The 70,159-nt window shown below is 35.6% G+C and overlaps 1 long non-coding RNA gene across 2 annotated transcripts; it reads right to left on the reverse strand.

Annotated features, from left to right (window-relative positions):
• Nucleotides 1–15,538: 15,538 nt before the first annotated feature.
• Nucleotides 15,539–56,951, reverse strand: LOC112989017 (uncharacterized). Of its 2 annotated transcripts, none has more exons than XR_010387191.1 (4): nt 56,751–56,951; nt 50,099–50,182; nt 43,260–43,370; nt 15,539–15,886 (listed from the first exon to the last, which is right to left on the reverse strand). It is a non-coding gene; the product is annotated as an uncharacterized LOC112989017 (long non-coding RNA). The 2 variants fall into 2 exon arrangements; XR_003260693.2 differs by lacking the exon at nt 15,539–15,886 and adding an exon at nt 38,726–39,923.
• Between the last annotated feature and the right edge of the window lie 13,208 nt (nt 56,952–70,159).

Raw genomic sequence — 70,159 nt, forward strand, 5'->3', positions numbered from 1 at the left:
AATAATAAAAAAAAGATTCTGACTACTTTGGAAATCTCAGAGAAATCGTTCATTGTGAAGCTTCAAATTTCTGTAAGGGTTTAAATTGATAGGAGATACACTGTCTGGATCCTGCCCAACTGGAAGATCATTAACAATGCAGAAAATGTTACTGTGAACATGACAACCACTCTAGCAAGTTAGAGTTATGAATCTCAGCATTTCTATCCTTTAAGGTTTTTTGTCTTTTTTTTGTTTTCCTTACTACAGTTACAGTTCTTGATCTGAGGTCAAAAGCAAGTGTAATACTATTTCTCCAGCCTCAAGCAGAAAGACTTACCAACAGCATTGTGTCTCTATGTGGGAATGCAGTGTGTGCGTGTGTCTGTGTGTGGAAGTAAGCTGACCTAAAAATAATGAAAGAAAAAAAGATCAAATAGGAAAAGTGTTCCTGTAGATTTATTTTTCCTATGGCTAAAAGAATATCCATCAGAATTTGATCCTACTGGGCTTTTAATTAATTATTAATATAAAAAGGAAGAAAAAGTATCACACATAGTTACTGTCCTCAAGCAGTAAATATACAGCAAGTATGTATATGCACAAATTATATTATTTTCAACAAATAGGATTCCAGAGTATGAATACTTTTATAAGTGTTATTTTTAAATGTGAACAAACAGGAACAGATGTAGTGGCAATTCTTCTAAATCTCATTAGTCTGCATATTTTCTTGAAAGTTATAGACAAATTTATTCAGGCATCTAGTACCCCAGTCCTCCTTAACATGCATGCTCAATTGAAATCCCTTCCTTTCCAAAGGAAGTTTCAGAAAAAATGGATTCAGCATGTTATGCTGTTGGTTCCTGAATTAGAGCTGTAAAATTGTTAAAATGCCTATGACATGCACCAGTTTTGCCGTGTGTAAGTCTATCTCCGTGCCTCTCTGGTTCAGAGATGAATGGACTCAAATTACAGTATGAAAACATTAACCTGTAATTACTAATTGAGCTTTGGCATAGAATCCTTAAAAAATAAATAGGTTAAATATTTATTTATATTAAAAAAAACAAACAAAATAACATCCCAAATTAATTTTCAATACTGAATGTGTCTTCCTTCCATAAATTGGTTAAATAAGAGCCTTATTGCCACTATTCAAAACAATCAGCTACAAACATTACCTCAAGCCAAATGCAAAGATGGAGAAAATATGCACAGATTGATTCCTATATTAGATAAATTTAGAATCAACTTTGACAAGCTTCCAGCTGAGCCTGACTGGCTGCAGAACGGTCTCCACACTGCAAAGCATTATGCATGCAAGGAGTCTCCCTGAAATCAGCAGGACTCCTCATGTGAGCGCAGTCTCCTATTTGAGTCAGATATCTGGAGAAGGCAGTTCCTTGTTCAGATGTTATATGTGACAAAAATGTGCTGGCCCCGTCTAGCAAATGCGTCCATGTGATGGGGCTACTGCAAATGTGTTATGTCCTATGCAATGTTTGACAAGCAGCTGAGTGACCTGGCAATATTTACCTTACACTTTCAAACTTCCAGTGAACTTCTGTTAAAAAAAGGGGAGAGGGTTCCAGCAGCTCTGCATCTAGGAGGCCTAATTTCAGTTTTCACTTTCTCGCTCCCCCTATCCCGGGAAAGCTGTGGAGGCAGCTGTTCAGTGCGCTCCTGTCATTTTGCTGGCACTCAGCAGTGCCCTCAGTGGGATTCAGGGTGATGCCAAGGAGTCCCACCCTGCAAGTCCCTTCTTGGTCCACCGCAGGGACCAATGGCAGGAGGTTCCCTGGTGGCCCGAGACCCAAGAAATCCTATCTCAGACCTCAGACACTATGGTGATGTCGGTGCTGCCAACATTACTATTTTATCATGAGTCTTGGTATGTGCATATCTTTTAATATCCGTATCTTGGGATAATGTGATTACTTTTCAGTTTCGATTTCCAGGTATAAAGCTGCTCTTTGTGGTTTTGTAGGAAAGGTAATAGCAGGTTTAAACTTGCGGAAGTTTTTACAAGTTTAACATTTAAACTTGTCTTTACATGACTTGCATGAAAACAAACGATCCCTCCCACCTGAGGCTTGAAGCAACATTTTGCCCCTAAAATATTACTTTACTGTTCATGAGTGTTATTCTCCTTTCTGATTTTGTGTTAAGAGTTAAAACAAAAATTCATGTCTCCCTATCTTTCTTTCCTTCTCTGCGTTACTGCATTTCAGGAGCAGATGCTCATTTTAGAGGTGGAAAAATAGCTCAAATTATTTTTATAGCCTGTGTCATTTTTATGTTGCTGCGTACACGGGAGAGACTCCTTATCAGTATTTCTGAGGAAATGGGCTTATCACCCATCTCAAATTAGGTTAAAAAATAATCCAAGGTGAGTTTTCAAAGCCATTTGAAAATATTTAAACAAGTTTTGATATCATGCTAGTTGTCATTTCAGGATTTTTGTTTGTGTTTTTTAAAGAGTGCTGCTTTAACAGTTCAATAATATGTTACACCTTCCCTAATCTGTATTGCTGTGGCAGTATCTATGCAAAATTTATGAACTATTTTATTTAATTATATAGAACTAGTTGGAAGAAAAAAGCTTCTTTTCTGTGGCAATTACATTATTTGTAGGTGATTGGAAGATTGTTAGAATTCAGGCTGAAAAAGGCATTCACTAACTTTTGAATGAAAACAATTTATAATCCAAAGTCCTTGAAATAATCAAAATAACCTCCTTTTTTGGCTGAAGAAAGAAAGAGAATTTTTTATTTTGTTTTCCTTCAAAATGAATGTCAAAAATAATTTAATTTCATTTTACTGCAAAGTTGAGAGAAAGTGTCAGAAAATAAAAATACATATATATGTGTAAGAAACAACTTTTCCAAAGCAACAGCCTTTTGAGAGAGAAAATGAGATTACAGTTATGTTTAAAATATTTGGAAATAAATGCCATGAATAGATCATTGATCATCATAATTTATTTATAATTAAGGGTTTCTGAAATGATATACCAGATACTGAATAAAAGGACTGTGCACTTTTCAATCTTCTATTAGTTCTTACAATGTAATGAACACGAACTGAAGTAGGACTCAGAATGAAATGGAAAAGAAAACCCCTACGATTTTCTCGCACTTTTTGATGTATATTTAAATTTGTTTCTTTTCTAATGGACACTATATAAGCAAAGGTAATATTACTACAAAGAATCATTCTAGAAATTGTTATGTAATGTGTATATTGCTTTATCTAAACAACTTTGTGAAATTTCCAGAGCTAATGTTAAAAGGGAATAGGATATTAATGCTGGTTATTTTTTTATACTCAAAATATGTTTACATTTGCTAATAAGCATCACAAATCTACTATATTAGGTGCAGTAAAAATGGGCAAGACACAGAGCTAGAGACCTTACAGTTCCTGGAATTTATCAAGAAGCTATGCTCTTCCTTTAAAGCAGTGATAACAGCTTTTCCCTTAGTCAATTTGCTATTTAAAAAAACCTTTAAAATTTGTAAAAAATACTACCTATGGTAAAAGTTCTGATGAGCTGTCTTATAACAGAAACTCTGCTCTATAAGTAATATCTTTTTTTTTTTTCCTTCAAAGCTGAAAGGATAATAGCATAGTATATGAAACATTCTTAACTTAATTTCCAAACAATAATGTTTTTAAGTTTTGATGAGATGTAGTATAATTGCCTTTAACTACAGAATAATAGTTAACTTATTTTTTACCTCCAATTCTTTTCTAAGGATTTATGGTTTTAATAACTCTAAGTAAAAATACTTACTGTACTGCTCAGAATTCCTGAGCTGATATCTAAATCCGAAAGTTTCAGTTTCCGATATTCTCCCCAAGTGCTTTTTTTTAACGCAGAAATAAGCATCCTTGAAAAAAAAGTACAAGCTGAACACAGTTTTCCTGCTTAAAATATAACTAGATTTAATTTTTAAATAATTGTTCACAGCTGAATTGAACTTCTGACAAATGTATATCATTATATTCCAAAGACTTGAGCAAACACACATTTGCATTCATCCTATTTGCCACATCTCTGTAATTCCTGCTGGAATGCACCTGTTGCATCCTGGGGTCCTTCTTCCCCTAATCGTTCAGATACACAGAAGCTCTTTGGCTTCCTGCCAGCCCAGATGGATTTTTCTTTTTTTTCCCCAATGGAAATTAGTGCTCAAGAGGAACCGGTGAGTACTTAGGTCTCATTCTAGTAGAAAGTCATGCAGCTATTGTGAATCTTGACTCTAGGGATGGAGAGTGCTTCTGGCTACTCCAATCTAGGCATGATCATTGACATAGGCAAAAAGCACATTTTTGGTTAAGAAGTTAATTTTACAAGGTATTTGCAGACATGAATACTTCTAGACATGCAGCCTTAAAAATACGCAGTCTAAGTAGTTTGAGCCGAGGCCTTAATCCTAAGAGACTGAAGCCTCTTCTGTTCGCAGCAGTACCAGGTGGTCATGTCTGCAAGGAAAATGCCAGGCAACAAGCAAATGGACATGCAGAAGGCTTCACCCCAGAGCCTTGTGCACAGGAAAGGTGAGGTCTGCCCTGAGCTGTAGTCCTCTGCTTCCTATTGCTGCTCCAGAGAAGGAATAATAGACCCATTTCTTACACAACACAAAAATGGTGGGTGAAATCCTGATGACACTAAAGTTAATAAGAGCATTTCCCTTGATTTGAATGGGACCAAAATCTCACCCACTATGTGCTAAAGTTAAAAGAAGAGACTTTGTTTATGTTTAATGACACCTAGTCTATATTCATTTGTGTACATTTAGTTAAGAATGCCTGAGGAGTGGTGTATTAATTATGAAGGAAAAAAAGTACAAAAAGTACTTGATATACACTCCTGACTCACAGTGTATCTAAGTGTACATAGATAAATAGATATGTTTATTCTGATTAAAGTACAATGTGTATGTTGACGTGAAGATTGCACTTAGTTTGATAATTTCCTAAATCTCAATTGAATATTCCCCAATAGATCCTTGCAAATGTTCCTGTTTGCCTCCTTTTCTCACTTTTGTTTTTTAAGAAATGCATTTGAAGACTGTATGAAAATCAAATTCTTATGTATACAAATGCTTCCTTTTGTTTGTACTCTAGAAATTTCAAATGAGACAGTAAAGTGACTTCATGCACATTTCTATGTGTTCGTGAGTAGGTACAGCCTTTTAAAATACATACCCTTAACTCTATATAAAATAACGTCTGTGACAATTGAGCAAACTATTTATATAGCTGAAAACCATAAAAATATCCAATATCCTGTGAATAGTTTCCTAATTCATTGAGTGATTTTACTGAAAAAATTAGGAAGTTTCAGTAATAAAGACTCTTGTGAAATGTAAGTAGTATCTAATAGCTCTACAGCTCTTTCATGTAAAATAGGGTCACATGACACACAAATGTCTGTTTGATGTTCACTAAAAAAAGACTCCAGCTATGAAGTTTACATTAAGTAATGGCAGAAAGTATTGCAAAATACACATTATTTTAAAACTTAATGTATGTAATTATGTAACCAACAAATTAAATATTTCTTTAAGCTATCACCATTGTCAAAATCGAAGCACATCTTCTAATTAACTCTCATATGAAACCCAAGCTCCAGATCAACCTAAGAAAAGTATTTTTTCAACCATTTCTCGGGCAAATGCCTGTACATTTCAAGAATTTTCCAAGGTCACTATGAATTCAGTAATATCCCAAACTGCATCATTAGTCCTGAAATATAAAACAGGTACTACAAAGTTAAATTTAGTACATAGAACACATATTACCCACTTAGGCTTTTTTTGCAGTTCATCAACCACTTTTTTGCAACTCCAATAAACTGTTTTAGGAGACTTTCAGAATATGTATTTCACCAAAGGAAAAAGAAAAAAGTATATATTTTAATACACAATTGTGTTTGAATAAATTAACCGTTATGTAGTTTTCAAAATTGGACACTATAGTGATGAAACTGAAGTAAAATCCTTGGATCGAATTTCACAGTCACTTTGGAGCAGTAGATATAAGTGTGGTAAGTATTTCGGGGGGGAAAAAAATCCCTTCCTAACCTGCTTCATCACCAACGATGTCGCCAGTGGTTTCAGGAAAAAACACACACATACAAAAAGGGTATTGCACAGGACATGTGGGAATGACCTGTAAGGTTTCCCGAGCCCAGTGGGCAGGGCAGAGGCTCATTCTGCACTCTGCTCTTGCAGCCGGCTGGAGGGCTGCAGTCCCTCCCTGTGAATTAATTCTGTAACAACCGCTCAATGAAAACAGATTTAACTCAGGGAACAGGCTCTCTGATCTTTCTCTCCTGGCTGAGTGATTTTGCTGCTTGGCCGTGATTAGGCTTCCAGTATCCTCACAACAACCCAATACAGAAGAAAAATCCTATTTTACCAGTACGAAACTGAGTTGCAGAAATTAAGTAACTTGCTGAAGATCACAGAGGACATTTGTGGCAAAATCAGGCGCTTGAGTCTAGCTCTAGTAACTCCTAACACACTAACAGCACCATTCTCTCTCTTTTTAGGGTATCTGAACGCTCATAAGGGAGTCTTCAGTATAACTGCAGACTAAACAGATACTGTGCTTTAAAAACAAATGATGTTCATTTAAAAATGAAAGCACCACTATTTTCCAGATAATGGGAAGGCCCTAGAGTAGTCCATCATGTAAAATTTGTACTAATGAGCATTTGTGCTGCTGCATTTCAAGCCTGGCTTGTATCAAAAATCAGAAGAGAGAATGTATTCAATTAACATTCGGAAAGACATTTTAAGAATATCAAATCTGATCCCTCCAAGAATTTGAAGATGATGTTCCCCACGTGAGAGTTATTAACATCTGTGATGGTATTATTGTGTTGAGGCAGTTAAACAGGAAGCAGAAAAGACGTCAGCACCTCCGCTTGTACTTTCAAAGCAGAGAAACATTAAAGCAAGTAATGTATTGCAAAATCGGTGAGAGAAAAAGCAGTATTGCAAAAAGAAGTCAAGTCTGAACATGTAAGGTGTTTTTTTAATAACAAAACAAAGACTTTTTAAAGCAAAAACTTGTTAAGGTTGACACTGTCCCTCTAAGCATGAAGTGTCCTCAATCTAAAACATCCAATCTCAGCCGTCAAAACACAGTTTTTCAAAAATTCTGCGTAGAGGAATTATTTGTCATTCTTTTTCCAAACTGTCAGCCTGATGAAATGGTTTTGTTGTTTTTAAAAAAAATACTCAGACAGCATTGCTCAAGTTGTTCAAGATGCAAGTAGTGTTCGAAGCTTAAAACACCATGAAAAACATCTATTAAAAAAAAATATATATATATATCTCTTAATATACTAATCTTCTTCTGGCTATGGACTTTCAGAAATAGGAAAAAAGTAGGCGGATATATTCTCCTGAAGTAAAGTTATCTACCATAGTCTTTATTACTGCCTTTTTCAGTTCCTTTCTGAACCCCAAATTAAGCTAGGCCACTGAGTGCCAGGTCTTTTATTTAGTTAGTTTTTGCCAATGTTGTATCAGTGAAAATCAACAACAAGAACAACAATTGCTTTCATATATTTGCCCTTGTCCTTGGACAGTTTTAGGGATTTTGTTTATATGATTATCACAGTAGAAAAAGAGAGAGAAAAAAAACAAAAAACTGAAACCCTGAAAAACCCAAAGACCTCCAGAATTCACACTACCCTTTCAGGAAAAAAACAGAAGTGTTGCATTCCAACAGTTTCTTTTGTTGGCCACAGCTTTTGAGAATGATCTGGTGATTAAAATCAAAATCTAGCACTCTTCTAAAAGACAAATTAAACTATGTTTTCTAGAAGAGACGCCTCATGGAATGGCTAAGGCTGACATTTTGCAACATAATGTAATCCCAGAAACAAAATTCAGACACCCAATTTATGAATCCAAGTTCTTCTTTCTATTTTTACACACTTCAATATATCCAAATATTGCCAGAATAAGCTAGCAATTAGTCCATTTTATAGTGACACTAAACCTCTGTATATTGTCTATCCTTTCTTTATTGTATACTGTGTTTTATTGTATATTGTCTAGCCTATCCAGGCTTTGTCTCTGCTTTAATCCAAGCAATTATTTCGTATTTGAATGGATCTGTCAGATCCTTTACCAAATGCTTTAATGCCACACCATTTGCAACGTGGTAGCTATCCACAGCAGTATTTTCAAATTGAATTACAATGGAAAGCTTTGGCACACTGTTGCATGCTGAAAGTAGGTCATTAACTCCTGAACGTACAGTCCTTAACAGCTCTTACAGAGAGAGGGAGAGGGAGAGAGAGACTTTATTTTTTTAAAACAATGTCTCAGTAGACTGCTCAAGTTTCTTTTCTTCCCCCAGTGCAAGATACTGCCATTTTGCATTACATTGAGGAACAGGCCACAGCGCAGAGTGGAAGCTGAGTAACGCGCGCTTCGCCTTGATTTCTTTAACGACGTGGCACTGGTAGGTGGCTTGTCCCCTAGCAGCAGCAGAGCTCCTTGGTCTCAATCCTAGACATGCTGCAAGATGCAGCTAATTGACTTACTACACAGGAAATATTAGAGAGGCTAGAGAGCTGAACCTCAGTTTAGCTGTATGATAGCCTAAATCAGAAGTCAATCAAATGATTTTGCCCTATCTCAAGGAGGTCAGAACATGATTAAAGTTTCTGGATGCCACTATGATGGAGACAAAATGTTAAATTATAAAATAACACATGCTCCAACAGATTAGCAGTTATAACCTAGTGCAGTGCCTACAATGAAGTTTTGAACAGTAGCAATGCAAATCTAGAAAATAAGAAATCTTGTTCACTTAAAGTTGGATCTAAAACCGTCTTCTTCCTCCTACTTCTGGATTTCAACGTGCATTTCATAGCATTATTATTTTACATTATTACATGTTGCCAAAACCTGAGGGGAGACAATATCTTTTATTAGACCTGCTGAAATACTTTGGGGAAAAAATAAAGCAAGCAAACTTTTTCAGGCATTCTTCAGGTTTGGAATGGAAGAACCAAACTTGATACTGTAAAAATACTGCAAACAGTTGCCATGAAACTCCATTCATTATTTTAACTGACCAGTTTGACAGAAAAAGGTGGTTAGCATTTGAGGTAGAGCGACAGGTTAGCAAGGAGAGAAATAACGCATAAAGCTCATAGAGTAGAATATGTAATTTCACAGGGCTGTTTTTTCAGCAATGCCAGTTTATGAACTACCTGTCTTGTCTCCTTTTCCACCCCTTCACAGATGTAGCTGACTGTAAGGGTCAAAATGGTTTATTTTTCCCATTGCAGGTAATTTCAGTGAGCCAGTTTACAGCTGCTTCTCAAGCAGTTGCACAGGTGAATTATGATCAAGGGAAGCAAAAGGCCAGGCTGCTTTAAGCTGGCTTTGAAAGAAAAGCCATTGTCTTGTGAAACTACACACACAGAGAGAAAGGGAGAGAAGTAATTGATTCTTGTGGCATAATGAGGGGTTAGCAGGAGGTGGAGGGGGAAAAAATTGCAATGTACCGTAGAACAAAGTCTTTAACACCTCCACTACCTGAGAAAGCTTTGGAGTTTTGTCTTGTTTTGGGGGGTTTGTTGGGATTATTTTTCTACATAAGCTATCCCAGTATTCTTCTTCCTAGATTGCTGCAGCTACAAGGGCACAACTGTTAAATGCTAGCTCGTTTATTTTCAAATACACTATATATCTGCAAAAGGAAAAAAAAATTACTTGAATAATTATGGTTTCTCATAAAGATAGTTACATTTCTATTTACAGAAAATATTATCACATATTAGTTCTCTATGTTTATTGTTATACAATATTCAGTTTTGTAGAGAAAGCATGGGAAATTTGATAGAACAATCTTTATATGCTCCACTGTTCATCTTTACCAACTGACTTTCTTTCCAGTCCCACAGAAGTAATAATGCAAACTCCTACAATCCAATGTCAGAATTAATTTCTTTTGCTTAAATTTTCTTACATGCTCAGAGTTGGAACAAATATACAATCTCCTCATGGAGCAGGATTTGACATTTAAGTTAAATCTTTAGTTATAATAGCTGGAACTGTACATTAGCCTTCTGACTTGCAGCTAATTTGTAAAACACACTCTGCAAGCCTGAAAAAATCCTGGAAAGAATTTGAACTGAGAAGAAAAATATTGACTGTGAACCATACCAAGGGCTGTATGTCCTGTAATGAGACTGGTGAAAACTGGCAGAGGAAGTGAGAGCTACATGACAAGGGCTGCTGTGAAACATCACTGTCTTTCTCTAATATTGGAGTAGGTAAGAGAGAGCCGAAGGGCTGTGCTGCACTGGGACACGTGGACATTGCCCGAGCAGAGGAGACGGTGCTGAAGTGAAGTGTGTGTCTGTTCTGGAGGGTTACCACACCCCTTACTCCGTCACTGAGCTGCGTGATCTGCTGGTTTTTGTTTTGTTCTGTTTTTGTTGAACAGAACATGTAGAAAAAAAGCTCAGAAAACAGTTCTGATTTGGGAGAAGAAAAAACATATGAGGAGGAAGAGCATGAAGCAGGAACCACTAAGCTCCCACCCAGCTAATTTGCATGAGGAAGTACAAAATATCTTGGGCTTAGCTTTACAGAGATCCTTTTACATACCCCGTACCCTCCCTTTACAGGTAATCTACTTCCCTGCACCTGCATGAACCCAAAATGAGCAAATGGACATTGATATAATCAAACCAATAAAACACCAACACACATGAGCAGATCTTTAAGCACCTAATTTTACCAGGAAGATCTGCAGTGACAATAGCCTCTAACAACCTAAGAAATTATGGGAACAGTGTCTTGGCATTCCCCTTTGGATTAAGGCAGCTAAATTTTGTCAAAGTTAAAATTTGGTTACCTAAATTCTCTTTAAGTCTAGACCTTACTCCATCTCTTTTTGAGCAAAGGAATTTTAAATCTGAAAAGTATTTCATGACATACAGTGAAATAGCAAAATACCACATTAACTTTTACTTTAATGAGTTGCAAAAATACAGTCTAGGTCTATACAAACTACATAATTCTTTTAAGAAATATGCAATATATTTGGATTTTATGTCCATCTCCCCTAAACTGTTTGTGATATTTGCATTAGATTAAAAAGTAAGAAAACTGGCATATAATAACACTTTAATTTAATGAAACATGAAATTTCATTAATCTATTTTAACTATATGAATTACATACCTTTGAAGACTGGCTAGGCATTTTTAAGTAGATAAGAGATGTTCTATTTTTAATTAAAAATGAATTAAAATTATATGGCAATATCTCAGTGAAACCAGTATAAGCTAAGCATTCTTTTTTTTTAAAAAAAAAAAGCTCTTCTCGAGCAGCAAGGAAAAGTAGAACTAGAAAACAGGAACAGAAAAGTCTATTGGTTAAATGGAATGGAAAGGTCTATTAAACAATGAAAATATGCAGAACTGTTTCTTTTTTAATCTTAATGCCACAGATTACTTATATTAGAGATAGTATACAGTTTTTCTTTACTAATCAGTGGCTAAACGAGTGATTTAGCAGATTTAGTAATCTATACTACTTTAAATCATAGGTTCACATCCTAGCAATGTCAGCGCAAGCCTTCATTATTTTATGGTTGAAAACCTGAGTTTCTAGGAGTTATATATATGCATATAAATATGAGTGTGTATATTTATATTTAGTGGGCTCTAACAGATGAAATCCTCTCTTATTCAAAATAATAAACATTTTAATATTAAATCAGTAGTACGTAGACTAGCGAATGCTGTTGTTGTGAAGTTTGTCAAACAACCCCTCTTTATGCTGTGCTTTAATAATGTTTGTCAACCTCTTGCCAAACTTTATACTAATCCTAACCCTAAATTTAACCTTGGTTCTAGCCAGGAAATCTAAGATTCAAATACAGTCCCCACAAAGCATTAGTAATCATGTTATCCATGGTTTGAAAGAGGTTCTTATACTCATCAGAACAAATCCTGATCATAAATACACTCAAGCTGTTAGCCGTATTTCCTTATGTAGACAATGTGCACAGCAATAAGGAAGAAGCACTTTTAAAAATGATCTATTATTAAAAAATGCTGTTTCAATAAAGGCAAAAAGATTTGCAAAAAATATTTTGAATATGTCAAGTGGCCACAACTGAAAAAAAAAAAAAAAATCCTTTGAGAGCCATACTTATAAAACCAGAGGTGTGTGGGATGCTTTTTTTTTTTTTTTTTTCCTTTAACAGCAGATCTTACTGGCTAACGCTTTTACTTGGATGTAACAAACCCACTGTCAAAATGAATGTGAACCTACATATCACAGGATTAGCCTAATCAGTAGTTTATGAATGTTGTGGGATAATTGTTAAAGAAAATTCATTTCCTTTTATGAATTTACACACAAATGCACAGTTTCACCATAATCTGGCCTCTCTAGCCCTCATCATAATCCCTTTTTCTCTCTTGAAACATAAATATTTTGTACAAAATAGATGAGTATAAATGGACCGAGGAAACTGTAAACAGGAGAACATTGGCTTCTATTCTAGTATTTAATTTAAAATCCTTTAACAGATGAGGAGTAAAACATGGCATAACGTGATACAGAAAATTGTATAGGAAGATTAAAGAAAATTCAATAACAGTTCAACAAATAGAGAGAGAAAGGAAGGGAAAGGAAGGGAGGCGAGATTTTAAGATCTATTTTTCAAATTGAGTAATACTGTGAAAATGTCAAAACTGACATCTGCAAATTTATTTATTTGTAAAATTATTTTCAAAATTTTGCAAACTTATTGAACACTTAAGGAGAAGTATTGCAGTATAATCTTCGGTTACATTGTACCAGTCTGTCTTTTTCTGTTTTTGACAAGCATCTAGCTGGGGTTATATTACATAAAAATGATATGTAGAGGTGGTCTGAGAGTGTAATTGAAGAATGGTATAATTCATCATTTTCTCTTTTACAGTGTTTTCCCTCTCGTATCTGTGGGTCTCAATATCTGGAGTGAACCATTTGAGTGAAAAATGTTTTGGTATGAGTTGCAGTTCATCAGTAGTCTTCCAAATCAGTGCAAGTAATAAAAATGTAAATGTGATATCATATGTATGTCTGTCTGCCTTGAACAAAAGATTTTTCTTTTTTCATTATGGAGAATAATACTTCTGTTAATTTCATTGTGACTCTAACAGTTAGTATGATCTGAAATCTAAGTTATGCAGGTGATATCACTGTGTCTGCAGAAACATGACTTGTGGCAGTGTCAGACTGAAAAAAGACTGTTGTAATCATAGTCAATGTAGCCTAAAGGCATGTCAGGAACTGCTCTAACACTTTAACAGCACATCAAGTCTCATTCCAGTGCCCAGAAAAGTTCCAAAGCTCTATTTAGTATACAAATAAACATGTAGCCTCAAGGGTTTTGACCAGTTTTATGAATAAATATATTACAGCTAGATAAGGGCTCAATCTGAACTCCAGGTGCTAAAAGATACCCAGATCTAATATATTCTCACTAGAAATGTTGGATGCTTTCAAATTTTCCTTACTGCAGATTTTGGAAGAAAAGAAATCAGTCATTATTCTTGCTGTTAGCCTGGGCTGCTTGTCGCCATTACAATTATACAAATGGATGTTTTTGTTTCATTCTGGTACCTGCATTCTTTGATGAATTTACCTTTTTCAGTCTGAAAACTAAACAGTCTGTGGTAATGAAAAAGACTGTATGCAATGAATAAATATTTATTCATGAAGGATGTAATGTTTAATTTAGAATAAAAAGTTCTCTTAGAACTAAGCATCATTCAATTATAAAAGGACAAAATAAATATCCAAATTAGGCTCAGACATGGTAGGCTTTCTGTGTCAAAATGGAAGATTTCAACTTACAACAGAGCAATCGTCAAAGGAGTATAACCAAGATGTGTTCATTCTGGTTTGCTCCTGGATAGCTAGATTTTCCTCCTGCTTTCTCCAGCTTACATCACAGTTTGTTGGCTTTATATCATTAATATTGGAGAAATTGTTTGCTTCCCATGCTGCTTTCATCCCATTGATTGAATTTCTCATGCAGAGGGACGCATGGCTGGAGATGCAGATTCTTCTCTGTCTCAGGCTTCTGCAGTTACTGTTTCAAAGTAAGGGTACATGACAGCAATTTTGCTACCATGTATTAACACATCTACTTTAAAGCTGTAGTTGACAGTGAAGAAATACGTAGTCAGCCTCAATTATAAGTGAAATATATTGGTCTAAGCTACCTCAATCAAGTGGCAGACTAAGCATGAATGATAAGATATCAAGATCCACAGTAGCTTAATCTTTCTTGTTTGTATATTAGTACCTCCATAGATTTTGTCCTGCCTGGGAGAAAGTAGAATTTGTCATTATTAGCTATTTGAGCATGATTTCAGTTAGATATTTTTTATAATCAAACCAAAACAATAGAATAAAAATTTTGACATGAACCACATCTAGTTTTTGAAATTTCTGTTCTAGGTTTGCCTGGATTACAAGTTCAAAGATATTCTACTTTCCAGAACTTCCGATCTAACCTGGCCTAGAAAAGTAACACTAAGTTATTTTTTCACATTATGGGCAATGATGACCTTTCTGAATTCTTATTACCTAACATTAGGAAAATGAAGAAGTAAGATATCTGGAAGGTATATAGCAAGGATATGCTTTCTGACAGTTCAAGATCCCTTCATTTTACCTTACCAGCTGAACGGTCATTTCGTCAGACTATAGTCTATGTTCCCTCATCCCTGAGTTCAGCTATTGGTACTGTATAGGATTGTCCCAAAACAGACATGGAGAGGTCTATCTTCTTCGAAAACAACACTTTCATTTCAGAGATAGCAAGCATTTTATTTCTACTCCTCTGAACAAAGCCATAAGGCAAGTTTTGTAAATTGATTTAAAATCAAAGAACTTTCTACCTATTTCTCCTGGAGTCGTATCACTTTACAGTACAGCCCATACAGTATTGCAATGCTGTTTTTATTACTGTCTTAGTGTTGTTATCTGCCTACCCAGTTCTACAGCAATTAAGAAAATTATCCTTTTCTTCCCAGGATAATTTCTAATACAGTTCCCAAAAGACTTCCTCCAAAACAAGTGAGCAACAGCCAAAAACAGAATAAAAGGAAAACAAATGAAGACAGATAAATACTTCTTCATCTCCAGTTTTATCTTACAGATTCAAAGCACACAGCATTCATTTATGGAAGCAACAGAGCACTCTTAACAGTGTTGTTATCCTCTCATCCACTTCCTTCTCAAAGAAAAGCTAGATGGCATGAATATTTTGTATAAACTCAAAATCCAGTTTAGACCGTAACATTTTCTCTAGGGCTTTTACTGCAAGCTGTATTTCTAAGGGCTGTCTCTTCCATTAGCCAGGGCCCATTGTTCTCTCCAGTCTCTATGTTCGATTTAAGACTAGACTTCTGTTTATGATGGCCTTTATTTAGTAATCTAGCAAATAACAAAATAGCATCAAACAACTGACCAATCAATAAAAGGAAACTAGTGGCCATGAGATAAAGCTAAAATTTAATATGTTTACCTGTGAAAAACATACATTCTGATGTATGGCATTACAAATTTGCTGATTAGTTACAAAATATTTTTATTCATTTTGCATTTACACTGTTTTTCATATACACTGTTCATTTTACATATACATTGATTTTGTGGATGTTGGATGCATTCTTGCCATGTTTGGAGATCCTTTAGCTTTCCATGGCCTTTTGATGTAGGTAGCATACATATGAATGCCAGTCACACGTGTGCTGCAAATCCAACTTTGTTCAGTTCAGCTGGAGGCCTGCAGTCCCTGTTCATCAGCCTGGCTCAGAGTTACTCAACACAGTACACAATTCCTGCCAGAGACAACAGCAGTAATTTGTAATTTCACTTATCTGTTATTTGGTAGCTTCCAAAAGGTAAACTTGTGATTCATAAGAAAAGACCCACCAGGAAGAGGCAGCAGACTTTGTAGCACAGAAATTTGCTGGAGCATTTTTAGGACTTTAATGGGAGAAGTTTCTCCTGCACAGGGGGAGCACTGTTATCTTGATGGCAAATCACGGTTATTGGCTTACTAGTCTTGAAGTAATAGGTATATCACATTTCCTAGCATTAATCATAGGGAAGCAAGACTATTAAATATTAATCATGTTATTTCTCCAGGTAACATACAAATTCCATGCAAAAGTTTCAGCAACATGATGTACTGCCCATAAACAAATATTTGCCTTTGAACATACCGTAATCTTTTGAGATTACATGGATTTGCATTTGGCTTTTATTTATTTATTTATTCATTGCTAGACAGCTGGACATTATGCAAACTTCATTAAAAAGAAAAAACTACAAAACAAGTAATTTCCTTCTCTTCCAGGAAACAAAGTAATACCCAGACTTTCCATAAACAGAGAATGCAAAAACTGAAAAGATACTGAAAAAATAGCGGCAAATAATGCTTTCTATTAAAATATATGTATACATATTTTGAGAAATAGCTCTTTTTTCATACTATGGCCATGGGTTTGAGGACGACTGTAATGCATATTATGATACATTTATATAAGTCTTGTCCTTCAAGTCTGTAGAAAATCCAATGAATTAATTTTATGTGTAGGTATAGCCTCAGTGCACATTATTCTGAATTACATTATAGAGTGATGTTTTTTGGGACACTTTCAACCTTTTATAGACATTTTTCACAATTTATTCCAGATATTGATTTGAATATATGCAATTAACTACAACTACATTTTTAATTTTTTATTTCAACCCTGAAGCTAGCTTCCAGTGCCTTTTACATTTTACCTTTTTTTTTTAATTTATTGAATTTCATGAGTTTTACTTTGTTTTTGTATCACTTCAGCTGTTGAATACTTGCTTATTTAATTATGTATCTATTCTATTTGGTGCAGCACTGTGCTTGTTGATATAATGTTATCCAATATGCAGGACCTCATTTGACAATCTTAACTAATGCTAAACAGTACTTACTCATAAAATCTAAAATCAGACTGACCATAAAATATTACTCACCATAAATAAAGATTACAAAATCCAATCTTTAATCCTGATTTATGCTGTAAAGAACTTGTTTCTGCCTATTGCTAATTTCTTTCCTTTTTTTTATTTGGTTTGGTTGACATAAAGCCATCAAATCAGTTATCGTTTCATCTTTATTGCTCTAATTGTGTGTACACAGTCTCAGGAGAATTTATTCACTTGTACAAACATGTGAGACACATCCAAAAAACATGTGAACAAGCACTTGGGAAAAAAAAAATCTCATGAAATCACTGCAGGGGAAAATAAAGATGGAAGAGAGGGAAACATTCTCCTCTCAAAATCATGTTAAGATTCCTAATGACTTTGACAATGCAATGTTTAAGTTGGTGGTTTGCTCATAAATACTGCTCAAAACCGTTTCAGCTTTAATAGTTTGGGGAATAGGATTTTCCACTATGGGGAATTGTGGCTGTATTGTTAGTCTGTATCATTTGTGCTAATCTGCCATAACTTCACTACTTGTAAAGAGAAGCAAAGTCTTACATAACAGAAAAAAATGGAGCACTTCAAGTGAATTATTGTTGTTATTTAGGTCACTAAAATGAGACAAATCTGTTAACTGAAACAGCTGGGGTCAAGAGTCCCTGGATTGTGTTACATTTTTCATTTAATACTCTTTAAATTACTTGTGTAGCTGAAAGGGGAGGCATAGAACAGTGTCCTTGTCGCTAACCAGAATGAGGCTATCATTCTTACTTTTTTTTTTTCTTTTCTTTTGGACTCACTAGTTTTCCATTCCTAGCTACATAGTAGTACTCAAGTCCTGTCTTTAAGCTGTTTGCCCAATGACTGGAAGACGTGGGTTCAATTCTGTCAAAACCAAGCAGGCCTGGAGCTCAGTTCTGAACTCTAGATCAAGCTTCCTAGCTTCCCTGTAACTGTTAGGTTCAGGCTGCCCAACTCATTACACCCCACAGCACCCAACTTCAAGCCTCAGGATTCTGACCGTTCCCATAAAATTCTGCACTTTTTATTCCTGGAGGCAGTGACTGATTTATAGTCAGGAGATAGATTCCCATAGTGAAGGGTGAGGGGAGTGAAAGCCCCATCATCTATCTCCAGGTACGACAAAATGGTCTTTCTTAAGAGATTTGATCTGGCAACGCTATTGACATCAGACTCCAAAGGTCAGCACCCCTTCTCCTTCTCGAACTGCTCCTGATGGAAAGGCAGAGTTAAAATCATCCAGGCTCAGTTCTAATTAATATAGTACTGATTGAAGGTTGCACAATGCTCCCACAGTTGGTCCATTTACTCTTCTATTTTCTAAATTCCTGGGCAAGCAGCCACTAGAACCATGCATACAGACAAGCTGCTTCACAGCAATGCTTCCACAGAAAGCAGCTCTGACATGCTCCCCGTCTTGTTCTTTATTTGCATGCAGGTTTTCAGGCAACTGAAGTTATCAGCAACAGTTAAAACAAGAAACAAAGTTTAGTGAAGTTTGCTATTGCTATCTTATATACAAAATTTACAGAGATAAAATTGTAATTTTTAGCAGGCAAAAATAAGTTTATCTTCTTAGAGGCTCATCCTATTCTGATTTCACTTGGGCTGCTCTACATTTTGGACGCTGAATATGTTTCCCATTAAAGCATCACTTTTTATGAAAACAATCTTGATCCCTAAGACTTGATCCGAGTTTCTAAACACAAAACTGAGCTGAATACAAAGAGCCCCATCCCTTTACACTGTCTCTGTATCATGACAAATGGGCAAGTATGCCTTACTCATTTCCAGGCATTCTGCTCTCCCAAGCATCTGCTAGAAGCTGGGGATTAACAATGGCCTCAGAAGTGGTGTGAGGCAGCAGCAGCAACTGCTCTGAGCCCTGTCTTGCACATGAAGACTGCAGCAGAAGCAGCTCTGTGCTGGCCTGTGGCTTGCATGCCATTAGTGTTACGCGTAACAGTTTAGGAACCCCTGCCTCATATAATTTATGCTTTGTTTAGAGTTTTAATGCTCAAATATTATTGCAATCTTCCAAGGAAAGCAAAACAAGTATTAAAGTACAATTTCCTTTGTTCTTTCGTGCCAGTGGTTACTGTCCATCATTTGAAGGGTGTATATCATTTGTAATCTGAATCAGTTGGCTCCTGCTTCTTGTTGTTAATTCTTGTGATGTTCCACAAAACAGATTCTCTATCCTTTGACACCTTCATTTCAAGACTACTTTTCTTTCTGGAAGGTTTACTGTAGTCAGACAAGTCACTGAGTTCAAGAGTAATGAATGAAACTCAATAGTCCAAGATATGCAAGCCACCAGATTAGATTATTTCAGATCCTCTGTACCTTAAAATATACAAGTACTTCCATCCATTAAGTACAAGGATTATAGTTACGCTCTGCTGCAGAAAAGAAACATAAATGTGATAGTGAAAGGATTTGCTCTTTTCTTTTGGGCGCAATAAAATCTATCCATACCTGAGCTCCTTTTCCAGTCAGTGGAGAGAAACAAGAATTCTTTCTTCCTGCGACCACAGAGGGAGGTTGGGGGACTGTTTCAGAGGCAGATGCCTACATTTTGTCAGATGAATTCTATCTTTTGCACCAAGTAACTTCCTTGTTCAATTCATACTTATACAATTATGATGCACAAAAATGATTACTGACCTACCATGTAAATTAGATACAGAAAGGCTGAGTAATTGCTTCAAGCCCAGCTGTCTCATTTAACCAAACTGAGACATTACCAGCATGAGTCCAATAGCCATGGCAATCACGGGCCAGCTAGGGACTGTGTTTCTTACCACTGAGATGCCAAAATCTTTCATACTGACTGCAAAGTTTCCATTGAATTATCTAGAACAAAGATCTTAAATTAGGATTCAGTCACAGCTAGCATTTCTATTACTTTGTATGATACACAATAATATTTGTAAGCCTCTTCTCTGTTCATCTCAAAACAGAACATAAAATATTTAACTGAAAATATATTAAAATGAAAAAGTTTTTAAGTCTTTCTTTTTTAAAAAAAAGCTACTTACATAAGAAGCAGTCTAAAATGATGGGGATCAGGTTTTACTGGAGTTTCATAAATTCAGATTTGCTGAGAACAGAGGTATAATATACCATATATTTTTTTGAAGATAGAGAAGGAGCTGATTTGCACCTTAAAATGCCAACGATAAAAAGGAATGGCAGAAAATTAAGGATATGGCAGAAAATTAAGGATACTGAGTTAGAGTATTTCTATTTCTCTTCAAAATATGACTTTTTAACTTTTTCATCAAAAGTTTACATCACAGAATTGTTTTTAGAAATTCAGAACTCTTACCTGTCAACAAAGTCATATTTGATGCAATTCTATTCCTGCTTGGAAAACTGCAGACAGTTTAAAAGAATCTGTGCTGTACTCCTCCTATCCATGAGATTTAAGTTACACTCCTTTTATATCTTTTCCCTTAAGCTAATTACATCTGAATCTTAGCAATAAATATTTTCATCCAGAAGAGCAGTGCTTCAAATGTCTTACCAGAAAGACAGCAATAGAGCATCAAATTTTTAAATTACTAATGTAATCATTTATCTTAACAACTGATATCAGTGCATGAACTTTAAAATTAAAGTGATAATTGTAACAGATGTCAGATGTTGCCAAATGTAAGATCTGCTGGGATGGATATGAATTGCTTAGCATTGCCATAGGGACTACCTGTAACAAGTAGCCTTCCTCATCTCCTAGGGATCTACTATGGGCCAAAGAGGAGGAATTAAGATGTCTGAGGCGACCTCAATAAGCAGACCTGTGTTTTTAATTTAGTAGATCAGAGAAGTGTCAGTTCCTCTGGTAGACTCCAGTAAAGATCATGCCTTTGCTGCCCTTGCCTGATTGTTTGATGATATAGTAAACCACCTGGCAAGGGGTCACATGTCTCCAGTGGCTGTAATATGAAGACCATGTATACATTTAGTCTCATTTGAGTAGGAAAAGCCAAAAAGCTTTTCTTTGATTTCATGTAATTAACCTTGCCAGACAGACCATGAAGAAGGGTAAATAGACAATTTGCAGTCAAGCAAGTAGTTACACGTCTACAGGGTCATCTGTTGAATTTATGAAAAAGCAATTACTTATCCCTCAGTAACTCTTGTTTAAGATATTGTAATCAGGAGGAAGACACAGATCAAATATACATAACTGATACATGCAGGTTTTGATTAAAATGTCAAGGTTTATATATATGCCCTAATACATTTTTCCCATATTCCCAGGTAAACCTATAAAAGATGGTTCTTCTAGCAGTATCCTTCAGTTTTCTTCCAATCCTAAGAAAGTAAGTCCTGAAATCTCTCAGTACCTGGGATGAAATTAAGGGGGGGGGGGCATCATCATTGCAGGCCTCTATAAAAGTGCACCGCTATGCTAACTTATTGTGTGGACTAATGCCAGTCAATAAGTAGAGAGTGCTGACGCTGAGAACATGTCTCACAGCTTTATTATTTCTGTTTCTTTAAAATTCAGACTTGTTAGTCTTGTCCCATGGACCAAATGCCCATCTGCGACCTGTGTGTATGAAGTGTACTCTTGGAGAAAATCTTCCAGCTCACTTTAATCCAGAAGAAATTCAGTTCTGCTGCCCTCCATAATAAACAGTCAGTGGGAACAATTCGGACTGTGCTTCAAAAGCATGCTCTGATTTGAACAAAAACTCTAATATTAAGGTGTGCTATGGTACCTATGCAGACCCAGGCTCTCCTGGGTCCATAATCTAAAATAATGCTACAGCCTAATAACTGAAATAAGGAACTGTTTCATTTTAGCCTTGATTCATCTGGCCTTTATTCTATGTGTAGCCTAATGTCTAATGCTAGATAGCATCTAGATAAGACTATTTCTGGCAGTAATTATGATAGGAATCATAGGAATGTTGGCTGGATGGACCTTTGAACTTTGCATTATGAGTTAAGTTTTAACCCTCTGTAGAGAACCAGCACTAAATGCGGTTTTGTCTCAACATTGCTGGCGCTGCTGCAGAGCCGCCGCTGCCGAGGCGCGTCAGGCAATGCCGCGCCGGCGCCCCCGGGAGCCATCCGCGAGGTAAACAACCTCGTGTACCTGCACAGGGGAAAAAAGGCAGAAAAAGGGCAGAATGTGGCTTCTAGGGGAACAGCACGTCTGGCACAAACCGCACATACACATTTGCCATCTGCGCATGAGCAGGAGACGCCCATGTGCCCCCAGCCCGTTTCTGGAAGGTTCCAAGAGGGCGGACTGCGCATGACAGCTAATCTGCATGGGAAGTGAGGAAGCACCTCCCAGAGGCGGGGCAAGAACCTATAAAAACTGCAGACTATGTGAATTGGGGGGGGGGGGGGCTTGTTTGCAACGACTGGATATCTCGCGCAGAGTCAGCAGAACATCATCGGACTCGAAGTGGCGGTAGCTACTTTCTTTTCTCCTTTTCCAGCTTTCTCTATCTTTTCCCCTTACCCTTTTCCCCTCTCCCCTTCGCTTTTCCCCACCTTTTCTCCCCACTTCATTGAAAATAAAGTTAAGAGGTTGTACGACATTTGACCGGTTATAGCGTCTTAATCTCGTCCTTGGGATCGTAACGAAACCCTCCTGATACTGGATCAGGACACCCTCTGATACCATTGTGGTGGTGGTGGTGGTGCAAAACACTTTGTCCTTGTGTTCAGTGCTTTGCAAAGTAAATGCTTTTAGGCATCCAATTCTGATAAAATATGTAAAATGTAGTTCTTCAAATTAGTCTATACGTAGCAAAGAAAAGAATCAAGTTAACTTGAGATTTCTTTTCACTGCCTTCGGTAGTGAGATGGAACAGAAGGAGAATTGCTCCCACTCAAAGCCCTTATACCCTTTTATGGGGTATAGGGATATAGAGACAGTCAGTTTAATTGCAGTATTTTGCTATGTACATGTCATTTACTTCTCATCTTGTTATTCTAGTCTTGCTTTATACTCAGAGGAGAAAAACAGAAGCTCTCAAGATGTGATTCATCTAATCTGAAAATAGACATTTCAAAAAATTCAGTCAAATCTCAGTATCCAAAGAAGTAACTGGTTAGATACAAGCTATGTTCCATTTAGTTTTATTGAGAGTAGTTGTCTGAAGTAGAGAGAAGAACGATGACGAATTCAGTGGAAAACACTCACTCGCCACACAAACACCCAGTCACACTTACGGATGCTTGGCTGGTCCAGCCAAAGGGTCCTTGTATTTCTACTCAGCTGGCATCCTGCAGCTCCGACTCAGTGTGTGCAGTAAGACAACACCCCCAGCAACTTCTGGCTCTCTTGTGCAGCTGGCAGGCCTCCAGGCTGAGTCCCCACTGGAAACTCCTGGAGCCACCGGCCCAGTCTCCTTGGGGACAGCTGTACTTGAACAACCCAGCCAAGCCTAGACTGCCCATTTTGGTGCATTTAAGTCCCTCTTCTCCTCTTCACTGACTTACCCCAACTTTGGTTATGGCTTGCTCATTGCCCCTTGTTCACACCAGGTGCCTCAGCCTCTGAGCAACAGTCTGATGTTAACTGCAACATGTGATTTACTCAGTGGGGATGAGGCAGCAGAGGTAGATAATCCTTGTTCTAGTACCACCATATTTAGCAAGAAAACTTGCAGGGACAGTAGCCCTCACTTAATATGGGAGCATTTTGCTATTTGTGTGATGTTTGTGCTCACATATGCACTAGAACATGATTGCTAAGCTCACCAAAGACGTCTTCTGAATTAATCATGTTTCATCCTGTAGCTCAGACGTGTCTATCAAACATGCATTTATACAGAAGAATTCCCCAACAAATGTGGAAGATGGAAGTAGAGAAAAAATGAACAATTACTTAGAGCTAAAAAAATAAGGCACAAAAGCAAGTATGCTAGGATTCTGAGTTTTATGAGGACAAATGTATTCTAGTAGTATTATTCAAATTCTGTAGAAAGAATTGAGTGGTTATAATATTAAGAAAAAAAGGTTATAAGCTATTAGGAAAGATGAAATGGACAAGGAAAAATGGTAATTTATGTGGAAAACATATGACCTTTTTCTGAGTCACTGACAACTAAAAAACAAATTACCTTTATTGTTTACGGATTAATATCCTAAGAAAAAGAACAAAATGTACCTCACAGGCCATTTAGTCATGCAAGAGACCAAGACGACCAGCTTCTTTAATCCTTCATAATATGTAATAAAATATTTTTTTCAGAGAACTTTCAGTCTTATGCTACTAATACTTAAAGAGACTAGAAACATTAAAAACAAAGCACTTTCCAATTAAAATAGTGCATTCAAAACCGGAAAAGTCTATTTTTTCAGGAACATCTTGAGAAATGAACTAATCACAGAAAAGAAAATAAACTTCATAAGATATTCAATTGAAAGGATGCTAAAGGGACCCTCTGTTTATGCATATCATAGCTGTCATGATTAACATTTTGAGGAACTGGTAGGTAGGCTTGTCATTTGTGGCAACATTAAATACTGGCATGGTATATCCTCTCTCTAATAAATATACGTGTATAAATACACATAGATGTGCACATGCACACACACACACAAATGCATAAAGCAACTGGAAAAAAAGAACTTGGTTGTTTTGATTCAGTGCTAAAAATAACTATCAGAAAATTCATAAGTGAAATGAAAATGTAGGGAAGAAGCAGGGGAGAGAAGAATTAAAGAGTAATAAGAGGACTGCTAAAATGTCAGGATTTGACTGTATATTTGACAGTAAATATATATTATATTTACATATCCATGACACACATGAAATATAAATGGAATATTAGCTGGTTTGGAGGCGGAAGCCAAGAGGCCAAGAGAGTTTTCATATCATGCAATCAAATTTTTCCACTTGATCATAATTCAGACACCAATAAAGAACATCAATATCAGAATCTTTATTCTAGCAGATCTAGATAATGCGTTTTAGAGAATTTTAAAAGAGCTAACTGCTGAAAGGTTTGGAAAATGAAGGTCAGTTTTTGCTAAGTATCTGAAACTGATGAAGTTACAGTTGTCTGACAGAAACCCAGTAAGGTGCCAATATTAAAAAAAAAAAAAAGAAAGAAAAAGAAAGAAAAAAGAACAGGGTGACTTAGGTAATTAAAAACTCATAAAATGTGTTATTTAAGCCATTACAGTTCTGACATTGATCCCAAAATAATGATAGAGCTGATGCAAGACTTGTTTTTTTCTATGTTCAATATATTTTTTTTAAACAAGCCTTAATTTTGTTTCATAGAAGCAACTGAATAATATATTTATTCAAAAATTTACAAGTAGAAGTTTAAGTACCAGAGAATGATGTAGACTGGTGATCTAAGACTAGATTAAGAAGTTTATCATACCACATACTATGTGCTGTGAATTATGGACTGATCTTTATATATATATATATTTATATAAATATATATTTAACATATATATATAAAAATGTTAATATGCTATCTTTCATTAAGTGATACACACAGTCTTCAATTCTTACTCCTTCTACAAAGTTTAACACTTTTATCAGTGATTCAGAAGGAAATTCATCACTGATGAAGTCTGCATATGACTACTGCAAGGCTTGTAATAAAGGAAGAGGTTAGTAGGATAAACAAGTCTTTTTTCCACGGCAAAATATGCACAATCACATCAGGTTCATTTTACAGTGTCGTAAGATAAAGTCATATATCTCAGAGGGAAGAATTCAGGTAATACAGGACGGAAATCTTGGAAAGTAATCCCAACAAAGATAAAAATATTGAATAGCTAACAATCCAAAGAGCACTATCCATCTTCTAGACTTAGACATGGAAAAAACTGCATAATTTTGAACTGATAAATGAATACACTAGTAAAAAAAAATATGATCAGTCACTGCCTCACTTTTCTTAGGCAAGAGGTCTTTAGCCTTGCTTTTGCATTGAGTAATTAACCTAAGAAGACAGCCGAAACTAGAAAACTAAGAAAGGACCACTGCTATCTATGATACTCATGAAAGTCAAATAAGGTCTCTGTGCCACATATTTCATATAGTAACTTTCATGACAGTGAAAAAACAAAACTAAAAAACTGTCACAAGGGTAGTCTCACAGGCAGATGTTGACAAGGCAGATAATTCAGGTGACAAAGAGCTTGAACCATTATTGCCTGTGCTGTGTGAGATATGGGCAATTTGCCCAGACAGTAAGCCAGAGACACAGTAAGATAGAGCTGTTAAGTATATGGTCTGATCCAGACGTGTCTGGATGAAATTTAAAGTAAGAAATATTGTTGAAAAGTAATTGAAATATTTCTCAACAATGAGTTTATGTTAAAGAAAGAATATACAATTTTTATACTTTGTACTGGAGAAACAGAAGCAAAAATTAGTAATTTGTGGATTTTCAGCTAGAAGGAGATTCCAGGGGAAGAAAAGAGCAGATTGGATGATTGGAACCAGAGGTTATCATGAAGTTATCTGAAAATTTTATTTCATAGATTATTTCCTAGAATCTGAGGTCTCTTTTGTGGCACAGATAAGAACAAGTAACATAGCTTTCATCTACTACTATATTTCAGTTATACTTTGAAAGACAGCTCAGCCTCTAGTACCATTTGGAGTAATCTTTAGGTTGCTTCCAGTTGTGTCTATTTTTATTACATCCCTAGGAGACGTGCCAGCAAGGTTAGAAGAAGGGCAGTACACTGCATCTTCTTCCTGCAGCCTCACTTACAAATGTAGACTGCTCCTTACTCCAGGTTAGGCCTCTCTTTCCACATTAAAAGGTCACATCAATGTGGGTCAGAATCTCTCATAGATGAGTGAGGTGCTAACGTTTTCATTAAAGTAGCACTCATTTTCTGATTTACTGTTCAGTACCAGGGCTCTGAGCCAGCACTTAAACCTTGGTTTTAATAGTGTGCCCTGCAAATAGAATATAGTCAATAACTAAAGTGGCCTCTGACTTCATGAAAACAACCTTAATCAAGATTCAGTTATCTTAGTTTTCTTTTTTCTTTTTTTCTTTTTTTTTCTTTTTTTTTTTTTTTTTGGACATAACTTAAATGGATTCTGCTAAAGCAGAAAGCAGTACTTGAGAATTTATGACAAGGTCATAACTAAAAAATGTCAGGAACTTTCCAGCCCTGCACAGGGCATTGGCAGAATGCTTCGCTTCCAAGGCTGTCTTGGTTTAAACTATTTACTGCCTATGGAATAAGAGGAAGTACAGAAGGTAGAAAAATGAAGTGTGGGACAAATGCCACAGTTGATGATCTCTGGTGTGTGACTCTGTCATGCCAATTTCTAGGAAAAAGCAATGGAGTGGAAAGGGCAGCAGTAGTCGAAGTATAATGCAAAATAGAAAAGTTGCAGATGTTGCATGTTTATGCTATATTAGCCACACAACAATTCTACTATAATAATTGTAAGTATAAGGTACAAAGAGTACTCGCAGCATCCATACTGTTTCCAATACATTATGTGAAACAGCTGTATCACTTTGAAATATTACTGAAAATAATATATTTTTTTTTTAAAAAAAGAGATTCATAGTGTATAAGTAGACTATTATTCTATGTTTTACCCTTCATCTCCTCACTTGTTTAGTAGAGTGATATCAAAGTGTCTGTGGCCAGTTCAAAGCCCTTCTGTGATGAGAGTGCTATTTCTTTCCTGCAGCCACACTCTGTCAGTGATAGAGCCTCTTAGGATGTCTTTTACACAGAAAGAGAGATAAAATATTAGAGGTATATATATGACAGCAAAGGACAAAGAAATGTTGGCTGTATCCACAGCAGAAGTTTATTATAATATTGGACAGAAATAGTCCTTCTCTGCAAATCTCTAGTGTGATCATATTTGGAATACTAGATTTTTGTTACCGCCTAATCAGAAAACTATAATATCTGAAGGCTAATTCAGAAAAGGTTTGGGAAGAGCTAGAAAATTGTAGAGATGGAAAAGTTGTTTTAAAATTACAGGAAAGATTACAATAAACCAAGTATGTATAATTTAGCTAAAGGACAATTATGATAATTGAAGTGCAAGAGTACATAACAATTCAGAAATACCGCAAGATTTGAGTGCTTAGAAGCAAGAATTTTTAAGAGTGATTGAGGGAGAGTCAAGTGGAAAAAGTTGGCTGAATAGGCATGAACTGATAAGGCATCCTGGCACCAATCCCCATTAAACTTAATTCATCTCCCATAGGAAGTGTCATTAATAGACTTACAGTACTACATATGATAAAGAAATAATTGATCTTTGACAAAAAGATTCTCCTTCTCTGTTCTCGCTAGACATTAAAAAAGATCTATGGGCCTAAGAGTCTCTGCTGATTTATACCAGCTGAGAATCCAGTCATATTACCTATATCATTTAGCATAAGAAAGGCATAAAGAGAAACATAATGCCAAGCATGGATATTGTGCACAAAATGCACAGTTTAATGTTCAAAGTCAGTGTCACTCTAAAACAATACTGTTCAAATTCATTACTTTAAAAATTATTTTTTAAAAGGCATTTGCTTTAATCTAGCAAATAGTTCTACCACAAGTTCAATTAGCATTTTTTTATACCATATCATGAATCCCCCTTACTCATCATGGTACAGGCAAAAATACATGCAAATTTAAATCACATTTCTTCAGTCTGCTCATCTAATTCACAAGCTTTATTGTTCTTCAGCTGTTGGGTTGTGATTTCCAAACACTGATCATTATTCTGGGTATGCTTTGATTCCTGTCCTAAAACTAGTGCAGTGACAATCCAAAATTTCAAAAGCAATTTTTTTTTGGTTTGCTATAAACAAAGTCTTGCTTGATATTATCTGATAATTGCCATTAAAAATAGTTTTAAAATACCAGTTTGTCTACAGTAATTATTTCTCTGTTTTGCATGACTCAGCAACATTTTTTTACACTGATGTTGCAGCATTAGCTATCCACACTTCACAGGGAGCACCATTCCCCATACAGCTGTTAACAGCAACTTTTATTCCAACACATGGACAAAACATTTTAATCAATTATGGTCATATGAATCTATGACACGAGAGACTTAAAGAAAAATTTAAAAAAAGCCATACATAGGAAGGATAAATTTAGAAGAAGAGAAACTATGTTTTTTTTTTACCATTTTTATGTCACTTACATGTGAAAGAAATTGATAACAAGTTTTGTTAAAACTAATATATGAGGTTTCACAGAGCCATGTACATCCTTAGCACTGTTGCATGAACATATTTTCAAAGAAAGGGATATATACATCAATGCCATATTCCAGAATGCGTTCTTTTGGGGAGAAGGACTACCAGGAAAACCCAAATTAAAAAGAAATCTTTCCCTTTTTGTCTTCTCATAGTACAGCACATGCACAGCACTAAGCCTCTTCAAGCACCCTGGGGCTCCCCCTACCCAGAGCTCTTGTCTGGGTCCTGGCTCCCTCTCATCAGGGTTCCCCGACAATTTGTCAGCTGGCTCCATTCCCTTACTGATTTCAGTCACTGCTCTATAAACTAATACCATTATTTCCAAGCTGAGAGTTCCTTCACTTCAGGCAATGGACCTGAAATGACCATCAGAGGGTAAGTACAATGACAAAGGGTACAACAATACTTAAAATTAACATTAGCAAACAAATATTTATCTGTACCTGCTGAGGACTTAATAGATCTTAATAAGAATACAGCTCAGCAGCACTGGTCAGGAGCAGAGACAGGAGGCAAGATGGAATTGATCCAGGGCACAGAGAACTGGCAACATGAAATTGCTCAGAAATATAAATCTTTATATTACTAGCTTTCTTTTTTTTTTCTTTTTTTTTTTTTTCACCCTGACTGCTCAAATATGGATTCTCATGTGCAAAATCCCCTCCCTCCAGCAAAACACACATGTCGATCAGGCATGGAAGTGCCCTCTTTAACCTCAACACTGTAGGCGTACTCTGTTAACACTTTCTTTTTTGCTTCCATGAAAAAATATTTTCATATAAGAACTGCCTCTCTGAAACTAGCACCAGTACAGTTTTTATTGCCTGTTTTCCACCTTTGCCCTTTTGCTTGCATTCACTGTACAGCAGAACCAAGGTATGCAGGTGGCAATTGCTAGCATCACCTTTTCTAGGCACAGGAGATCAGTCATCAGTCGCTAAGGTAAATAACTGGAATCGCAGTCTCCAAAAATTCAGCAACATCCTATATGCATGATGCAGTGGCTTCTAGTAGCTAATCACATACTAAATACATGTGTGAGTACACTTTTTCTAGCTCAGTATTATATATCACTAAATTCTCCACCTAAATCTATTTTTTGAAAAGAAATTCTGTGCTGCATCATCAGCTACTTCTGACATAGACCTTTTTTAAATGGCAATAAACCACATGGACTGCTGTGCAGTAGATGAACAGGAATTTAATACGACTTGTTTTCCCTTGTGATCTAAAGTAGGAATTGGGTTAAATCATTGCAGGTGAAATACTAGAGCTTAGACTTACTGGAAGGTCTTAGGCACTGTCACTATTTACATCCAAAACTTAAGTATCTGGTTCTGGGAATGAATGCAAGTGGGCTGCGAAGATTGGGTACCTCAGAAGAGTTTTAGAAGAGTTAACACACAAAGCATGGCTGAGCCACTGGGCGACACAGTGTCTGAAATCTGACTTGATTAGGATTAAGCAGGATTTTTTTTTTCTTCACTGAATGACATTAGTTGATTTGAGCACTTAGTGACCTGGAGAGCTCCCTTTATGTAAAGTCTTCCTGAGCCTTGGGGTGTTGCATCCCTCTGCCCCCAATTCCCAGGTTTTGCCCTCATTGGCACACTGTGGACAAGGCTAGACCGTAGAGCAGAAAAAGGAGAGGGAGGAATCATTCATGGTTCCTCTTGCTGAAACCGAGCTGCTCTGCAAAGGATATAAGACAGCATTAGAAAAAGGAAGTGAGAGGAAGCCTGGTTCTGCAGGCCAGCGAGGAGGGTGCCTGTGCTCCCCCAGTGCTGGCAAAGGCAAAGGGTTCTCTGGCAGGTACAGCAAATTGTCTGATAAGGCCCAGGAAAACTGGTATAGACTGAACAGACAGGACATCAGCATGGCTGACTTTTGTATAAAAGAATTCCTTAAGGAATATCAACATTTAAGAGACTGTTCTCTATTTTTTTAAGAGGAAAATGTTGCTACCTTATCCTGAGAGAACACTCCACAAGAAACTGTGACCTTCTGGGGGACATTAGGTGCCAATAGTGCTCTTTGCTTCGAGAAAGAGGGAAGGATCATTTCATCATTTTAGCCTGTTAGTTTGATTGGAACCCTGTCCTCGTTGCGCTGCATGTCCATTGAGAAATATCAGCTCTCATGGAGGCTAGAAATTATTCTTCAAAAGGGTCTGACTAAAAAGTTACTTTCTAGAAGTGACTAATTATATGACCTCAATGACAAACAGTTTGAAATGTTTTCAGTCAAGATGAATGTGCTACCTAAGAATGACAGACAGGACAAATAGCTTGTATAACTTGAAGGAAAATGAAATAAAAACAAAATAATTAGAGACCACTCTGTAAAATAAGGCTTAGTCAGAAATCAGAATAGATTTAGAGAATCAAATTATCACCGGTAAGAGTGTGGAGAGAACTGTGTATAATGCCTATGGAAACAACAGTAGCTGTGACAGGATGTTTTGTAAGAAATAAAATCTTGGAGGTTGCAAAAGTTAAGAATGAAGAGTAAATTTTCAAAGGAACTAGGTTTCAATTGTTGTATTCCTGGAAAGTGGCTAAAAATGTCATCTTAGAGTTCTATATGTTGTATTCCTAATGTTTTCTCAGTTTAAGAACAAAATGTTTTATCAATAAGCATCAGCCTTGCAAACTCACCATGCAGTCTGTGAATCTAAGTAGGCTCTCTCAGTTTTATGTGTCATTACCAGTTTTGCAATGAGAATAGAACTGAGAATTCTGTTTATTTGTAACCCAGAACTGTCCAATATGTTCAGCCCCAGATACATAATATTGGCCCAGCAAAAACAAGTGTTCTATGAGAAAAATGTATACAAAAGGTCCAGGTCAGCTGAATTTTAATCAAAGTTCTTTTTGTTTTAACTAACTTTCCAATTATAACCAAATCTCAGTATTTAAAGTATTTTTACCTGGAATATATCAGATAAAGAATCTTATATACCTCACATCTGAAGTCTGTCTGCATGTACAAACCAATGAGCAGGAATTAAAAATAAATAAATAAAAATCAGATTTCTGCTGAATCTTTTCTTACTGCCAGCCAAATATATTGATAAGTTACCAAGAATTTCAGGTCTCCATGGCTTGCACAAAATTCAAAACTGAACATAATTTACATTTACTGAGGTGTTGACTTATCACAGCCATGTTAACTACTGGGAAGAAAAGAAATATATATATATATCTTCACTAAACTCCTGAGAGATCAGAATAGATTATTATTTTATATTTTACAGACTAAGAATTGAGAAAACAGAATGAGGATCTGAGATTCAAACTATTGCATAGGTGCATAAAACTGCGAGTGATGAAAAACAAAAACGTTAACTGCTTGGACAACCAAGAGGCCACCTGCTTTCTCCAGGGTATATACTTTGGTGTCTGGAGATTTGCTACATCATATGCCCAGAGGTGCTGCCATCTTACAACGAAAATAAATATCTTATCTAAGATGTAGTGTGGATTAATATTCATTAACTGCGGGTCCTTGCACCTGTGAAATACAGGGTCCCAGTCTGAGAAGAGCTACATAATACAAAGAAGCACTGAGTTCAGTGCAAAGCACTGCCACCACCTTCCCTTCCACCAGGCTGAAAACTTGAAGTGTTTTCAATTCTTTGCTGTTCTGTGGATTCCCCAGGGTTTGGAGAATCCGGGTTTTGGATATGGGCTAGAGTTTTGGCAGAGGGGTTTGGGTTTGAGTTGGGGTGAGGGCTCGAGCCCAGTCCAGCACTTCAAGGCAAGGGATCAGGGCTAGGGATTAGATTCAGGCACAGGGTAAAAGAGTTAGGGGAAGGGGACAGAGACTGAGGCTTTGGCATAGCGCTTTGGGCTTGGCCTTAGCGAATCGAGGAGGGGAAGGAGGCAAGGTGGAAGGGTAGAGCTTCAGGTTAGTGGTTAGGCTTGGAATAGGGGTCTCCCACAGGTGCGTAGCATTCAAATGGGATATTGGGATATGGTCCCAATATTTGGGAGCCAGCACCCAAAAGCTTTCCCTGATCCCACCAAGCGCAAAGCCCAAACCCTGTGCTCATGCCTGAACTTAAGCCCAAAGCTCCTCCCTCACAGCCCCTAACCATCCAGCCATCTTGTGATGCGTAACTGGAAGGGGTTTGGGGCCTGGGAGGCAGAGGAAGGGCAGGGCCTGTGGGGAGCTGGAGTGAAAGCACATGGAGATGAGACGAGAGGGAAGAGATAGGCAAGAGGGATCTGCAGGTGAAGGTGTGAAGGCTGGGCTGTAGGTTGTGAGGTGGCTTGTGCTGCAGGAAGCTGCTTGATGAGGAGCATCAGGCGGGTGTTGTGAGATCCTCAAGGGTAGGTCAGGGGCATCCCAGGGGGGCTGAGAGGTTGTGGGAGGGTGGAGGCAGAGGCAGGTTGGAGGGAGAGCACTTGGGTGCTGATGAGGAAGTGCTCTGTATTCCCTCAGCCGAGCACGTAGGAGCTGGAAGCAGGTGTGTGAGGACACGAAGGGCTCCCAGATGGTGACCAAGAGAGGATATGTTTTGGGGAGGTAAGGAGCCTTCAGGTAATGGTGCTGCAGCAAGGACTGGGACTGAGAGAGCACCTGTGAGAGGCCCCTACCCCAAGCCTAACCACTACCCCGGAGCTCTACCCTTCTGCCTTGCCTCCTTCCCCTCCTCAATTTGCTAAGGCCAAACCCAAAGTGCTAGGCTAAAGCCTCGGTCTCTGCCCCCTTCCCCTTGATTTCTCATGTCATTATATCCTTAGTGGTTAAGGGCAGATGGTAAAAAAAATGGCATACCTGGGTGCTGGTTCCTCTAACTTAACTGTTTTCTTCTGCCAGACATGAAATAAACAAACAAAAATATTTCAGAAAGCAAAGAACAAACTCCACATCTTCCTACACCTTAGTCAACTGATCTAGTCAGTAGTCTTGCTTCTGGACAGAAGCAGAACTCCCTTAATCATAACAATACTGAGTTTCCTGGTATTTAGTTCATATTTAAGCTCTATGGAGTTCATGAACCAGGAATATTGCTGCTATATTTAATTTCTTTCACATGTATATAAGGAACTATCTACTGGATACTGCCAGTGCACACTGAACATGTAAGGTACTACATAGCAGGAAGAGAAGACAGTGGTTGCTCCCTTGTTTGCAAGTAACATGCAAATTTCATCTTATTAAAAGACTAAATTTCATCCAGACTATGATCCTCTACTTTTGGAAAATCTGTACCTCTTAAAGTATTCTAATCAGCACACTGTTGATTAGAACAAGAATGAGGATGTAATGTTTTTAATACTGCCTTGGTCCTGTTACTTTGCCAATGGGATGGGAAAGTCTATAGACTTGACTATATAGTATATCTGTGTAGTCCTGTCTGTGGAAAGGGAGGTCCTACTCAAATTAATGTTATAGACTAAATAGCCAAGGGGGCTGATACCAGGACTCAAATTTCCCTCTTTGCTAGGGGCTACCTAAAGGGGAGAAAGGGGAGTTCTCCAGCCTTGGACTATTGAAATACACTTTCTTTTCCACTTGTCAAAGTTATGTGTCTCCTTGGTCAGCATGCTGGTTCTTTTAATCCAATGTTTCTATCTATAGCTGATTTTCTGTCTAATTCAAGGCTGTGAATTGTTTTAACTTAATAGATGCTGAAAACTTAGGAGTAGCAACATTCTTGTATGTAGAATCCAGTTCCCATTTATGAAACTCAACCTACTTCTCCTTTAACTCTCTCTCTATTTTTTCTTTTTTTTTAAGTTCAGTAGTTTAGTCATGTACTTATTTCTCTTTATTTTTTATACAAGGGTGATTTAGAAAAGAGAGCATAAGGTTTAGAACTAATCATAGATGTATTTTTCCATGCTAATGTATTCAAGGAACTGAACTGACCATGCATGAAAAAATCACCTTCACTAAGAAAGTAGGACATTACAGTACTGGAAACTAGGACATATATTTAAATACTGTTCTTTGATACATGTAAGTAATATGGAAAACCCCTTATGCAATCAATAGAAAGCATATGGAGCATGTAAAAGCAATATTGATAGTATAAAGATTTGTGCCTCTGAGGTTTTGAGCATGGAATCCTGAGTTAGCTCTTCTATTCATGCACCTCACTTGAAACCATTATGAATATTGATGTAATACTACTACAGTTAGATGATTGGTTATCATCCACTTTGCTATTATTAATGTTGAAAATCGTATCTTTGATGTATAAACCAGATCACACTGCAGACTCCACAGCTTTTTTCCTAGTAGTGTGAGAGTATCAGCATAAAAGAATGCTAGCTATGCAACAGTAGATGCTGACTATGTGTATTATTTCCAAATGTCCTGAGCAAATGCCATCAAGCCTGGTTAATAAAATCAGATCTGAAGTATTGCAATAGAGGCAATATATGAGACCTATACATAGTCTAAAAAGTTTATGTACTGAAGAACTGGCTTATGGATAGGAAATGTTCTGCCCAGAAAATCCCAAAGACTAGACTAGTAGATGCAGAACTGTACTGGTAGCCACATAAATGTTAAGGCCTAACATTGTAGTTTTCCTGTACAAAGGGTACTGTACTCCAGAATGGAATCAGACTGGGGATAAATGAAGAACTTGGGAATATAGACAGAGTTAAAATAATCATGGGATAACTGCATTCATTCCCTCAGCAGTTCTGTGTGCAGCATTACTCCTTGGAAATACTTCAAATAGTCTCATAGGACAAGAGATAAAATTCAGGCAAGCTGAGAGAACTATCAGGTTATGAAAGATCAGGGTCTGTGACAGAAGATGAATGATCTTTGTGTCCTTCTGTTTACATGGAAATCATTACTCTGGAGACAACAGAGTCCACAGAAGGACCTCTGGAAGGCGAGATGAGAGAAAAAAGGAGAACAGTGATACAAAGGTAGCATTCTGCTTTTTCCCAGCATGTCTGTCTCAGAAGTTGTTCGTATTATCTTATGAGACTGGGGCAGACATTACAAATTTAAAACAATAGACATTGCATTTTTGGTCATTCACAAACATGGCAGAAAGAGTGTTTGCCAGTTAAACCATCTGCCATAACATACAGAGTATTCTTCATTTAAGTACCATAAAATGTTCTTCCGAACTCTTATTCGTTGTGAATAGGAAAGTGTTACAGCTCTCCCCAATTAACTCAATTAGATGAGATTTTCTGAGCAAAAGTAGCAATCTGTACTGCACAAAGCTTTCAGGTAGTTCTAAGGCCACCTCTTTTATATTCATTCTTTCCTTCTCTAATCCTGATTCCACATGCACTCTTTGTTTAAATCTGTGTTACAAAAGTGTCAAAAGCTTAAAATCCTCATAGGAGGCCGATTTTGCAGAAAATGGCTAAAATAGATAGTTTGTCAAATGGAAACAGACTTCTATGTGGTTACATAGAAAACAAAGTCTGCTTATCAAGGCATCCTTTCATGTAGGAAAAAAAAATGACATGAATTCATTGTCTGTTGTAACTTACTGCTTGTATTGTAACATTAAAGGCCAGTGGAATCAAAATTCAGCAAAGTTTGACATTCCTCTTGTCCCACTGTGTTAATATGTGCTTGACAAAAGGTGTGTGTCTCTCCTCACCTCACCTCCAGTTATAATTCCCTGTCTGACAGATGAAAAATTGAAACACGGAAAGATTGTATTCAGTGAGGGATTTAGCCTTAAGTTATAGGCATCTGGTCTCTGCAGTGAAATACAAAATTCTAAAATAATTGTTTAGGATCTTATTGTAATATGTAGGAAAAGCATGTGGTTTTAAGTAACAACTCAGATTTACGAGCATTTAAACTGGAAGCTGTTCACATTTAGCTAGCTGTATTAAGAAACCACAAAGCATGAGACCTGGCCTGCAATTGAATTGCTTTGTAGCTTACCTACTGCCTGTAGCTCTGACTTGGGCACTTTTGCCTGCTTGGGGTTTGCAGCTCATAGAATTCCTTAATAGCTTTGCTATTCAGTTTGCTTTTGTCTATTATATAAGTACTAAGTACTATTATTTAAGTACTTAAGTACTAATAAGTCCCTGAATCTTTTGCTATATAGGAAATTAACAGGGAAGATTATTTTGCATTCCAATGTGAAAGCTTAAAGAAAGGTTTTTGAAAGGTTCATTGTTGTGCCCCCAGCCTTGCTTCATCAAAATTCCATTTTTTTGTCTACCAAAAGTAAGTTGTTTTATTTCTATTAAAAGTTTGGCGCAGTCATAGCAAGAGACATGTGAACACTTTTTTCTCTGTAATTAATGTTAGACTTCAATGTGGCCTATCTGTTAATTCTGTGAAGCATTTTGTGTGAGGAATCAAAATTCCTAGGAGATTTAGAAGAAACAGACCTATATCATTTTACTAGTTGAGAATAAAAAAGGCATATGTTTATGTATTTTAAATCTTAAAATAACAATAAACTTATTTTAAAGTAGAGTTCAGCTTGGCAGTTGCTTGCCTTGGCAGGCACCTTTATCATTAATCTTTATGCACTTGCAAAAAATCTATCAAATGTTCTAACGAGTTTATGGGAAGCTTTTGCATGGTGTAGTATCAATTTCCACTTGTAAAGAGAATGATTAATTTGTAGGGGAAGTAGAGTAGAAAATGTTCAGAATAATTGTTTGATCCAAAGCACAAGTGATGCCTTTTGCAAATGACTGGATTCCTTTCTAGTTAGAATATTGCAAGTCCCCAGGGCAGAGTGCAGATATCATCTTACATGATTACACCTCAGCAACCAGCTTAAATACAAGGATTTGGGAGAAAACTCTTCCCCTGTGTCTAGCTAAAGGTAGACTAATAGAGAAATTCATACAGCAGTTCGTAACTCTGGGACAAAACTGGTTTCTTAAAAAAAAAAAAAAAAAAAAAAAAAAAAAAAAAAAAGATTGACCTTGCCTCCGAATGAATGCAGGTTGTATCAATAACACATTAAAAAGCATCCATATGTTCTTAGGCATTCAATAAAAACTTTGAAGAACAGTTTTTGGAAAAGACTGCCTACTTAAAAAAAAATCCAAAATTACAAAAGAAAGAAAGCTTTTTCTCAGGCTAAACTTTACTGTAAGTGAGTCGGCAGGACATGTACCAGAACAATGTATTCTTACACAGTATTGGGCACTGATGTTATAAGAATATGTCTATGTAAGTGAGTGTCTCTAATAGAATTCGGGGAGGGGAGGTATTTTTAGTATATCTACTCTTCCCATTTTATTGATCTGCAGCAATCTTGAAAAGCAATAGCTTGTTCAAGGCTCAAATAGCAAAGTGACTCTTGCATATACAGTAGTTTGTAGTCACTGTCAAGGGAACTCAAAATACATTGTGAGATAGAAACCGTAAAGTCAAGCAGTGAGGAAGAGTATCTGGATTTTTTTAGGATATAAATCTTACATTCTTCATCTGTGGAGATGAATATCTAAAGGGAATTATTTGCATAGCTATTGTAAGAATAGGATAATGAATGGACCATAAGTGGAGCCATTTTGTATTGTTCATTCATTTATTTGCTTGTAAGGAAATGCTACCCATAGTGATATGCAAGTCCCAAAGCGAATAGCAATAAAAAGTAAAAGGAAAGGCTTATGTATTCCTTTCCATTCTTTTATTGGTTATAACACCAGTGGATACTCCAGAATTTCATGCAACTTGCTTTCATAGTGAAAACAAATATCAAAAACTAGTACAAATACAAAACCTGATTACACAGTGTGTTCTAAAGGCAAGATTTTGATTTGTATAAGCTCTCAATCAAGTTGGCACATGTTCATATTTTACATACATTGGTTCATGATGAAAAACATAAAGCAAACAGGTTTGACTACTTTTCAGCTGAATTTAAGTACATAAATAGTAAATCTGATTCTAAGCCTTGTCACTGCAAGCACCCCTTGATAGATAACTCCAAGGTACTCTAGCCTATCAAAACTTTTCATCTCCTCTGATTACAGCAGAAGCCTTGAGCCCTAACTTAGGCAAGTAGGTTAGTGCATTCAGTGCAGCTGGTGCACTAGTTTAATGCATCAAAAATTAGATGGAATGCTCCCTATAATCATTCTATGTAGAGCACATGTAGATCTTCTCCTTAAAAAGGGTAAATAATAAATTTGCTGTTCCACTTTCTGTCTTTTCTGAGTGCCTGTGGAAGGTTTATTACTGTTATCTCATAGCTTGCTCTTGTTTATGCAGGAACTTCTGTATTATTGTCCCAAAACAGTGGTATATAATTGATAACTCAGTTTACAATTGGAGTTGTTAAACATCTTGTTTATCATGGATAATTTTAAAAACATGAAAGTAGCCAAAAGTCCTGTGAAAGTAAAGCACTGTGATTCGCTTAAAAGAAACAATCTAAACCAGGATATTACTGAATAATTCTTTCATTCAAATTCACTCCTATTTTTTTTCATCTCAGCAAGATTAACTGATGTTTGCTGTCAATGAATGAACAGTTTAAAAAGTAGTTCTTATTTGTAGATACATTCAGTATAAAATTTACAATAGCACCATATTCCAATAAATGACAAGGAGGAAAAAAGTGTGAAATCTTATTTATTGGCCATGATTTTGCAAATATTATCTCAAAACGTGTTGCCGAAGAGTTAAGTGGGAAAGACTATGCTTTCTCTGGAGTTGTTCTGTGGTTGTCTTCCTCAAGAGCTATTTTTTGATTGCTCTTGGCCTACAAGGTAAGGGTTTGAAGGTTAGAAATTACATGAACTTGTTGCAGGATATTACTTTCCTTTCACAGTTTTGATTTTCTATATTTCTCTATCATTTTACTGAAGGAAGAAGCAACACCTTTTTTACAGACTTAGCTAAATTAAATATTAGCTACTATCAATATTTCACTTGCTCAGTGCTTTGTAGGCTATTTTGGCTGGATATTCAGCATATGAATGTGTAATCTGATAATTTGTGTGCTTATGCAGTCTGATTACCGTTGTTCTTGTAGTGGGAATTCTCAGAACATTTATAAAGTTTTTCTTATTTTTATTTATTTCATCCATTTCATATATTAAGACATGCCTTCAGTTCCACAAGATAGAGTTGAACTCCTGCCTCAGATGATTCTCCAAACTCTAGTATCATCCAAAGAAGTCTTTTAATTCTCAAAATATTTCTTCTAGCCCTGAACACTTCAAATGTTTTCAGTTAAATATTCATTGAAGACATCAGGGCTTCTCCATAACAAGCTTTGTAGAGGCTCTTTTTACCTTTCCAAACCCAGTGAGAAACTGTTTCATAACACTTAATGATTCAAAATATAAATATTCCATACTATATGGCTTCTTGCATGGATATCTAGCCTTTCCGTTAAATGTTTTTGCTGTATTTGTGCAGAAAAAGGTTTTATTATTTTATTGAAAAATAGAAGCAGAAAGTAATCACATGCAGATGAAAACATTTGCAAATAAGCATCCCAATAGTAATATGTCTCAGGTATTTATAAAATGAACATAGGATTCCCCCTGTATGTGGAGGCACAGAAGCAGACATAACTGAAATATTTCCCAGCTGTTAATTCATTTAAGACTTTAAAGAGCCCATAAAAGGAATAGCTTTTCATATACCACATCATCATCTTTTGGGAAATTAAATTGTGTGGTTATTTGCTGGGGCAGGGTGGTGGGTGGAGGATGGGGATTGTCCTTGTTTCCAGATCTTTGGTGTGTTGAAATTGCCTTCAAGAAATTTCTCTTGCCCCACTGAGACTAAAAGATCTTAAAGTTTTTTAGGTGAGGCAAGATGAATCTGGCCAAAGTGTACAAAACTTACCACATGCTGTATGGTTTTATGACATACTGTGGAAAAAAACCATAAATTTAAGCTGAAGATGTTCTGCAAGAAGCACCCAATTTGAAGTGGCACAAGGAGGTAACTAGGAAGAAAGCCGTGCACCAAGCTGTTCCAAAGTCTGCTGAGTCATGAACAAGAAAGATCCTACTACAACAGATCAGATGTATATCTTGGCTTGGCAAAACAAATAATTTATAATACACTAAGAACAATTTTGTTTGCCCAGTAAAGAACAGTGAAGGTGTTCTAAAGACATGCTTAATTTAATCCAATTTAGCAATTGTGTTCTAAGCATTTAGTGTGCAAGTTCACAGCACTGAATGATCAAAATTAAATATATATATATATGAGTTTCTATGAAAAAATGAGATATTCTTAGTCATGAAAAGTATGCAACTTGAGGAATAGTGTAGCAGTAGTTACTTTGACATACAAACCTATGCTCTGAATTGCACTTTCTAATGTGCATAAGACTACAGAATCATCTCCACACCAACAATGTTTTTTGTTATCTTGGACTCTGAGAAATTCATAACGTGGATCATTCAAAAACATGTGAGTGAAAGCTTCTTATTTAAAGAATGGATAGATTACTTGCAAGTGAATTTTATTCTGATATTAATCTCTGTTTTATGCCTGAAGTTGGATCCAAGCATGCCACAATATTTGTTCTCTCTTCTTTGCAGGCAGAAGAAGCTGTAGTATTACATGAACTCTACTCATCACGTGTATTTTTTTTCTTAACGCCTCCTTACCCAAAAGGAAATAACGAGAAATCCTGCTTTTGTTGAAAAAAATTAAGTTTCTGGCTTTTACTGCAGCAGAAAAAAGCTTGAAAGAATGTTTCATTTCATCCTAAAAATTAAAAAGAAAATATGTTTCCCACAGCTAGCACTGCCTTTAAGGTGTTCCTCGATTTTGAGGGGCCTGCCATTACTTTCAAGTATTCCAAATTAGTATGCCAAATTAGCATTACTTGGGTGGAATGTGGTTTCACATATGTGATCATTTTCTGATTGCTGTTAGGACATATTTAATTTTTAAAGTTATGTATACACACAGAGAGATGCACGAACATGTGTGGGAGGGATGAATACTCTGTGCATATATATATATTTTATTGAGACTACTGCTTAGCACATTTTAAACACATGGAGAAATTGATGTAAATCCATACAACTTCATTTAAATTCATGAAGTTTTAATTATTAAGAACAGCAGAATGTGCCTGAGGAAAAGCATTGTAAAAATATTATTAATAAACATAGGGGAAAAAAAGATGATTATAAATTGATTGTAATCGTAGTGCTATGAAAACTGACCATGCTCCCTACTTGTTCCTCCTATAATATGACAGACATGAGGATTGCTTGAAATTTGTGAGTTTTTTTTTTTTTTTATCTAAGAACCATCTGTGGAGTTCACAGGCACAGAAGCTCAGCAACATGCCAAATACTGTTAAACTAAAAATAAATGAACAACAACAAACTGCTGACCACTAGCTATGAGATCCTGGATAATAAGAGTTATAAAAGCATTATGCTTCAGCAGGCTTATGACCTGAGATGATCATGAAGAATTACACTGCTACACCCAGTGAACTTTTCGTTATTGGAGAAATTTTATTACCTTCCTGGGGAAACAAGGGTAGCTATGTCTTAGGCTCATCCGCTGTTACATTCAAAGACTTATGGCTTGTGGAAAGCCACGTAACTTTTCATGTGTATTGTGATGTGCTTCAGGGTCCTAGGCCTTTGGTTGTTCATATTGAGATCTACACAGAGAGCCTTATGGATCCCGTCTGTGGCAAACACCTGGCATGTGCTGGTGTAAAAACCAGCAGGGGTGAGCACACTCATCTGAGACCGTTACATCCCCACACAGACACCCTTTAAGGCCACCAGTAGACACCACGTGCTGGTCTCATCCACATGACTATACTGAGATAAGACTGAAGGCCCATGCACTGCTGTGCTATGCAATAACAAGTCTTGTGGGATCTACTGGTCAAATCCCCAGGCATTTGATCCGCTTTACTATATGCAAACCAGATTTCGGCAGGTTGATTGCCCTTGTCAGAATCTGCACATGTAACCTGTAGGGAAATAGCAAAGCTTTTCTGCAGCTGGCAGATAGTCACAAAAGAAAATCCATCCCATGATTTCCTATCATGAAGACAACAAATTTCTTAGGAAATAGCGGACCATCTGAGACCTACCTCACAGAAACACGGGCTCATCATAGTAGTTCAAACTTCTGTCTCACCTGGTGATACTCTGGCCTTGGGGGTGATCAGAGTCACATGCTTCAAGCAGTGGGTGAAGAAACTCTGTATCAGTTGAAAATAAAGAAGCAAATACATCTTTCTTACAAAGCATTAATACTTCAGATGTAAATGTATAAACTTGCATAATCAGTGCTTTGCAAGAGTGCCAGTAACATCACAGCCTTGCACAGATATTTAGTGGTGAATTCTCAGATAAATAGATAAAGAGTATAATTTTTCAAACTTTTTTCTTTTTTTTTTTCAGAAACTGTTAGAAAACAGTCTTGATTCAGTGTTTCAAAAATAATTACTTCTGTATTTAAATTTAAGAGTAGCATTGGAAACTTTATTCTGTGTTGTATCCAGTTTATATGGAAAAGTGCTCACCTTTTCTCTGTTAAATATTTGTTATTCTTTCACTCTGCACTTAGCTTTTTGCCCATAATATCCTGCAGAAAAGTGAATTCCTGCATTTGATTTTTCTTTCTTTCTTTTTTTCTTCTTTCTTTAACAACCTATTCTAAGTTACCTTTTCATTTTGGTGGGTAATGAAAACAGTAACATTTTGTATTCCAGAAGACTGTCATTTGCATAACTGATTTACTGAAACATGCTGAAGTAATTGGCATTGTAAAATATTATGAGTACTAAAAGTGTTTTTTTCATTAATCACTGTAAATGGTTCTGACATTTTTAAAGGGCCAATTTTATGTGGAAATTATCCAAACCCTTTGGGTAAAATGATTTGTTATTTAAAACCTCTTAACATGGAGTGGTGATACTACTTCAATTTATTCAAGAGACAATTATATAGCCTTTTGGGGCTATATCTAGCCATTTCTACAACCATTATCTAAATACAGTGTTTATTGCATTTAGACATTTTTAGTTGTATTTTTGATAAGTATCTAATATTATAGTTATGTTTTTTTCAGGTAAAGGTACAATTTTTATGATACGAATGAGTAAAGGAACAACCTTTAATTTCATATATTTGTTTTAATAGCTAATCATTCAAATAATCAACTTTGACAAGCCTGAGGTGTTTCATGATTTCATGAAAAAGGAGAAATATATATTTTTTACTTACATTTTCACTATACCAGAGCCTTATCTTGAAAATCTCAAGAATCATAGATAGCTTTTTTCATGTATCTTAATATTCCTCACATAGAACAAACTGATACATTTCAATGAAGTTAATTTGTAAGAATTTTTATTGTGGGAAATCACTAGGTCATATGAATTAAATCTCCTGTTGCAATTATCTTTTTGTGTTCTTCATTCAGCAGAATTCTTCAGATCTTTCACAAAGATAACTGTAACTATATGTCAAACCTGGAAAATATTCTGGTCTTGCCTGATAAAACTGTATGTTCTTTCAATCATTCCAGCCCAGATGACTTCATGAATTTATCCACTGAAAGAGTCTAAAGTGTGCACTGAGATATCTTCCTCGGAGGCTGGTGTGTGGGAAAAGAGCTGATCACCTCTGATCATCTGGAAGTACCAGCACAGGTAGCCTCATAGGGTTAATAAGCACAGTGCTTGAAAAGACTTTGTAGCATAAAGTTGACAACTTTACTCCATTGTGCTGTTTTCCTTACAGCATTAGCTGTCTACTACATTTCTCACTTCTGAGTGGCTTTTCTTCCTCAGGCTGAATAGAGGGCTGCAGATAAAGAATAGATCATGGAAAGCAAGTGAGGAAAAACAGAAAATAAAGAAAAAGCTTTTGAGAATAAGTTCACGGTTCATTTTCTCATTGAAGAAACAGGTGATATTTTCCTTGACAATCTGACCTTCATTTAGTTTCTCAAAGTTTTTGTCTATTATTCAGACTCAGCTTTAGAAGACACCCAAGAGCATGCTGGGTACCTCCTGCAAGGCCCTGTTCTCCCGGTCCTTACTTCCTGACCATGTGACTCCAGTGTGTCTGTATATAAGTACAGTATGTGAAAAAAGCAGACAATGGGAATTAATGATTTTTCATGGAAATTATCTTTGGCACAAACAGATCAAGATCAAGCTTTTGATAAATACTGACAGCTGAAGTTTTATTTTTTTAATTATTTTTAATTACTGAGCTGTTTTCTTGTATTTCAGCTGTTCCCTTGCATGATCCAAGACTATTCGGGCTTTAGTCTCTACCTGTGAATCTGTTACTTTCTTAGAAGACTGCTTTTTTATAAAAGGGTAACCTGATGTGTATCAGTTGTACTTCATCATTTGGCTGAATAGCAAAAAATATATGCTTCCATTACTTATTTAAGCTTGCTGTATTCAGATGAATGCCATCATTGTTTAGCTATATTTAGTAGCTAAGGCAGGAATTAAAAAATTTGCAGATAGGACATAATCATATAATTACAACTACTCCGTAATAATGAGTTTACCATAAAATCTTACAAAATGGAGAATGAATAGTGTTGATAGCTTCTTCCAAGGTCTGTCTAACTTGCTGGCTACTAACTGCTATTGACACATTAGCTAATAATGTCAATAATCATCTTTGTTCTAGCCATTTGACTCCAAACCATTTTTGGTACCTCAGGATGGAGCACGTCACTGATCACAGTTGGCTGCCACAAAATAGTTCCAGAGACCAGACTTCCTCAGACTTTCCAACAACACACATTTTATTGAACCCTGTTTTTTTTCTTTTCATGCAGATTTCTTTACTCATGGTAGCATGATAAAAAGCAAGTATATCACTGTGTACCACTATTACATGGTAGGTTCAACTGTCCAAGAACTTGGTTACTGTCCTCAATATGATTCCACTATGTGATTTCTATTTCTAGTTTCTTCTTTATCCTTAAACTAGGTGTGGCACAAGTTTCAGTCACTGGTTCATTTGTGCTCAATTCATTATATATATGTCTTTAAAAGCCATATGTAGACATTTATGAATTTGTACATACTTCTCAAAATGCCACTTATATCTTTCAGAAAGCATACACTTTCACTAGTACTTTGCTAAACAACAGAAATCTTACTACAGCATATAACTGCTTATTTGTCACAGTATCAAGCTGATCTCATTTCAGCACAAATATAATATTTAGACTTCATACTTTTCTACTTCTATTAATTAATTAATAATGGTGGAATATTTGAAAACATGAATGATGTGAAAATCTCTTTTTAGCCTGATTTTCTTTAGCCTAAGGAAATTAGGCTTATGCGATTATCCTCTTTCTGCTTGGGTGTAACCAACCCTCTGTCTGTTTTGCTTCATCTCAATAACTATTGGACTCATCATCCAGTCTCAATAAAAATTAGCAGAAGGATCAAGATGTCATAGTAATGTACTTCAAGTTTCTGCAAATAGTCTGCTAAATGAGAAGGAAAATATACTGCCCTTACACAGTAAGACTTCAGTGAATGTTCATCACTCATTGGACTCTTGAGAAACAAGTTTTTAAATGGAATTGCACCAGATACCAGTTAATCCAACCACATGACAAAAAGTCATAGAAAATCAGACTTTGTCAGTTCACAAAAGTTGTGCTTGTATAAAAAATGACCTTTTAATTACTTTGAATTTTTGCCTGTGGTCAGGATGAAGCACCAGTCAGTTTTGCTATATGAGTCTTTCCCAAACCTTATCTGAAAAATCTTTCTCAGCTTTAATCTTTGTATCATTTTTGGTGTCCTGCCTTCTGCAGAATTATTGCTTTCGATTTGTGAAGAACTACAGTTGTGCAAGGAGCTGATCCAATAAACAATGAAGACATCTCATGCATAAATGCTCAGGGTTTCTTGTATCAGGACCCAGGATAACTTTGAAAGGCCTCAGCAGAACATCGGGCAAAGAAAACCCTGAGTGGAGCACTGAGTAGCGTATGCCACTTACTGCCAAAAACTGAGCTAGAGAGCAAAGGTTACTGCCTTAAATCAGAGGATGCGCTTCTGAACATGCAAGCTGAGGCAGACTCTGGATGGATTTAAGACAACACAACTTTGCAAAATGTGAGTTGGTACCAGCAATGAAGCTGATAGTTGCCATAAGGGTCAGACAGAGAGACTGTTATTCATTGATATGTGTATAAGCTAAGACTGTCTTTTTAACTTTGGCATAGGAGAAGCATAAACTAATGCATGATATGCAAAATGTTTCTTATGTTTTAATTCCATGCTTTACCTGCTTTAAATGTATTTTGTTTCTTGCAGGTAAGCTGAAAGGAGAGGAAATCATTCTCTCCTAAAGGCAGGCATCTGAAAGTAAGAAATTCAGAAAGCTAAAAGCCCTTCTTATGGTGCCTAGGTAGAAATGTCCTATACTAATGGGATGTGCTACTATTATGCTGGATAAAATCAACCAGAAAAGCCTAAAGATCATAAAAGAAACTTGGTAAAATCATAATGTGGAGAAAAAGATATAAACAAGAATGAAAGATAAAAGAAACTCACTTAAAATATATATTCTCAGAAGGGATAGCATTTTATACTGTTTTTATTTTAAACTATCATTTCCGTTTTGTGTATTACATTGCTCCAGAGACCTAGCTGTAAAAAAACCCTATTTGCAAGTAACAATCGAATTTAACTTCAACATTTTCTCCTCCAAGAAAGATCTTTAAACAAAATATTTCTCTTCCCACTCAGCCCTTCCCTTTGTATAACTAGAAGTGCATCCCTTCTTTTTACCCTCCTTGGAGAGGAATGTTTCTTTTATTTTTACAAACCCGGAGAAAACATCTTATGAAATGTAGTTGCTCAAAACTGTTTGATTGCTAACTGATATTAAAATCAGATGCTTCAATGAAATTAATTACGAAATAGCAACTAGATCACCTCAGTCAGGTTCAAGACACCAAACTTTATGTATCAACAATGTTTATTTCTGAATGTCAATATGTTAATATAGGAAAATAGCAATTTTATGGCATGATTCACCTGACCTGTTTTAGCTACCTACTTCAGGAAATGCATAGCACCTTAAAGAGTTTGTTTCCCTCCATCAGCAGCAGAGACAGACTTGGCTAACTAGCTGAGATGCAAACTGCAAATGTTTGCATTTGGGCAGACGAACACACTTTTTTGCTAAAGGCTTCATTCACAGCTGACACTGGACGGGTAGACGAATTATTCCATGCCATCAAAGGGGAAGGAAAAAGACAAATGGGATCACTGCTCATGCCTAACTGTCTCAAACAATTTCAGGCACAAGCATAGTGCTGCTGTACAGATTTCAAGGTTAAACTCTCGTAAAAGAAAAGTTTTACTGCAACTATGCTTGTGTGGTGGAGTGATGTTTCATACACCAGGTTTCTGATACTCTGCTATTTCTCGAAAAATCTGTTATGGAGTGCTACAACCACATGCGGGTTCTTTCTTATGAAGAAGAGTGTGAAGAGGAATGACTACAATATCCAGGTGATTTCTTCAGTCACGAGGTGGCTGCACAGGCATGTGGAGCTGGGAACTCAGGAGAGTTGCTAGATCCAGCTACATGGATGTACATAATGCCAGTTAAAATGAGAGATATCTTGAAAAAAAATCTGTTTTGACTTTATTGAAACATTTCCTATTTACTTAAAAGAAATTAAATATTGTCAGATTTGAGACATTTCTGCTCGATGTGTCAATTTCTGTGAAACAGGATTTCTAATGGAAAAAATAAATCAAAGAATTAACAAGTTTTCTGTATTTTCTTCCTTTTGAATTCATACATATATAAGCTCCGTCTTCTGTAATTTTACAACATTGATTTTTTGAAAGATGATATTACTAGATTTAAAATGCAGAAAAAGGGAAAAAGAGAAAGAAAGAGAAAGAGAAAAGGAAAGAGAGAGAGGTGAAGAAATGTATTATTTATAGACCTGCTTCAAAAATATCTGGCTACTGCACAATAGCTGGCAAATAAAAAGCCACATACCTTTTTGCCAAAATATGTACGCCATATGGTTGTCAAAGACAAACCATCTGCAGTACATGTCCTTTGGGTAGGTAATATCTTGTTTCCTAAATGGCCAGATTTACTGTGTCCAGAATAAAGTGTATAGAAAACAAATAATATGTTAAAATAAAGGCAGAACAGCTCACCATATTTGAAAGCATGAAGTACATACATAGAAAGAAGCATATTTATGAAGAAAAGAAGGAGGCTTTTTTCATAATATTTTTCTAAATACAGTTTAAAAAATCTAATAGCATCTCTTTCTGGTAAAGCTGTAAGCATTCTCATGGTAATAATGTACTGAAGTTATTTTAATTTCTGTACCGGAAAACTCATCAATGTTCTCAGTGCCTTTACACAGATTACACAGAAACTAAAAAGTCATCCCGATTTTCTGTGGAGCTACACTTAAAGCATACCTGAACAGGGGGTTATTCTTGATTAACTATTCCTGGTTGCTTCCTGGAACAAACACTTCTTTCCAGACTGCGTGAAAAGGTTTTATGTATGAGCAACACACAATAGTTTTGTGTGGAGCAAACTCCAGGTGAAATTGCATGTTATGGCTCAGCCAGTCTTACAGCTCACCATTGCAAAAGGAGGAGAAGGCTCTCCCTCAGTCTTTGCCAGCTTGTCCTTCACTCTGCTCCCATGTTCCTCCTCACCTGTCTGCTCTTAGCCTCCTGATACTTTTCCCCCTCTTGTATTGACTTGGTACTGAATTAATCCATCTTGCCAAGCTGGTAGAAACGCTAAGGCAACAAGAGTTTTCTACTGTTTTAGTGAGCTGAATTAGCTAAGTGTGAACTCAGATAAGCACCAGAAATGAATGGCTGTAGCGGGGAGGGGAGCAAGACCTCCTTCTGCTAGCAACAGCAAACCATACCTCAGATAAAGACATAAAATGTAGATTCACCCTCAGACCAAAGTTCCTTTATTCCAGGAGAAGATTTAATCAGGATTACCTGTTCTGAAAATATATAAATAAATAAACAAATTAGCTCTGTAGCAGCTGAGAACACAGTCTGGCATTTCTGTTATTTCAAAACTGTCAGTTATGTTCGTCCATTATCTCATACATATAAAAACATACACATTTGCACTGCTTACATATTAATCAAACAAACAGCCCTTCTAAGTCTCAACCCATCAACTCTTAAAATAATTGAGAAAAGAACTTAATCATTTCAAGCTAGTCTGCATCCCTTTATAATGTTTCCTGAAAGTCAGCTTGATTAGGTTCATTACAGATAAATGATCTGAGCGGCAGTTAACCAACCAAGTTAACCAACACCAAAACTAAGACATGAGTTTGTATAGGATAGGGAAGCAGGATTTCTTAAGTCACTCAGGACTGAAAATGCATCTAGGCTCATTAAATTCCTCAGCTATGTATAAGTATGTTGCAAAAGGGAAGTGATTGTAAGAAATTGTTGAGATATAGGAAAAGTACGGCTTCAGTCACTTTCTTAAAATATGAAAATGCATACATTAATAAATTTTATATTAGCAAATGCATTTCATTCAACTATGTTTTAAGAATTAAGAAGGAAAACAATATCCCTATACTTCTCAAGTATATTTCCTTCTTACTAGCTTCACCCAGTAGTTAACATGATGCTCAAGAAAATGTGCCACTAAAGTTGTAATGTTCTAATTTTAGAATTGCTCAGTCAATAGAGTTAATTAATTAAAAATATTTGCTATACTTTCCTGTTCGTAACTTGGGCAAAGACACCGTTAATAAAAACAGACAGGAAAGAAAAAGATAGTATCTTTCCATTTACCTAATTTATATATTGTTTTATAACTTAATAGCCTTTATTAAGCACATGAATAGTGACAGTTTCATTAAATATCTTTATTTAAGTCTGCATGCCCAGGATGTGCCATTCAGCTTCCCAATGCACGTAAAGAACTTAGTCCTTTATATTGCAGTTTCTTTAATAAGGTATATACTGTTTGCTAAGTATACTTCAATGAGACAATATTTATGTAATTTAGCAGTCAATAAAACTATGCTTCAAATCCTCTGAAAATTGATGGCAAATCCTGCAATTAGAATAAAATACACATTCTAGTGTAGAACAATGTCTATTTTTTGTGAATGAATCGAATTAATTAACGTGGCAATTTGTTAATTAAAACATCTCATTTAAATAATTACTTTTGATCATTAATCTTTTAGATAGCATTGCTCTGTCATCATACTGGATATCTGTTTCATGGTTTTAATCCTAATATAATTAAATTCTATGTCCCTACAAACAGCACTTGTTCACTGCAGTGTCACATCAGCTTGCAAGATTAAAGGGAGTCTGACATAATGGCTTCAGACCCAGCACACTTGCTTTCATTTATTACTGAAGCATGTAATTGTTCCAGCTCACACAACTAGTTTGCTTGTTTAAATCCATTCTGTACTTTAAGCCTCTATGCATTCTTACTATTTGTCACTCTCACTTCCTCTCTTCAAAAAGGTTCATATTCAGCTCATATTCAGCTTTTAGATAAAAACTTCTGAAGTATTTATCCTTTTTTTTTTTTTTTTTTGGTATTAGCCAGTTTTCAAATTTCATCTGCCTTTACCCTCTAATTTACTCCATCAGCATTGATTAATACTATTTTTTTTCTGTGTTGCTCAGAGATTAAAAAAAAAAAAAGAAAAAAAGCATCACAATGGGCTTGTCTGTGCATAGCAAGTAAAATTTTACTGGCTAAATCTGTTCATTTTTCCTGCACTTTCATTATGTCATGCAACGTGATCTTCCCCGGCCTAATGAAAACACGAAATACACCAACAATTTTAAATTAGATGTGTTAGCACAGAAGTGAATATGACCTCCATTTAAGCCTGCCCATAAACATTTTCTAAGTGTTGATCCTTGGAATCTCTTAGATGAGACTTCTGCGACACATTGGTTTTGATCACAACTGATCAAAATACTGCATCTCTTGTTTATCAAACATATAATTTACCACATCAAAGTAAGTTAAGTTCAGCCAAAGATTTCCCTGAGAGCTTGTGATCAATATGAAATTCTAATGTCTCTCATAGGAATCTATGTCTATCTCTGTTACCATATTGGTGTCTGCATCTGAGCGAGTTACCCCTAGGTTTCCTCTACAGAAAATGCAGAAAAATAGGCACTATAAGATTATGATTTCTCTGATTTATTTTAGAAGTCAACATTAAGATGAGGATAATCATATCCAAAGGTTATCTGCATTTGGTATAAAGAAAGACTATAGGTAACTAGCTCAGATATAGATATCAATGTCATGTGGCAGGAACCTCAACCTCAGTGTGCCTGTTTCCTCTCAGTTTTTAAGGCAAATAGTGTTAAATGATCTTTGAATTTTGAGAAAGGTTCATGATTTTCTTCGGGAAGATGATGGTCACTTCTAGATGGCTAATTCACATCATCATTCAAGAGTTATCATAGCCAGATTCTCTATATTCCTGAAAATCCAGTCTGAAATTTATCTGTAAATCAGCATTTACAATTTTACTTTATAGCCAACCAAATAACAATGTTCAATCAAAAAGGTCAGTAAAATATTCACAAAGGTTATCTTATGTTCTTCAACATACAGATGAGCTCAGTGTGCCCTAATCTTAAAAGGGCTTCAACATCTTCTTTGTTTTGTTAAAAATGTGTTCCAATTTTCAGTGAAAAATAACTAAGGATTAACAAAGATTTCATTTTGTGGAGTTGGAACAACAAGAAAAAATGTTGAGAACTTCATGATCATAATGTAATGATAATATTATGTGTGACTGGAATTATTAAGTACATCAAGCAAATGTGCAAAACCATGTTCAAAGCAAAACCAAAGCTGATTAGCTCTATTTATGTGGATATTTGTAGTTTATACAATGTGAAGAAAAAACAGAAGTATGATCTCTTCATTATATTCTGCCAAATGTCTGTGAACAGATTGTGTCCTCCTTCATAAATGCAAATGTAAACATCTAGTATAAAATGTATGAAAGGTACCAGACAGGACTAGAAGGCATTTCAGAGTGCAATAATAAATATTACTTGTGTGCCTTTTTCTCTAAAATAGTAAAGAATATTTTGAAATTCATATTTGGCCAAGACTGTAAAAATTAAAATATTCTGTAAATTCCCTAAGTTAGCCTCCCCTCCCTCTTTCCCTGTAATGCTCTTCTAGTCACTGTTTGACTAAGTCACAGCCTTTGATATTGGCCTTGACAAAGCTGAAACTATCAAAGTTAGTTGGTGTACCAGTATCAACAGTTAAGTGTTGGAGACAGAAATAAGCATGGTGATGGCATTGTCAGCTCAGTGATAAGCAGACAAGAAAAAAAGTCAGATCAGTCAAAAAAAAGAAAGTTAATCCAAAGTGAGAAAGTAACAGGAAACATTCAAAACCAGAGAAGGAAAATGGTATAACTAGGTGGGATGAAACAGAGCTTCCCACTTTTTTCAAGAATGAAATTTGCAAAATGTGATGAGTGACATATTTCTAGCCAGGCAGCTCTTTTTTCATTTCATTTATTTATTTATTTCATCTCAAGCCTGTCTTGCCTGAAGAAAACAACTTGACTGGAACTTTTTCAGCATTTTTGTTTTTAGAGTTTGAATAAGGTGATATTTTAGCTATTTCATTTCTATTGTTCTTTTTATTGCTCTTTTTAATTTTCTTTGTCATGTTTTTATTTCCCCCTTTTCCCATTTTACATTTTTCCAAAACAGTTGCTCTTCATATTTTCTTGAATATGATTACCTTTTTAAATGTGTTCCTTGAATGTTTGTACTCGTGTTCCATTAAAAAAGTCGAGAATAAATGAAGATTGCTCATCCACTTTGAAGTGAATAACTGCATCAGAAAGCAGTATCTGTGCTTTCTATCTTTCTTAATTCATACCTGCATATCTACACACACCTCCAGAAACATGCTATTGCATGTATATATTTGCAAATATTTATTGAAAGCCAGACACCCAAGATGAAAGAAACCAGATTGAAAATGATGCATTTATGAAATTATCTGGCTAAAAAGAGCAAAATAGTCACCTTTAGGGGGGAAAAAGTCAGATTCTGTTTGAATCTGGAAGCAAATATGTTCTTAATTATGTAAACTGTATATGATTATAAACACATGTCATAATTATATAGTTATGCCTCTATAATCATACATTATTATTTATCTGTGGAAACAACATAATTGTGCATATCCACAAACCAAGGCTTTAGCATCATCCCTTTTTCATCCTATCCTTTTTATAGGTAAAGCTCACAACTTAATAACAACGCATTTGTGCTTTGTACTTTGATTTTTTTGTACTTATTCCGTGAAATCTGTGTAGCAAGTCTGCTGCCTTTGTTTGTGTCTGATATTTGTGTCAGACATTTCTTTGTCTCAATTTCCCTTTACTAGTAATTGTGCAAAATAAATCATACTTTTTTACAGTAATGGTTGATCAATAATGAAAACAATGATTTTGTTTCAACATAAATTCAGAAATGTTTCTCTTTGTACAAGATTCACCAGAAATTCTTATTGCACACATATCTTTCTGCATAATAGCGTGTTTTTCTCCTAGTTCTGAGAACCTCTTACTGTGCTATATCACATGTGCTTGCCTTAGCTTGTCTCAGCTGTAGCACAAGTATTTATCAGATGTTTGCCCTCATCTCAACTTGGAGAGACAAGTTACAACTATGTTTTTTTTTCTCCCCCTTCAGTAAGCATAATTATCATGATTAAAATATATCACACTCCTGAAATCTTTGGGGATAGCTCAGTCTATATACATTTTTAGGTATCTAATTGTGAAGGTCTGCCCCACCTTCTGGAGATGCTTACCTAGCTTTTTGGACTATGACTTTAAAAGATCTGAATTATAATGAATATTGAAGACCTGAAGTAGGTGGTAAATATAAATCACAGTATGACTTACTTCATCACACTATGTGGGGCTAGCAAGTAATTTTTTGCTCTACATTTCCTAATCTGCATTCTGTTGGTAGAGTAGGCTCTGAAAAGTGGATGTTTTTCCTCTGAAAATATAGGAAAGTTTGCTTACACTGTTCTTTCCTCTGAAAATGTAAGCAAGCTTGCTCGTACTGTTATTCTTCTGCTAGTTCAACAGCCAGGAAGTCTGGGACAAGGAAAGATCATTTGTAGCCAGTAAAAAGAAGAATTACCCATCTCTTCTTTTTCAGAGGGTGACCATGTTACAGAAAGTAAGATGCTATTCTGACAATGTTAGCATAAGTGGGAGGCAAGATTTTTGGTCCGACGACACAAATAAATAAATAAATAAATGGATAAATTCTTGTGGTATTTATAATTTCAATAGAAATGGTAAAGAATAGATATGTCACAAGAAAACCTAATTTGTGAGATTTCAAGAAAAATTGTGCACAAAACCCTGTCTATTTCTAACAAGGTTAAAATAAGCTTTGGAACTGAACCTTAGTACTCGTGAGATTTGTTACATTACCAGTAACAAGACGAGTGAGGAGTTTCTGACACTGACCCCAGTCCTGCAGTACATACTCAGATAAAGCTCTCATTTCATGGCAGCAGGAATTTGTTTAACTACACTCCTCAAAATCAGTATTTATACAATTATTGCTAGTCCCAGTGACTAAATTTTGATTTTCTTTCCACAGTAATGTATTCATTTTTAACTATTTCATGTATAATTGAAATACAGATCAATAACACATCATTTTTAATAAAGAAATATAAACACCAAAGCAAAAAGTAACAGAAATGTTAGGTATTAATTTTACAATGAAGAGATTAGTCTTTATAACTTCCAAGGGTCTCAGAAAATAAGAACGTTCATAAATGTTTCTATATCAAATGTTCTCAAGAGCAAAAGAAAAAATCAATAAATCAATAAATGTAAAACACATAATTTGGCAACATAGAATAAACTAGTCGTTGCTCAAGCAAAATATCTTGAAAACTAAGGTTTTCTAAAAGTAAAAAAAAAAAAAAAGTGAACAACTGCTTCTGTACAATCAGACAACTCAGAAAAGGAAAGGAGTGAAAATGTTAAAAATGGCTAGATGAAGGTTTTTTGCGTGAGTAACTGGAACAGCTCATGTCCTTTTTGTAAAAAATTGATGTCTAGCTAGCAATTATTTTATTCTTTGAACACAAAGGGAAGAAGACTAATTCTTTCAAGTGTTGTATTACTGTAAAGTAACTAAAATAGAAGTTTGGTGCTAGTTTTGGGGAAAAAAAGTCCTATGACTTTCTAGCTAGATGACAAACTGACCATTTATTTATTTAGAAAGTAAACAAGGGAGATTCCAGCCTTTGTTCCAAAAACAAAAAGAAAAGGATAAAAGGAAAGTATGTACATTTATAAATCAAGTACACAAACCCAGCTTTATTTATGAAATCATGCACTCTGTCAAAGCTCTATTTACTTTTTAGTTGTATTTTCTTGTTCCTTGACGTATGTGCCTCCCTCATACATTTTCCTCATTTATTATGAAATAAAGACAAGTTTATCTTAAAATACCTATTAGTAAAAGGTATCATACCTTTTAATTCCTCTGGAATTAACTTGGAATTTCAAGGTAACAGCAGAGGTGAAAGTCTAATACCAAGGTATTAGACTTTAAAGCTTCAGTTTTTCAGACAGACAGGAACAAAATCCTCCATCACACAGTGGGAAAGTTCTTCTTTGAACCAGCACTTTATGACAGACAGAGTAACACTAGTTCATGTGATATTTTTACAATATACTGAGGTCTTAGTATAATGTGGTTTGTCTGATGCAAGTCTAAGTGAATGAACACTATTACAACTTCAACTTCAAGGAGGGGAGAGAAAAGCAGCTGTCAGGGATCATACAACAAGTAGCCGGAGGCAGCACTAATACAACTTGCTTGGTAGTCATAGCTGGTAGCCATTCTACTGATCATTTATTCTCAGATCACAGGTAATGCACATTACTATTGGATTACATGTCGTGCAAAATCTCTTTGAACTAATCTTCCTAAAAGAGGAAGCTTCGAATATGAAGCTTGACTAAATCCTCAGTATTTGTAACTACTTGGCTGCCACAAATGGTAAATCTTTCCTAAAATAAACTATCATTATTTTCACTCAGAGATACCCTCCTAAGCACCACTGATATTTTACTTGAAAACTGTTGTGGGAAAAAAAAATGGCTATGTCTATACCAGTAAATTAAATGCGACTGTGAATGTTCATGAGAATTGAAGCTAGCTAAACAGAATGGCCTGTGTCTGGGCTGGTAAGCTCTTTTAGCTTTCAAAATATGGTTAGTGCATGAAAACTGCCTATGGTGAATAGTCCTGGAAAATTCTAAATCCCAGTTGGTGTCCAGAGATTGTCTGGGACAATCATAGTAGGCATAAGCCAAAACATATCTGAGGCCCTTCTAACAACAAAATAGTATAAGTTGTTGTATTCCAGTGTTCTATATTAAAAAAAAAAAAAAAAAAAAAAAAAAACACGATATGGACTGTGGTGCTATTCTATGTTCCATTAGGATCCCATTTAACTGAAGTGATATGCTGTGAAGAGTATCTTCTCCTGAACTGACAGCTAATTTTTTTAAAATGCTGACTGTATTTTGTAGGATTTAATTTTCTCTGATTGCCTGGAGCCTTTTTTTTTTTTTTTTACTTTATTTTGTTTCTCCTTCCGTTGCTCTGTAGCAACTAAAAGAAGCTGAAAAGAGAGAACCGTCAACTCTGCAAGAGGATTTCATACACAAGGTTTGTCCATTTGTTTTCCAGCTCACTTATTTTCTAGTAAATATCATAACAAAATGCCACAGATACTTTAGTGGTTATTAAAATAAATTAAAAGAATATATAACCCCCCAGATTTGACAGATCAAATACCCATGAAAAGCAGAGCCTGAACAGTTTGCTTCCAATGATACAGTATATTGGTCCCACCGATGTCACTGAGATAAGTTTTTGCTTAAAAATGAAAAGAGAGCCCCTTAGCAGTCATTATCCAATTTAAAAAAAAAAAAAGAATCCACTCATTTCCAGATTCTGTCACTCTTAGAAATGCGAAGAGTACATTATTCTTATTAATACTGATGGGAACATTTTAGATTTAGGAAAACACAACCTATACCTATGTCTAAAGGATTATCTAACAGTTTCATTATGTTGCTTGCAGTATGAGTTGCAGAGTATTAAAAAATTCTTTGGATGAATCCAAAACACACCACTTCTTCAATCAATCCTGATTTCCAAAGGCAGTTACAGAATTTTCAATCGTTTCTTCTTAAAGAAAACAGATTTTACAGCAGACAAGCAAAATATTAACCCCATTTATATTCCTCTTGAGATATGTCCCTCCAAAAGACATGGAAGAAGCAATCTTTATTCTCTCATAAATCAGATTTTGCAGGTTTCCCTGATCTTTATGTGAACCTTGGCAGTGGGAAAGGCTCCTTCTTTCCCATCCTTCTCCCCACATTCAGAGAAACAGGTCCTATATTTCTATATAAATTTATTGTTTATTCTGTGTAACATGAATGCAGAACTCCACACAGGAAAGCAAGGAAAAAAGAAGAAAAGTCTGTCTTGAGGATAATGCAATCTAACATAACAACACATAAACTGACTTGATTTGGGTAAAAAAAAAAAAAAAAAAAAGAGAGAGAGAGAGAGAGAGAGAGATAATAGCCTAAGTGAAACAGATTTATACATTACTTAGCACTATCAAACAAGTTCTGACTGAAATTTCTCACGGTAGAAATGGTAAACAGTAATAACATTAAGCTAGTGTGAATGCATAGGTAAAATGACATGACAGAAGTACTTTATTTCAGTGCACTTAGATGATCTAGTTTGTTTCTGCACCTTATCTATATAGCTATGGTCATGTGAGAGAAAAAAATGCTAAATAAAAAAAGAGAATATTTAGAGTACTGAGAAAATATATTTTAGCAGTTATATTTTGTATGAAGTGAAAAAAAAAAAAGAAAAAAAATTGGAGTAGCTGGGACAGAAGAAGTGAAAGGCAGCCAAGTCTGAAAGAATGAACAACAGTAAGGAATCACAGATTTTGTAGCAGAAAAAGTAATGAAACCAATGAAGAAGTGCAGTTGAATGGGAGAAAATGGCTGAAAGTATGCTTAATCTGATCCAGGAAACAGGCAGAAGCAGATGGTGCTGGATGTGGAGAATAAGAGCATATTTGAAGGCATGGAAAAATGATGAGAACAGAAGAAAACTGAAGAGTGAGAAAGATGTGTGTGTGTGTGTGTGTGTGTGTGTGTGTTATATTATATAGCTATGAATATATATATACACACACATATATATATGAGAGTTTTACAGCAGTTGATGAAATTCTTCCACTTGGCATTTTCTATCACTTCTTACCTGCACTCAATAAAAACTGGAGATTAAATGAATTAATTTGATTTTTTTTTCTCATCAGTTGATATTCTAGGCTATAAGAATTATAGTACAAAGACTGTAATTATTCAGAATGATAATAAGTGTGTGCAGCCATCCTAATCTTTGAATGTGTTTTGCAAGGTGCATGCAAAGAACCTAAGAATACAAATAACTTCCCTTTTCATTATTATTATTTTCATTTTTATTATTTCTCTGTAGTAATTGCAACACAAGGTAGAATTGCACAGTGTGCAAACACAAAGAAGTTAGGCCGTTCCCTAGAAGAGTTCCAAAGGGATATAAGTGAATATACAAGGTAAGAGAAAGATGCATTCGTAAAGGAGTGGTGTAAGGATGTAGAGATTGGGGGTATTTTAAGTTTGATATTTTTTGTCTTAGCAGGTACAATCCAGAGGTCACTGGAATCAGTTGGCATTTTCCTACTGGCTGGAATGTACTATCTACATTTATTCTAGACCCCCCAGAACATTAATATGCTCTTATCTTCCCACTGATAAACTCATGAAGGTTTATTATACTATGATTATGTGTCAAAATACATGTGCAGAACAAATTATTTCATTACCTTCTATCTGATCACTATTCTGTAGTAGCCAAGCAGAATGGGCTTGACAGGCTTAGTATGCAAATATGTTGTCTGGCAGCTGTGGACCAACTTAAATGATGAATGAAGACAGAAACATAAAAGAAGCAAGAGAAGCAAGAAAAGTGAAGAAATAAAATCTGACAAAGGGACAAGGAAGAATAAAGAGTCACCAAAGAGAGAGAAAGGAAGAGAGAGGGAGAGAGAGAGAGGGGGAGAGAGAGAAAAAGATAGAAAGAAAGAAAGAGAAAGAGGAAGGAAGGAAGAAAAAGAAAGGGAGAAAGGCAGGGAAGGAAGGAAGGAAGGAGAGAGAAAGGAAGGAAGAGAAGGAGGATGGGAGGGAGAGAGGGAAATACATATCACAGATACCTGAATGCTTTAGAAGAAACCTGGGTTCTAAACTGTTTTGTTTGCTTCTGAACTGCCTTAATTCAATCATACATAAAGTAACAGACTAAAGCAAAAGGGATATTAAAAACAGGCACTCATAGTAAACAATTTGCACAAGAATACATGCCTATGTTCACTGCCTAATTAAATAGTTTCTACAGTTCATAATTAGTTTTTGAACATTAAAATTTCAAGGCACTTTAAAAATGTTTTAGATGCATTAGTAACCTATTATATATACTTTTATATATAACAATTATCAATATCATTATATTATTTAGACATTTATTTATAATAAAAGTCACATTGCTAACTGGTTCTGTTGAAATGGATAAAACATTTTCTTCTTGTGAACTTTAATGCTAGATCATTCCATTATCCAAAGCAGTTCAAAGCAAAAGGAGAATTGCTCACAGATGATTGAACAATCAGTACAAGAAAATGTACTTTGGTATCCATGTCAAAACACAGATGGTTTCCATGTACAATTAACGCTTTGTAGAGATAAAATGAGTCTTTTAAAATTTGACTTTAAAAAGTTATTTACAAAGGTAAGATTTCAAGCATTATTCAAAGCTTAACTGGAAAATACTTTAAAAGCAAATTGAAAAAAACCTACAAAAAAGGGTGTTTGAGTTTCTGAATCACACTAGAACATTTATGTATGCTTGGAAAATAAAATTAAATGCATTTTAAAGATGAAACAAAGGATTCTTTTGTGCCAGTACCTATATTCAGGTTATTTTTCTGAGAACATAAAATACCTTTGTTCTCAGAAAGACAGGAAATAGCTCTTTAACATACTCAGTGATGCAGACAATGAGGGCAGAAGAAATACAGAACTTTGAAAACAGGGTACACACCTTGGTATTGGGGTGATAATGAGCTTTAAACAATTATGTTTCCCTTTAACAGAAATTGAAATACAGTACAATAACGTGATCTGAACCTAGAGTAAAGTTTTAACATACTCTGTCCGGGACTGCAAGATTTAGAAATGGTTAAAGTGGTAAATTTCAAAATCTCCAACTTTTTGGAAAATTCAAACTCTAGTTTTTTTGCTTTATTCATTCTTAAATTACCCTTATAGATTAAAGAGTGTTTCCATGCAACATATTTCATATGATCTTAAATCTGAATAGTAAATCTTATTTAATATACAGCACTGCCTCTGTACTTATCTATTTCAATCATCCATGTCATATTTCTGCCTTATTTCCTACACATGGTGTTAATTTAAATCGAACCCATATAGTGAAAAGAGCATCATGTTTTAAATCATTTTTGTGTGGATTTTTTAATACCCGTTCTTTACTGTCTCCTTCCACTTTTTACAGAATTGATCAGATTTGTTTCTTTTCTAATTTGTCTGATTTCTGGTAAATGACCTTGGCCTCCAAATAGCCTGGTGACATTTTTTATGATTTATAGAGGTCCTTTATTTATATGGGCAATTAATATTCCTCCATGTAGCACAGAAACCATAACTCCTGTTAAGAATTTTCTTCTTACTCTACTCCTGCTTCTAAGATCAATAGCAGATACTGACACCATCTTTTTCTTTTCTCATTGCTAGAAATCACTGACTAAATATTTCACTGCTATTTTTTCCATCTTCAAATTATCTTACACTGAGATGAAGGGGTCAGTTGAGAACTATTGCTATTCCTTCATCTGTTTTTTTTAATATATGATAAAATGTATCTGGAGTGTGCACAGTCAATTTCAGGGAATCTTTTCATCAGACTTCATAAACACTCTCTAATTTATGTTTTCTGTCACTTAAAGTATGAGTCCTGAATTGTTCTGTTTATATTTTGCGTTCAGAATGTTCCTTGCTAACTTCAAAGTTGAGTTTTCAAATGTTTTATATCTGATTTAAAGCCCGTAATAGTCCTAGTCTTGCAAAAGTACATTCATGGGATTATTTTTTTCACTCAGAGTAGTTCTGTTGCAGTCAGTGTGTGGAACTATATGAATGTCTGTTCAGTAAATACATTTTAACTATTTTGGGAAGGATCAAGGTATGGTTACATGGTTGGCATAATCAAATGCCTTATGATAAAATAGTATACCACAGACTGCACCAACATGTGTTTTTTATTTTCTAATGAGGCCCTCATACGGATGGCAAATGCATGCTTATACCATGGAAATTTTTATTCCTATTAGCTAAGCCTCTCTGAAGTCACTTCCAGGCATATGTATTTGAACCGTTTTATTTATTTTTCTTTGACTGAACACTTTTGAGAATAGTGGACTTTTTGCACTATATTTAGGATCAGAAAGACTGATTTAGAACAAAAATCTTTTTTTTAGTAATACATTTTAAAATTTCATTACATAGGTGAGATTTCTCTTTATCTGCAAAGGAGAATCTGTTTAGGAAAAACACTTAAATCAGCAAAGTTACATTTGAGCATGATGTCAGAACTGGATTTAGGCAGTAACTTCAGCACCCACTTAGTATTATTTAATCCAAGAACTTTAAGTATGCAATGGAAAATCTACTGAATTTCCTGCTTCATAGCACAAATTTTGGCTATTTTTAGAGCAAAATGATGCTGTTCTCTAATTTCGCACAGTGTAGTACAGCTGGCAGTTCTTTACCTACATAAGCTCACTTCAGAAAATCATGTACTGAAAAAATACCTTCTTACTTTCAGAGTCTATTTCTTTTAGTTTTGCCTGAAATGTCTAACTTGACATTAAACTCGTGCCTGATAATTACTTATCCCCACAAGTGGAGTGTGGATCCATTTTTAGGATCTTCAAAGCTGTATTGTCACAAGATCCTGGCTGCAACACTAGTGAACTACGTTTTTAATAATGGAAACAACTCACTTTCACACTCCCAGTAATGACATGGTGGTTTTGAGGCAAGTCCTACAATTAGGTCTTTCCAAGCTGGCTTCTGTGCTTCTTAGTCCTGTTTATCTTCCCTTGTTTTCCAGATGAGTGCTTGTGATTATCCATACCTAGATACCTATAGGACCGCGATGCTAGAAATTTAACTTCATCAATAAAGATACCAACTTTTACAGTTTTAATAGATTTCATAAAATAATAAGCTCTATAGTATGGAATGAGTTAAATAGACTCATACATGATACATATACTTACATCAGCATAAGGACTACATGTAGTAATAAGGTATGCTATCAGAAAGAGAATTTTTTTTAAAGTTATCAAGAATTATCTTCAACAAAAAGAGAATACATTCTGCATAACTGTTAGAATCGCTAGTTCTAGAAAGGTGGATAGAAGGTGAAGATGCTGTGTTAAGCGTACATATCACTTATTGGATACCTGCAAACTCAAGCACACACAACTATATGCTTATTTTGTATTTACGGTCTCAAATATTTGAGCTTCTTATTAAGATTAGACTCTTCCTATTTGGGGCTATATATTTTATTTGATCAGCTAATGTTTACAAAACTATCTGCACCAAAAATCATGTAGACAATCAAATAAATATGACATAAGCAGAATGTAATGCATATTTACCATCCCATCCCATTTTAAGAAAAATAATGAACTTATTTCCACACCTACACAAATCCCCATAAGAAATAAAACATGCAATATAAAGTCATACTTCTATGGTCTTTATAGAACCTGTAGCTGAGGTGAATATCAATATTTACTTGTCTAAAAACTAAGCACACACCAGCACTCATTCAATATTTACAACAGATCTTTAGTATCACTGAGTTATGAGGTCAACATTAAGCCTCTCTGAACTACTCAGCTAACAATCAAATACAAATCAGCAGAGACTTCTTTTATTTTAGTGTTACTTCAGAACAAAAACCTTACTTTCTCAGACACACCCCAAAATAATTTATGAGATATGTGTCATAGTTTTTATTTTAGTTTCAAAGACCATCTTTTCAAGACATTTCTGACATAGGCAGGAACTCATATGCTTTTTCTTTATCACTATCAGTCTTTTTTTAGATGTCTCTAATATACTCCTGACAGAAACTACAGTTTGTTGTGTTGCTGTGAACAACATGTCTTCTGATGTGGTATTTTAACTGTCTTTCCTTTTCAAATTAAAGAGGGGGAAGATTTTAATTGTGAAAATGGTAGGAATGTGGGAGAAACAGTTACCATTTTTGGCCTGGAGGGAGCTCTCTGAACTGTAGCCATGAAAATAATAGCCTTTTCATGGTCTTCTTTTACACTGTAAAACTGTTATTTTAAAGTCTACATCTCAGCTTGTTTTCCAGGTGACCCTTTGGTACCATGCATAACCAATTAAAATGCTATCATCTGGCACAATTACCTTCAGTGTACTTGAATAATGACCTGGAAATTCATCCAGTTATCCATTGAAAAATATAAACAAGTGTGTCCATTACTCAATCAACTCTGCTAACTCCATAGTTTGAGCTAGAATTTCAACTAATATAATGGAAAAAAAATCCAGTGAAGAAAAAGAGATTCCTCCAATTTTCCTACCTGTAAATCTAACCAATGGAACAAGTTCCTAAAGCATCAGGAATACATGGGGAAATACTGACCTGTCAACACTAGGACTAAAACCTGCTTGGAATAACACTTTTAGGGATGGAGGTTAAAATATTCTTTATCTTCAGAGGATGTGCAGAAGGAGATCAGTAACACACCTGCACTGGCAGGCTATACACAAGAACTATGATGCTACTTAGGCTCCTAATGGTTAGAAAGTCAGTTTGCTTGGGCTTTGTTCAGGGATCAATATGCCAACCTAAAATGCTACTGAGTATTGCTAGAAGTACATCTGATACATTTTCACACATCAATATTACATCAATAACATTTTAACAACACAATTGCAGAAAAGGTCTATGTGTGGTAAACAAGTAAACTAGAAGTAAACACAGCTGGGTTATGAAATCTATGTTAAAGTACTTTACTTACAAGTCTCTACATAAACTGAACATAAACAAATACAATATTTATAGATCATTAACTGCCAAGAACAACTTTGTAAGCATGTTTTACAATCCTTATGTCTCAGATTTTGATTATGGAAGGGAAAATGGCATATGTTGTAGCTGAGCTTTTTCTAAGTCAGTTTAAAATTCTACATACGTTAAAGAAATATATTGTCTTTAAAGGTTACTTCCGAGAATTTCTTGTGTAGAATAAGGGTGTGAGATCCCATGCAGAATAATAATCTGTGTTTATCCATTGAATTTCTCTCATTTAGAAGTTGTATTCTCCAGTGTCTTCCCTCTCACATAGTCAACTGCATACATAGAAATGGAATACAATTAAGTATGAACTTTTGTAATTCTAATTGAGGAATTTTTCAATATTTGCATAATAAAGGAAATGGAGACCTTTACACCAAATTTGCACAAAGTATCATATATCACTTTCCTCTTATTTGGGGAGTTTTCAAAAATCAGAGCTAGGGATTCCAGAGAAAAGAATCTTTCAAACATATTATGCACAACTGATCCAGAGATCTATAAACTCTATTCATAGTAATAATGTTGTTCTGATGGATAAATTCAAAATAATGAGATGCTAAAGCCAGTACAGCAGACAGACTGCCAAAGATCTGAGTTTCAAGCTATACCTAAATTTTACTGAGTAATTAAATGTATATTGTTATTATACTGTAAATACAAATATAAATATGACCCAATCTGAACCAGTTCCGAAACCAGAGCTCCTTTTTTAAGCTTTGCAGTTCATTAACCAGAGATATGATTATCACCACAGAAATTACTTTAAAGTTTTTATTTTGCCAGCAGTTTTAAATGATAGCCTTTAAAGTGTATGTGTGTGGGGGGGGAGAAGATGATGAACAAAACTATGGAAAGAGATGTTGTTTTAAGAAAGCCTAGGATATTTTTATTTTCTACATCTATTTGCCAGAATATTTTCCCCCTTTCCTCCATTTCTGCTTTCATCATATCAAACCTATTCTTCTTAAGGTCATATCTTCCTATCTTGTGTGTGAATAAAATCCTTCTTCTAATAACAAATGTGTGCTTTTGTGCATTATTTTGGGTGGCTTATATTTTGCAATATAAAGCTCTAATCTTAATTATAGAATGTTCAAGTCCTGTGAGAAACAGATACTATAGCAAGATGATTCATAGGAAGGATCAAAAGCCAATTATTTTTCATTTGCTTGCAATCTTTTGATATATTTATGTTCCTGTCTTCACAATTTGAGAAATTGCTTTCTTACGGGCTCTTCTTCTCTCCTTCTTGCCTGATAGTGTAAAAATCTTTCTTGTTGTTGAATGGACAAAGATATTATGGTGAACCCTTATTCCTAGGAAAGAACTTGAAAATAGAGCCACTGTCTAAAACCACAGTGGCAGCTCTGAGAACCTGAGGCTGGGTACTAACTTCACCCACAGGGTCCCAATCACATGTGAGAAATTCTTAATATTAGTGCACAATTATCATTTTTGACTTAGATCTGTAGATTAAGTGAAAATGCACAAAAATAACCAGGTTTAAATCATTTGAAAGCAAAGTGCCATTTGTTTAAAAGGAATAAAGTCAGCAAGAAATATAATATATGCTGTGTGTCTTTCATATAACTATAAAACAAAGAGTGATTTATTTTTAAGAACCAGAAAAATATGCAGAAAAAGCAAATTCATTTTTATTTGAATGATTTTGTCTTTCCTGTGGCTTCCATACCTTACAGTGATTTAGTGGACATTGAGGAATTAGCTTCCAGGGCCTGTCATATTCTGAACACACTAAAGAAATAAACTTTCACATTGACCCTGATTTCCATAGGAAATAAAATCAAACTCTCAATATTCAACCATAAAAAACACATACAATCTGAGGAAAATAAGTTTCCTGCAAATGCTCTCCAGGGATGCTTTGCAGCCTTCAATGGCTCAGCTCTCATGAAGCCTAATTCTAATTCAGCTGCATAAAATCTCACCTCCCTGGCCCTGCAGCACATACAACCCAGGGTTGCTTTCAAAATCCTCTCTTCCATACTCCTTCAAGTCCTCTGTGTTTGACCAAGACACCCGAGAAATTTCCTTTCAGATTCAGGAAACTGAGCGCGAGTGCTAGCGACAACCAGAAACACACCTTATGTGAACAGTAAGCAGTACATCCTCTGAAGCTGACAAAACAAGCCAGCAGAAATGTAAATCTCCTGATGAAATTCACAGGCAATATCAAGCTGAGGAATATCATTAGTCCAATTTCAGCTGAAAATTTGAATTTTCCACTCTGGCATTCATGTAAACTGTGGGCATGAGTCCTGGCAAACAGAATCATAAAGCTTTTGTCTTAAAAAGGCCTTTTAAAGGCCTTTGAGACCTGGAAGTTTTTAAGTCAGGCCTGAGGGCTTGACTTAAAAATTTGAAAGTCAGGGTGACACACAAAATTTTGAAAAGGTGCTGTCTCTGAGGCAAAACTATTGTGTCTTCTCACAGCCAGTCAGGATCAACAAGTAAGTGATATATCTTTGTCCCAGGAACTCACAGAAAAAAAAACCAAAAACTGTTTCTCCCTTACATTACTAATTCAATATTGTTCCTAATTCAGGACCCACATTCTCTCCAGGTTAGGCTCTATGCAATATCCTTTGCATTAATGCATCCTTGGAGTATCCTTCATCAGTCTTCTTTTCTTTCTTTCTTTTTTTTAATGTGAGTGAAAAAAGGGACCCCAAGTAATTACCATGTTAATTTAAAAATTCTTAGGTAAAATATACATCCACAAAAATTGAAACCATGAAATTCCAAAGCCCTATGATGCAATTAAAATTATTCCAGTGAAATGACAAAAAAGATTAATTTGGATACCTTGCAAGGCTGATTTGGGAAAAGTAAAGTTTCAGCACTGAAACTGTGACTTGAATAAAGGAACATTTTCCTCTGTTTAACATAAATGCATTGCAGTATTACCTGAGTTTTGTTCATACTATGTATCTAGATCACAAAAATGTTTAGCAAAATATTTTGTTAATTATCATTTTTGTTAATGTTTTAAGACCAACATCTTCTACAAACCTTCTATGCTGGAGTGATCATTCTTTTAGGTTCCCCAAAGCATGGTATTTTCTGTGTTAGCCTCTCTGAGGGGAAATAAAAAGACCAAGGACTGTCCAGCTCTTCCTACTTTTCTGTGTGGATACGTTTGATACCCCAGTGGAATACTGTAGTCCAAAAGTTGCTAAAGCCATAATCTAGTGAGCTGCTTATTTAAAGACTCTTCCTTACAAACTTACTCTTTGGTATCACAGCACTGAAGGAATTCCTAAATTAAGAGCTAAAATTTTCAACAGGTAGGCACCCTAGAAGACTGATTTGGAGAGGCTAGAAATGCAATAACTTATTTTAATTAAATATACTGGGAGGATGGCATCTTAGCAAACCTTCATTGGATCTAATGAAAGATTAGATAACTAAATCACATATAGACTATTCCTTTCTAGACATCTAAATGTAGAGGTCTGAATTTGATGTTGAGTCTCATTCCTAAATTTGTAGTGAACATGCTGTCCCAACTGCTAATTAGGGCAGTCCCTAGAGCAGCCTAGCCATGCACCCACTCTTAATTTTGTCTGGGAAGATGCATAGTTTTCCCCTGAGTAAAGAGCCTGTGGACAATCTCGAACATCGGCTGACCATACTGACAGGGTAGCTGCATCCACAGGTTCTTACATCTTCCATCTCAACTAGAATTCAGGAGACCCACAAGTGGTCCCAAGCAGGTCAGTACTTTACCATCTGCTCAAGCCTGACTGAAAGAAAACTAAATAGCAACACTTCTGCTAAGGTCTGGTGAGGGACCCATATCTTAGGAGTTCTTACGGCATGCAAGACATAGGTTTTCAAAAACATTACCGTTCAGCAATTTTCTTTTCTTCTTTCCTCCCCTACTTTACTTGTGGTGAGTACCAATTTTTTTGTTTGCTTGTTTTCTTTGTTTCCAACATATATATTCATAATCAAAACTCATGAAAGTTTCCCTAGTTCTAGGTTCTAAGGAGCAGAAGATGACCCCAGAGCATTGATTAAAGATCCCTAGCTTTGGACAGTGTGGCTGCATTTCAGGTGCATCTTCCTACTTACTGTTTTGTCTCAATTATCTGAGGCTACATCCTGCTCCATGAGTTTTCCATTTTCGCATTCAGAGGTTTCTGCATAATTGGTGTCTGTGTAGTTTCCTCAGGACAAAAAAGTTGGATTGCACTTTTTGAGGCAGACACTTAAAAAATAGGTACTGGGCCATCTAAATTTTTAACTACTCTTATTGTTTATTGTCTCTCATCCTTACTTGTTATCCAAGACCTATGCAGATCTCTTGTTCTAGTTTGATGGTATGTTCTATATAAGTGCAGCACCCTTTATGAACTTTGCTTTTACTGAAAATTAAGTAGTTTACATTCATAAACATAATAAATAGGCTAATGTAGCTACTAGCTTTGCATTTTGAACTTCATTTAATGTATAGAAATTAGGTCTTTTCTTTGTAGTTTTTTTTTTCTTCCTCTTCACTGAAATAGAAGGCTAAGAAGATGATCATTTGTGATTATTTATGGTGACATATGGTCCTATGGCTG

The sequence above is a fragment of the Dromaius novaehollandiae genome, chromosome 1 (assembly GCF_036370855.1).
Source record: "Dromaius novaehollandiae isolate bDroNov1 chromosome 1, bDroNov1.hap1, whole genome shotgun sequence".
NCBI lineage: Eukaryota > Metazoa > Chordata > Aves > Casuariiformes > Dromaiidae > Dromaius > Dromaius novaehollandiae.